This window comes from Pyrus communis, chromosome 10, assembly GCF_041283825.1.
Source record: "Pyrus communis isolate YQ-2024b chromosome 10, ASM4128382v1, whole genome shotgun sequence".
Classification (NCBI taxonomy): Eukaryota; Viridiplantae; Streptophyta; class Magnoliopsida; order Rosales; family Rosaceae; genus Pyrus; species Pyrus communis.
Window position 1 is genome coordinate 18,562,500 of NC_142574.1, and position 72,089 is coordinate 18,634,588.

Sequence of the window (72,089 nt, forward strand, 5' to 3'; positions counted from 1 at the left end):
GTTGTGTGATATGCCTTTAGATATCCGAGAAGTTCGTCTGGCCATTTTCCCTTCTTGTTGAAGAAGGATTTCTTGAGGTAGTCGAGAATCATCTTGTTGGATGCTTCGGCCTACCCATTGCCTTGAGGATACCTTGGCGTGGACATGCGCTGCTTGGCGCCATATTTTTGGAAGAACTTCACCAAATATTTGCCTACGAATTGCTGACTGTTATTTATGACAATGGATTGAGGGATGCCAAATTGGCAGATGATGTTCCTCCATATGAAACACTCTATGTCTGCTTGAGTTGTGGTTGTCATGGGCTTTGCTTCCACCTACTTGGTGAAGTAGTCAGTTGCCATCCTTACCCTTAGTAGCGGGCGACATTGGCCTTACTAGGTCAATTGCCTACTGCATGAATGGCCAATGACTTGTCTGCGGGTGTAGTTCGCTAGCAGGCAATGTTGGTACTGGTTTGTAGTGTTGATAGTGGTCACACTTTTGTACTAACTCCTTAGTATCTTGATGCATAGTAGGCCAGTAGTAGCCTACGTTAAGAGCCTTTTGTGCTAATGACCGGCCTCTGGATTGATTTCTACAAATGCCTTCATGGATTGAACTTAGAACCTTTAGGTCCGGGATATGCTAAACAGTAGAGATGTGGCCCAATGTAGGATCTTCGGACAAGAATACCATTCCACATGTAGTAATGTGCTGCCTTCGTTTGGAGTTTTCAAGACTTTAATCTTTTCATGTGGAGTGTGCCATTGACTAGGCAGTCTATAATAGAATCTTGCCAATTTGGAGTTGTACTAACCTGTGACACCTCGGCTGCTGGCTCCACTTCTATGCTTGGTTTGTCTAGATACTTTTTTTGGAATAGAACGTTTGAGTTGATGGTCGAGGGTCCGCCTAGGCTGGCTAGTGCATTTATGTGAGCGTTGTCTGCCCGCAAAACTTAAGTAAGGGCATAAGTCTGAAATGTCTCAAGCTGCTTTCGTACCTTCTATAGGGATTGCGCCATTTTCAGATGCTTTGCCATGTACTCTTCAGTAGTTTGGCTGGTGATTAGTAGGGAATTGGAATGAATTGCAAGCTTTTTCACCACCAAGTCTTTTGCCATTCAGAGACCTGCTAGTAGGGCTTTGTACTCAGCTTTGTTGTTGGATGCTTTGAAGCCTATAGTAATCGCTTACTTGATCATTAAACTGTTTGGGGTGATGAAGACCGTGCCTGTTCTCGAAACCTTGTAGTTGGATGCGTCATTGACATGCAAATGCTAGAAATCACCATCGAGTTAGGCAAACATGGCTAAGATGTGCTCGGTTGCCTCCAGGGCATCGTTGGGCCGCTCTGTTGCGTTGCCTAGGCTAGTTGTGAATTCTACTATGAAGTCCGCCAAGGTTTGGGCCTTCATAGCCGTGCGGGGTTGGTAAACTAAGCCGTATTGGCCAAGTTCCAACGCTCATTTCATTACTCGTTGAGAAGCGTCTGAACCATGTAGGAATGATCGTGAGGGATATTGAGTTATGATGATGACTGTATGAGCTTGAAAATATGGTCTAAGGTTCTGAGCCGCAACAATTAGCGCTAAAATCAATTTTTTGATCTGCAGATATCTAGTTTTTGTATCGAGAAGAGCTTTAAAAGTGTACAATATTGGTAGTTGGGCCCCCAACTCTTCTCATATGAGGGTAGAGCTCACTGCTACTTCTGAAACTGCCAAGTAGATGTATGAGTCCCCTGTTAGTTCCGACTTAGATAGTAAGGAAGGTGATGTGAAATATGTCTTTAGGTTTTAGAAAGCTCTTTCACACTCATCATCTCATTTGTTTCACTGTGCCCTTTTGATTGCTTTGAAAAAAAGGCTTGCATCAATTGGTGGACCGCGAGAGGAAGCTGTTAAGGGCGGATACTCGTTCGGTCAAGCTTTGGATCTCCGTCAAGGTAGTTGGAGACTTCATCTCTAGGATTGCTCGGCTCTACTTGCGATGTGTTTCGATTCCTCATTGGGTTACTAGGTACCCTAAGAATTTGCCTGAAAATACTCTGAATGTGCATTTGGCGGGATTGAGCTTCGTTTTTTACTTTCTAAGGATATCGAAAGTTTTTGCCAAGTTACCGATATGGTTTGATCGCTGCTTGCTCTTCACCATGATGTCGTTGACGTAAACTTCCATGGTTGCTTTAATTTGCTTCTTGAACATCATGTTTACGAGTCGTTGGTAACTAGCTCATGTGTTCTTAAGGCCAAAAAGCATGACTTTGTAGCAATAGGTGCCTGGCTCGATCACGAACGTGGTTGTCTCATTGTAGGGCTCGTGTATGGCTATTTGGTTGTAGCCAGAGTATACGTCCAAGAAATTGAGCAGCTGGTTCTGAGAAGTTAAATTTATTAGTAGATAGATTCGGGGAACTGGATAATGATCATTCAAGCATGCTTTGTTGAGGTCAGTGTAGTCGATTTCTGCTTCAATGATCGACACTCATTCGGGTACAAAATGTCTTCTATTTTAGATCACTGATTTGGCAGTGGGGTTGACGTGTAGCTTGTGGCAAGCTATCTTGGGGTCGATGTTGGGCATGTCGGAAGGTGAACATGTAAAAATGTCATGATTTTCCCCAAGGAAAGTTATGAGTTCCTCTTTTTCCTTCGGGCTCAGTTATGAACCGATTCTAGTAGTTTTCTCCGACTGTTAGGAATCAAGAATGATGTGCTCAGCGTCCTCCTCGTTTCCTAGTGCGTTGATTTGGACACCATGTTCTTGATTCATCTATTGTAATTTCTATTTGGTAGCTTCGTCGTCCTTTTAGAGCTCGGTGGCCTTTACGGGGGTAAAGGTCTTTTTCTTCGACTTCTTCAATATTTACACAGTGCATTGTTGAGATGTGGCCTGGTCATACTTAATTTCTCTGACTCCTTCTTCCAGGATACGGAATCAGATTTTTTATACTTGACGGAGGTTACGGCTTGCAGTTTTATCAGCCAAGGTCGCCCTAGAATCCCATTATAAGGAGACGGGTCACTTACTATTGTGAACATCTACTTTGAGATAATTGGTGATGTTTTCACGTCAAGTGTCATGTTGTCGATGGCAGTCGAGGTATATCCGTCGAATTCGATGAATACTTCCGCTCGGTGTATGACTGTGATTTCCAGGCCCATCTTCTAGATTACTGATAGCTGAAGTAGGTTGACTGTATTTTCGTTGTCAACCATCATTCTGTCGACTATAGCTTGGGCTAGTTGGATAGATACCACTAGGGCGTCGTCGTGTGGGAAGTCGACGCCTTCGAGATCTTGCTTAGTGAAGCCAACGATTGGTTTAGGTCGGGTGTTGATTGCCTAAACCTGAGAGACTAATAGAGCTTGCTGGATGTTCCTCTTTTTGGAGTTGTTAGTGGCCCTCAAGTGCTCAGACTCGGCGAAAATGCCATTGATATGAATTATCTTGGTTGGCGGTTCTTCATTGATGTCTGTGTTTCTTCTAGGCTGTGTAGCTAACTTGTCCATGTATCTGTCAACCTTGCCTTCTTTCACCACCTTTTCTAGGTAGTTCTTCCAAGTGTAGCAGTCTTTGGTTATATAACAGAGACCTCGATGGAATGCGCAGTACCTGGTGTGGTCCAACTTGGAGGAATCTCCCTTTGATTGTTTCGGTAGCTTGAACCACGGTTCACTCTTGATGTCGCAGAGGATTTGGTGGATCGAGATCGAGAACTTAGAGTAGTTCCTGGGCATAGGGCCTCTTTTAGTCTAGGATCGGTACCTGCGCTTGGCCTCATACTTGCTTTTATTGTTGTACTGGTTCCCGTCCTCCTTCTTTTGAGTTATTACTGATTCTTTTCAAAGCTGCTCGGGTGCCTTGTCTGCTCACCGAGCTTCGTCCCAAAGTGTATGCTTTTTTACCAGAGCAAATAAGTCTACCAGAGTTAGATTTTCTTTCATGGTTAATTCTTTGAATAGTGGATGATTCGCTGTGAGTCATTTTTAAAAGGTTGCGCTAGCTATTGAGTTATTGCAATAGACTATTTTCGCCTTCTCTGCTTTGAAGCTCTTCACATAGTAGCATAACGACTCCTTTGGGTTCTTCTTGACGTTAAACAAGTGGTCGGACTTTTTTTTTATCGAGCGATAGAATGATTATTCCTTGGTAAAAACCAAAGAAAGCTCATCGAAACTCCAAATGCATTGTGGTAGTAGGGTGTGGAACCAATCTTGTGCCTCACCTTGTAAAGTGGTGGCGAATATCTTGCACATAAGGGTGTCGTTGTTCCGATAGAGGATCATCGCGCTGCGGCAGTGCTTTAGGTGCCTCTCCAGGTCTCCATCTCATTTGAAGGATGTGAAATATGGCATACTGAACATGTGTGGATGCTCTACTTGCTCGATCTCGTCTATGAAAAGTGACTTGCTTATGCTGATCATGTCTTGTCGTAGCGTCTCGTCAGTGACTTCGTTACGCTGGAAGTTACGTAATCGGTCGGTCATGAACCTTTGTACTTCTTCTTGAATTTTCCTTTCGCTAGGGTAGCGGAGCTATTGGCTACCCCTGGTTATGACCTGCTGGTCTAGGCTGTTATTTCATGTGCTCAGCTCGTCTATGTTATGGCTACAGTGCATGTGATACGTTCCTAGCAGGTGAGCGAATTACTCATAGGTTGCCAGTTGAACTTGAGCCGGATTGAGTGACCACTTTTCTCTATCTATCGTGTTGCCTACTTCGATGTGAAATGAAGGATGTTCCTTGCCGGCCTAGCTAAGAATAAACACTTCGCCCGGAAGGTTGCTCATGTTGATTATCGGAGTGTGGCCCAAACCATGAATATATATTCGTCTGTGGGCTTAACCTAGAGTGCATGCTTTTCTGCATGCTAAAACAAGAGTATATGCTATCTCGGGGGCTATATCGATAGTGTACACTGCTAAAACACTAGGTTTGTGGCTAGTTGTAGGGCTGCTTGCCGGGACATTGCTGGAGAAGTTGGTCCTTTGCCATTGTCTTGCTTTGGGACACCTTATCTGGGGAACACTGCTTCTCGATGAGCTGCACGAGATGATTCACCAAGTTCATCTGCTGCACGAGGGCATTTGTCAACTCTATGACTTCTTAAGATAAGTGTTGTTCGCCATGTGTATTGGAAGAGCTTGGATGGTGTGCATCTTCTTGAGTAGTGGAAGTGTAATGGACTCTAAGCGTGAGATTTGAGTTGGGATATGTCAAATCTGCGGAGAAATGGGGTGAAAATACCCCCGGTTCAATTGTCTGTCCATAAATCTGAAATCGAGATGGTTAAACCAGTGTTGGACTGGTTTGGATTGCTAGATGAGCCATGGAAGTGGGTTGGACCACATGGACTGTAGGTGCAGGCTGGGCCGCTGGAGCAAGTAGATGTTGGGCTCATTTTGGCACGGCTTGAGCCTGCACAGCGTCTTGGGCCTGCAGGTTTTGGGTTGCTGGTTTGGCAGCTGCGGCTATAGCTTGGGCCTGCTCGCACTGGGCCATGTTGGGGTCCCTTATGGCGTGGGTTTGGGCTCGCTATTGCAAGGTGGCATGGGCCTGAGCTTACGGTTACAAGGTGATGCATTCGCCTTGGGCTTGGTTCTTGCCAAAAACTGCCATGATGTCTGCTGCTGTTGGTATAGCCACGGTGGTGTCTAGTGGGGGTGGTACCGTTCCACTTGTCGTCGCGTTAAGCCTCGTGGATCGCCATGGTGGGGCTACATCTCGATCTCCATCACTTGGTCCAAATCTTTGAATGTAGGAATTTTCGTTCGTCATGGTTTCCAAATTTCAAGTCATTGTACTTTTCTTGTACGTTTATTCAAAGAACCTTATAAAAAATTGTAGGAATAAGAACATACGAAAAATCTACGAATGAGCGAGAAATTAGAAACCTTGAATGCAAGAGTCTTCTTCGAGCGTGTGAATCAAACTCTCAATGAAAGCACCAATTTGTGAATGCAAAATTTTGCCATCTTCTCCTTTGACGAAAATGCACCTGCAAAATAATAACACCTAAGTTTAAGGCCAAAAACCTCATGCGCCCACGATGAATGGGGGTTTTTGGCCGAAGAATCTCCAATGCCAAAGTTCAAATTCTAAAAAGAATGTGGTTAGGAGTTTGTGGGTAGCAAATGACTTAACTTTTTAGTGGAATAATAGGGCTATTTATAAGGGAGTGACTGCCTCTATTTGGAGAATAGTGGCTGCCTCTATTTGGAGAATAGTGGCCGGCCATATATGGTGTAATTGGGTGAATAATTGCAAGATATTATGTGAAATAATATCTTGCAATAACATGGCAATTAATCCTAAATTAAATAGGAAATTTAGGAGTTACCATTTGAATAAGGATTTGATAAGGAGTGATGAGAGGGATTTGAATAAATACCATTTTGATCACATTTGACTCTTCCTTGATTGAGTCGTTATTGTCCTTTGAATGAGTGTAGTAATCCCGGTGTGCTTCGAGTGTAATTTTGTCCTTTTAACCCAAAATACCACTTGTCACCTCCATTATTTTCTTGATTATTTTTTGCTCCACACTTGACATTTACAAGCATTAGTTTTTGAGGTCCTAAATTTTGTGTTTCCAATTTTGCATGCAAACAATGCATGTCAGTTTTAACTTAAAGGACAAATAAGCCTTTTATTCTTTTTTTTTTCCTTGGGTAAATTACATTTTACCCCCTCAGGTTTGGTGTTGATTGCAACCTCATACAACATCTTTAAAACATTTCAATTTCATACATTTACTTATCATTTTATTTCAATTTCAAACATCCGTTAGAAAATCCGTTAAGTAAACCATTAAGTGATGACGTGGCAAATATGAGATGGTTGCCAACTTTGTGCCACGTGGCAGTTTTTATTTATTTATTTATTATTTTATTTTATTTTTATGCATTTAAATGTAATAATTTACCCTATTTATCTATAAAAAAAAACCCATCTTCCTTGACCTCTTCCCTTTCCCTGCAACCCTCCTTCGCGACCCCCCCCACCCCACCCCACCCCAGCGATCCCTAGATCTGGACCTTGACAACCTCATCTCCCAGCGTTCCAACCTCGACAAGCAGCTCCTCGCCCTCTGCAAGTCCTCCCAGGTTCTCGACGACGTAAAGGCCGACTTCGACCACATCCTCCCCAATGTCAACGCCAAGGTCCGTGAGCTTGATCTCGTCAGTCCACACTTATCTGCCTCGATGCCATCGTTGAGCACGATAACTGTATTGATGGCGTCAAGCAGATTTAGGGATCGATGGGGTAGGGGGCGTTGCAAGGGAGGTAGGGGTGGGGTGGGATGGGGGGGTTTGGGTTGAGGGGAAAAGGGAAATGGTTGGTTGGGGGGGTTACGAGTGGGTTTTTTGGATGAGAGAGGAGGTGAAGAGAGTGGAGGAGAGGGTATCGATGGCGTCGAGATCGCTGGGGTGGGGGGTTGCGGGGGAGTTGAGGGTAGGGTGTTTGGGTTGTAAGAAATTGGCAGCCACTTCAGCATACACGTGGATCCCATATTTGCCACGTCATCACTTAACGGTTAACTTAACGGATTTTCCAACGGATGTATGAAATTGAAATAAAATAATAAGTAAATATATGAAATTAAATGTTTTAAAGATGTTGTATAAGGTTGCAATTGACCCCAAACTTGAAGGATTAAAATGTAATATACCTTTTTTTCTTTGCGCATGTGAAAGGAAAGGAGGAGGAAATATGCAAATTGACTAGAAGGTTTGTGGTGATAATGCTAATTACTATTTAGTACTGGATTCCAAAGTAACAAGGGAGACAACTCAAGCAATTAGACTTGCTCAAACTCCATACTAAAACATTGAATGGACCATGGACTAGCTTACCACCCCCTTGAAGTTTGAACCTCTGCAATCTTTTCATACTTAATCATTTCATTTGCTTCAAAAAATCAAACATTTTGTGGCAGATATTTCTTGGAAAATAGCATTGATCCATATGCGTCATTTGTGGAATTTCTAAGTAAAAGTCCAAAACGCCCAGAAACTAGAGGTCAAGCAATTGGCAACGACTCCACATGTCCATGCTACCATTTTCTCACGACTTTTACGAAAACCGTGTGGGTCCATCTTGTTTGTCCGGTCCCAGTTCCCCACATAACTCCAGTTTCTATGGACTGATAAATTGAAGACTTGGTCTAGTGGGTCCCACAGTCCCAAAGACCTCTCCATCGTCCAACATATGAAGTCATGGGGGCACCTCCCATCCCTTATAAATGCATCATGTTAGAGGTTGTCTTCAGTGCACCAAACATTCATTCTCTGAATTATATAGTCTCTAAGCAGTACACTATAATTTAGCCACTAATTGCAACTCCAATGGCAGCCAACACCATAGATCCTGATCACCAAATGACCCCAGAATTCGAACTTCCAGGGTTTCGATTCCATCCCACAGAAGAAGAACTCCTTGAATTCTACCTGAAAAGTATGGTTTTTGGGAAGAGATTGCGTTTTGACATAATTGGTTTTCTCAATATCTACCATCATGACCCTTGGGACTTACCTGGTACGTACACATATTTCTGCTCATGTATTTTTTTTTTTTGTACAAATGATATTACCTATATTAAAGGAATGAGAGAGTAGACTAAGCCTATGGTTCAAATTTTGCTCATGCATTTATACCGTCTGAATTGTACTAATCAGTGCATGGTTGTGCTTAGTTATAATGTATAATTAATTAACGGGTGATTGATTAATTTATATAGGGTTGTCAAAGATTGGAGAAAGGGAGTGGTATTTTTTTGTGCCCAGGGACAGGAAGCATGGCAGTGGAGGAAGGCCTAACAGAACCACTGAAACTGGGTTTTGGAAAGCCACAGGCTCTGACCGGAAGATTGTGAGCCTCTCGAATCCAAAGAGGATCATAGGGTTGAGAAAGACTCTTGTTTTTTACAAAGGGAGAGCTCCAAGAGGAAGTAAGACCGATTGGGTCATGAACGAGTATCGTTTGCCTGATAACTGCCAGTATCTCAAAGTAATTACTTGTTAATGCTCAAAATAAAATTGATAGGTGTCACCTTCACATTTAAGTAATCTTGATTGGGTATTTTTATGGTCAATTCTTGGATAGTGATCTAATGAAACTTTCACTTTTTCTATTTGTAACTGCAGGATATTGTGCTGTGCAAGATATATAGAAAGGCAACTTCCTTGAAAGTGTTAGAGCAAATGGCAGCAATAGAGGGAGATCAGATAAAGAACTTTCATGCTTCCCCTAACTCATCACCTCCTCCAACATCCATGGATACCATCTCATTTTGCAGCCAGGCATTACAGGAAGATCTGACTCCGCAAATTTCCACAAACCATGTGGTATTCAAGCAAGAAATAGAAGAGGCAGCTCTGGTAATAGCACAAGAGCAAAGGGATGAGAATGCAATGGAGATCAAGGGGTCTCCTCCTCCTCCTATGTACAATCTACCAGAGCTCCAAGTGCCTAAATTTAGCATGGACTGGACCCAAGACACAGTTTGGACCCAAATGAATAGCCCTTGGCTTCAAAACTTGACCCCTTTGGCCAATATTCTCAACTTCTAATTATTTCAATGTGTTACGATAAAAGTTTGATCAATGTTAACCTAGACGAAAATCCAATATTTAGGCTTTATTTGGTTATTTGAACCTAAACGTGGTAAGGCATATAATATTCGGGTCCAAACATTCCTGTAGATAGATTTTTTCACAATTTAGAGAATCTGGTTATCCCTTATCTAGCAAGTGATCGTGTGTTTTATTTTTTTCTAGACTTCTAGTTAAGGAACAACTTCTCTGTTTTTTCTTTTTTTCATTCTTCTTGTTTTTTTTTCATTTTCTCTTGAGAGAGGGAGAAATGTTATGTTATCTTATATCTCATGGACAAATAGATCTGCAAATATAGCAATTAAGGAATTTTTATTCTGTTCCACTTTGAGCTTTTCTGTTTTTCTTCTCTCTTTTGAATGCGGGCTACTACAAGTACATAAGTCCATTTGCTTTGTACGAATAATATTGCTTACATCTAGGGTTCATCTCGTGTCTTAAATTAAATTGGATAATTTATGAAATTTAAGATATTTATTGAAAGTAGAAGTTAGATTTTTTATGTTGAGGGAATTAGAAGGCATTACATGATAGAAACTTATCCTTTCTCATCCTTCCATTTTTTTAAGGATTCTAAATGAATAATGCATATTCTACCTTTTAGTTGGAATGCATTTCTTCCTTTCTTCACTCAACGTACTTTAAATAGTGAAGCCAAATTAAACTTACAAGTAAACAATAATCATTAAGCTATAACCGAACTTTTTTTGAACTGGGGCTGACCAAACTCTGAAACACATTCACTGGTAAAATGTAACGGTAAGTTTAACTATGAGAAGGAAGTAAACTAATGCAAGGCATAAGAAATGTTCTCTTCAGATAAGAATGCAATACAATTTAAAATGCAATGCAACTATACCTCTCATATCATTGTCAAACAAGTTTCTTCTGTCTTCACTTTTGAGTCTGAATTGCCACTACTTAAATACTGTCTAATCTATTAAGTGATTTAGCAGATAAACAATTACAAGTAAACAGTACAAATATGTAAGGTATATTATTAGTGCACTGGCATGCATGTGGTTTTCCACTTGTAAGAGACATCAGATTCGACTAATTTAGATGGCAAGTTTGATATCTAATGTAGAATAGCTAGCAAAGACGTATCAAAGTACGCAACAAAAAAAGGGAATACAAAACTATGAATAATATTTTACTTAACGAAACAAAGAAATTCTATGAAATTTGTTGAGATGGTTACATAACTCGAAGGACTAAATCTTGACAAACTTATTATTCAAATTAAACTATACGCTATATTTATATAGAACAAAACCTAGAAACCTTCATTCAAATGGGCTAGACTCAAATCCTAAACTAACAAGCAAACCCAAATAATTAAATAACCAATTTTCCAAAATGCCCGTCAAACTCATGGCGGACAAGCAGGCAAGCATACGTTGCTATACGGACATGCTGCCGAACTAAACTGGCTAATTGAACTTGACTTGACTTGATGAATTGGCAAATTGGCGAACTAGGGAACTAGCGAATTGGCACACTGATTATGGCTGGCAAGCTAGTTCCGATTCACACATGATGATGTTGAGAGTATGAAAAGAACATACATGATCATAACTCCAAGCAGTCGAGTGACAAGCACAAAAAATCGACAACCAAACAAACAGACCTCAAACAAATCACTAATAGCCCGCCAACAAACCGTGTGGGCCTCAAACAAAAAAACACAGTATGCTGTAACCGATCTTCTTGTGGCACGATAACCTTTCCAACAGGAATCACAAAGGCCTTTCAAGGAAAGCATATTAGAAGCATGAAATAACAGACCTCGACCAGGAGTGCCTTTGATGTATATGATGACCATATATAGGCAGCGTCCCAATGTGGTTTCCGAGGCTGATGCATGAATTGCCTAAGTGTTCGAATAAAGTATACTATATATGGCCTTGTGACAATGAGATAGGTTAACCTGCCAACCAGTCTCCTGTACTAAGTTAGATCAATCAGTAGCTCTCCTTCTATGGGAGTGAGTTTCAGATTCTGTTCCATTGAAAATATGTCTGGTCGTGCACCTAGAAGTACTAAGTCTTGCAAAATATCAAGTGCGTATTTGCATTGAGACATGAAAATACCTTTCTTGGAACAAAAATATTAAATGACGAAACAATACTTCAAACCTCCAAGGACATTGATACGGAAGTGTTTGAGAAGAAGTATGTCATCAACGTATATAATGATGCATGACAGAATCAAGGGTCTCGAGGAGGCGGGGGATAGAACCTGGGAATCACTCAACCAGGGGCAACAGAATCACTCGACGTCACTAATTGTGCATTCACTCAACACGACTAAGCCAAACACTTGATTGAAGAAGGAGAAATCACTCTCTTCAAATGCACAAGACAAATATAATTTTTAATTAATCAAGTCTTCTTTCTCAAAAGTTTAGTACATGATATTTTATATTTATAAGGAATACAAGACAATGAAACTCTAGTCCGAATTGGACTTTTACTCTACCCCAAAAATATTTAAAATGTTCTTAAATGACTACTTAATTATTTGTGTTGCTCTAAAACTCAATTAAAATATTTGATGGTTCCAATACACATGAGACTCTTGTTAGATTGCAATACATGCAGAAGAGCCTTGATTATTGCATCATTCTCCGTTTCTTTGAAGAAACTCGTCCTCGAGTTTAAATCTTTCTCGACTCCGTTGTAATCTTGAAATTGATTTTTACCTTTCCATGCGAATAAATACTTGGAATATTTTCGAATTCTTGAAATGGTAGATTCATGCTCCATGAAAAATCTTGCAATTCAACTTATATCAATCTTTATTTGATTGACTACATCAACTAAAACTTGAGAAGCCTTCCACTTAAAAATATCAAAGCCAATAAAATCAATGTATTCATTTGTAAGACACCCATTTAGCATGTCGTGGATTAAGCTTTTTCTAAGCACTGAGAAAACGAAGTGCCTCATAATCAAACTTCAATATGAATTCTGCATTTTCTAACGCCTTTGCAATAGGCAACACCGAAGAACGTACACTGGAGCTCGACAAATCATCATCAACATACTCATCGTAAATTGGAGGAGAATTCCAATCTACCAAGCTAATCTCTTCAACCATTTGGTTTTCAAACGGATAGAAAAAATCATCCATGGCCTTCTAATGAAGCGGAAAAGTTATGATAGCTGGTGTGGCTTCTCGTTCTTCAAAGAATATGATTAAGGCTCTCTTAATTAGGTTGCATTGTAAGTTCAAGATGTTTTCTTTATAATGAGTTTAAGAAGAGAGTGAGTTTTTCCTCTTAAATTGAGTATTAGACTTGGTTGTGTTGAGTGAATCCACGATTAGCAATATCGAGTGAATCCGTTGCCCCTGGTTGAGTGATTCCTAAGTATCTATTTCCTCGTCTCCTCGAGACCCTTGGTCCCCTCCTGCATCATATAAGAACTGCAATAAATAAAGTGCCTTGTGTCTTGGTAAACAAAGAATAATCCGCTTTTGATTGATGATAACCAGCTCTCTGAATGGTATCAAAGGAGGTGGAAAAATAGTTTCTGGATGCCTATTTGAGTCCATAGAGAGTCTTGTTGAGCCAACATACAACGTTCTCCCCCTATCATGAAGACCATGAGACGGTTCCATATAAACTTTTTCATGCACATAACCCTGAAGAAAAGCATTTTGGACATCTAATTGGTGGATATACCAATGACGGGCAGATGCAATATTGAGGAGACACCGAAGGGTGGTGAGTTTGGCGGTGGGCGGAAAACATTTATGGTAATCAAAGCCCTCAACTTGAGTGTAACCCTTGGCAAAAAGACGGGCTTTGTAGCGGGCAATGGTGTTGTCAGATTTGTATTTTGATTTTATAGACTCACTATGTTGTAGAGCCTCTAATTCTGTTTGCATAGCTCACTGCCAAATTGGATCGTGGATAGCTTGAGCATGGGAAGTGGGTTTAGTGTGACCTAGAATGTTAACTAGAAAAGCACAATGTGCAGAAGAGTGTGCCCTAATATTATTTTTGTAACATAGAAAATTATTGCTTATTATTAACTTGAAAAATTCAAATGGGTATATAATTAGTGCAATCCTGATAATTCCACAAAATTCTCATAACATATCACTGTTCTGCAATGAATACTTAAAATAGGAGAGGGTAAAATTTACTCAATAGAATGTATCAATTTGATATTAGATGATGTATACATGTATATTGTTCATGTGCGAAATTTAAAATCTAAATCTAGTAGTTTAGGATGTTGAGAAATGAGACTTTTGTTTTGATCAACTGCCTGTACAGGCTTTCAAGTCGTTCTTCGTGATCTTGAATGCACGACTCCAGATTGTCAAGCTGGTTTTGGGGATTAGATTTTGCTTGTCTTGAATGCAGCATCTGCTTCAGCAAATTCATTTATTTATGTTTCTTCGTCACTAGCTACTTTTTTTTGGTGCATCATCTTGGAGACCAATGACCAGCTGCTTGGCCTTGACTTTGGCCCGGAGATGAAGGACAGTACTGATTCAAGCACAATGGCGGTGACTGCTTCAACATCTCTCAACTTGCTAACAATGACAATAGCCTCTTGGTCCTTGTTGAGGGCAGAGTAGGTGGATCGGTTTTCGATGCCCTTCAGATTCTTCAAAGCCTTTTGTATTGCCTCTTTCACAATCTTCCTGGAGCTTAGAGATTTGTTAGCCTCACTTGTGAGCGCTCCTGATTCACCCCCTCATGTTCTTCGTAAGATTGATTGAAGATCCAATATGCATTCCTTGGTTTGCAAGACGACATCCTTGGCAGTGGCACAAGCATCCAACAGTCTGATAGAGCCATCTAATAGCTCGTTAGTCCATTTCTCGTTCTGCTCTTGGGCCAAGGCTTGCTGAGTGAGGGCAACTGAAGCAACCAATCAACACAATCTTGTAAACCATTTAGCTTGCGGCTAATTGATGATGAAGATGTGGAGGTGGCCTCGGAAGACCTCAATCTGCACAAAAGTACATCAACTTCTTGAGCGATCAGGTGTGGCCTTGAGGGGAAGCTGTTAGAGCGAGTGTGGAAAGCCATTTCTTCTTTGTGATTTGAGAAATTGAGAGAAAATAGGAGAGAAGATTTTGTAGTTATGTATTATTGTGATTGATGAGTTTTTTGCATATGCGTATGCTTAATATAGTGTCGGTTGAGGAAGGGGACATGGAATCTCATCCACTACAATCACTAGCCAAAAGGATAACATGATTTCGATTGGATCTATATGTTTCCCTAGGAATGTCTATGCCATGTCTCTTCCTACTCCAGCATTCCAACTCAAGAAGTGATATATTTAGCATGTATTATCTTAGAGTAGCAATATTATAATTTAATTAACCATTCATTCATTGATATCTAACACATAGAAAGTTCCAGCCATCCTTCCTATATGCTTGATCATTTAAATAAAAAATCATTTATGATGATCTATGTGATTAGTTAGTTCATCTTATTTTGCACGTCCCTGACATGATTGTTGCGCACGGAGCAGACAAGATCTGCAATCTGTATTAAATTGTGACTGCGATGTAGAAAACTGGTAAGTGCCGGATTAGTTAGGCGATGTCCATGCAGTGTTTCCCCATCACTGGTTTCTCAGCTCATATAAAATCACTTATCATTTAAGCTTTCGGATGATGCTCCATAATATTTATATTTAGGTTGACACCTTTTCCTCACACAAGAAAAAGCAAACACCTATTATTTTTCTCTTCTGTTTCATGCAATAGCAATAATGGGATGACATGTTTGAACTTTCACAATAAAGTAAGTTTAAACCTTTGAGTTAACTGCCATTGTTGAACTATGTTTCCATGAACAAGGCAGAGATGAAACCATCTGTGAATGTTTCCTAAGTTTACAAGGAGTAACTATAATCTGTGGTTATAGTCCTTTAGGTTTGACTGTGCTTGTGGTGAATCATACATGAGTTTTTCACCATCACGTTGACATGCTAAGAAGAGTAATTAAAAAAAAGAAAAAATTCAAACATGCCAACATTTTTCTTTAGACAAATATAAACAGGCTGACCATGAGCACATAGTTGCATTTCGCCCATAAGAACATCTACAATCGCACTATTTTTTTCAAGTTAAAATTTACGTAAAAAGTCTAGAAAACTATTTTAAAATATGAGAAATCTGTACATGCATGGAGGATAATGAAACTTGATAGTAATGCAACTAACCAAAATCCTCCATGAGACTGGTGTCAAAGAAGGTGAACACAACTAGTGAGGAATCACTTTCAATCCATAATGAATGCATATCTATATCCCAAGCTAAAGATACAACATGAATAACATCGTGTAATTCGGCATCCAAAGAAGAGGACAAACATATTGAACCTGAAAAATAACCCAGAGAATGGCTCATAAAATCCCGAAAGATACCACCAAATGCAGCCAATTAGGGGAACCTCTTGCATCACCGTTAATATTTACTTTGATCCAAGAATGAGAGGGAAGGCGGCACAATGCCTCAATAATTTTGAAGCCTTAGCAGAATGTCTATGAACAACAAAATTGATCGTCCACAAAATTCTTCATAAAGCCAGATTAAAGAGAATCATTTTCAAGGAGTTGGAATTTAATAGATCGTACAACAAAATTGATGGAAGCGACCTCCTTTTGAAAACGAAGAGTGTCGCAAGCATGCTTAATAGAATAAAAACCAAATCCAACCACAGTCCAACAAAGTAGCTTTACTTCGGCACCAACTTTTTTGTAAAGGAGAAAAAGCTAAAAATATCTTGAAAAATATATTGAACTCTAATTAAGTCCAAAACAGTAGATCAAATTTGACATGCAAAAGAGTACACAAAGAAAATATGCAAACCAGTTTTCATACGTTCACAACAAAGAGAGTACATAGACATTACAGAAAAACCTATTCACCACTTGAGATTATCAGTTAAGATCTTACCATTAAATACTTCCACAGTATAACATAATTACAAGGACGAAATCAAGAGTGCCAAACCCATCAATCCCATTGAACTGCTGGTTGTTTACTACACTTAATATCATAAGTCAAAGATAAAGAAATATCACAATTAGAAGCAGACATCCAAACCAGTTAATTGGTCATCAATCCTAGACACTGAAGGAAGTCCAGTAGAAGAAATATCATTCCAAATGGGGGCTAGCCATGAATGTAGAATAGGTGGGGAGTCCAACAACCATCTACAATATAGTAAAGAATTTAGCTCGAAAAGTCTTGCACATCAACAATTGGAAAATCTATATCACACCCCAGCCCATGAATAAGGACTATTTACGAATTAGGGTGTGAGCCATATCTAAGCTATATAAATAAATTCTATAACCAAGACATGGTTGGAAAAAATGAAAATTAATATTATTGTAACTAAAACAAAGTACACCAGACAACACTAGTTAATAACTTTTACATAATAAATGCTTGAATTCACCATATAAAAATTATCGAATACACAACGGAATTACATTAGGGCACAAATTACTTCACAAGTGAAAGTACTAACAAAATAATAATTGAAATGAGTAATTCTTGCAAATGCATAAAATTAATATATGCAAATGAGATGGATGAATGTACTCACTCCCCTTTAATCTCGCTAACACATACCTGAGACTCCCAAGCCTGCACATCTCATACCATGCTTAAACCACTTGGCTCTGAATACCTTAGAATGTAAGTCAACTCCCGTTCATCCCTTAAGCCTAATTTTCATACTTTAATTCATAATTTCCACTTTATATATAGGTACTTTCCCCAACGTCCAATTGTATACTCAAGTCCTTTCCCCTACGCCTAACAAATACATGTTTCAAGATTGAATAAATACTCAACTCAACACTACTGAAAACTTGAACACAACACTATTTTTCTTGCTTTGTGATGCTTATGCATATGTAATGTAACATAGATATCAATAACCACATTTTATCTAATTTTTTTGTTGTTTTTTGTTGTTTTTTTTTATAAAACCTCGACAGTATGAGGGGAATTTTATTGATATTGAAAAAGAAGTTACACCTAGTAGGGGGACATAAACCTATCCCCTCATAATATAAGAAAAATGGATAAAACTACATCAAAAAGAAAACCGAGGGGGGGGGGGGACATAAACCTTACCCTTCTAGAAACACAAATAATTAAAATACAAGGAAAAAAGGGGGGACATGAAACCTATCCCCTCTAAAACCAAACCTAAAAGACTAAACCTACAAAACAAATTAAGCAACATCACAAGGTTAAGAAAAAAAAAAAACCAAGAAAGTGAGTCAAACATGTATGTCGATATGCAAATTAATTTGTGAAGCAGTAGCCAGGAAAGCCAGCATAGTCTAAAAACAAAGCAGCACGAGCCGTAAACGGAGAAGAATCATGCCATATTAAAGTTGGTGAAGACAAACCCATGTTAGCAAAATTGTCAGCAACAACATTTCCTTTGTGATATATGTGAGAGGCATAGAAAGTCATCTTCCAAATGCGGTCTAAACAAATAGACCATTGCGTACAAAGAGGCCAAGGAGGATCAAAATCAGTCGATTGGAGAGCAGAATGACACTAGAAGAGTCACTTTTCAACTAAAGGCAATGCCAACCCCGCTGATATGTAAACTCTACAACCATCTGTACTATGTTTAATCCAAGGAAATCAAGGAAAAGACCAAAGCACATGAAGAATAGTTGGCGCCTTGCAAGAGATAGGTTGGATCCCCAAAGAAGAAATGATATGAGTGTCAAAACCTTGGGAATAACTAGGAATAAATTTCCCACCATGAAGGATCCCATAATTGATGGACAAGCAAAAAATAAACTTATTTCGAGCTTTCCAAATATCCAAAATAGTATAAAGACCTGCAAAATCCATTATTGGAAAAAAGGCTTATGTATGTAGGCATCCCAAAAAGAAACCAGAGAATATGAAAAAAGACAAAGAGGTACCAAGTTGGCATGCTAAGGTATCCGACAACCGAAGAAAAGATGAATAGTAGATTCCTCAGAATTATGACAAAAACAACAAATGGACGCTAAAGAAATACCACGTCGTTGTAGTGCACATTCGGTAGGAAGTTTATCATGAAAAAGTTGTCATGCCAAAATAGACCATTGAGGTGGGATAAAATGTCGCCAAATAACCTTTGCCTAAGCAAAATCACTATGTTTTCATCGAATAAGATGATAACTAGAAGAAAAGGAAAATTTCTCAGTAGATGTAGGCTCTTAGATCAATTTGTCATCATTTTCATTTAATGGCAAAGGTAAACGTAGAATCTACTGCACTACTGAATAAATCTACACAATAATTTGGCAAAGACCAACTTTGAGCTTCAATAACATTTGAAACCCTAGGAAGAACTGTAGGTGCAATGATTGAAGATAATGAACAACAAATAATTGGGCTATTAACCATTTGTCAAACCAAAAGAAAACTGACTTCTCATCACCAATAACCCAATGACTATTATTATTCAAAATAGGCAAAGCACTCTTCAACTTGTGCCACATAGAAGACCATAAAAAGGTATCTTGTTTTTTATAAGGTACAAGAGAAAAACGTTGACGAACGAATGAACCCCACAGAGAAGAGGATTGTAAAACATTCTAGCCAAAACTAATCAAAGGCGTCAAATTCAAAGTAGTCAAATCACGAAGACCAAGGCCACCTTCATGCTTAGGACCACACACCATACTCCAATCAATAGTTACTAGCTTTCGTGAAGCCAAGTCCTCTAATCAAATAAAATTCCGTGCACAAGCAGAAAGATGATTTAAAAGGCAAATAGGCCATTGATAAACTGAGAAGCTATGGAGAAACAAGCTTTGATAAACACATGGCACCAATTGGAGTTGTCTATCCATTAAGAGAAGTTTACCTTTCCAACTTGAAAGACGAGCTTACCACATTTTATCTGATAAGCTTGCAAGCTTCAACTTAAATCAATCTGACCGAGTTTTATCCACCTGTAGTTTTTCTTTGAACTAGTGCATGAGATAAATTAAAATGAGCTTGTAATTCAGGCCTATAAAGTTCATCAGTAAAACCCTCAGTGACATTTCGAAAGACATTAGCATTCCAAAGTTTTAGAATAAGTTTTAACAACTTAAGCTTCTGTTGAAGAATAAATATAGGACACCTATAAACTTGAATAGACTGCCGTGAATTTGTAATCAAAATAATAAAATAAGGATGGTCTAACCACATGTGATGAAAGTGAAAGGAGTTGGACCTTGAGCTGCAAACTTCAGAAAAGAAACTAAAAAAGGATTATGGTCCGAAGAATGACGAACCAAAGTAGAGCAATTGGTGATAAGCCAAGCATACAGCCATGCAAGAGAACAAAATCACCGATCTAATAACATTTCAAAATGAGATGATATGCCACGCTCATTAGTCCAAGTGAAAGGAGATTCCTTAACATCGGAACCAAACAACACTTATCCACCAGAGCTTGAAACTTCTCACATGCTATTCAATGAGGTAGAATACCCCCCGTTTTCTCATGCATGCCAAGAACTGCATTAAAATCACCCAAAATAAGTAAAGGACCAGAAAAGCCAGCACAAATTTGAGAAATAGAAAGCCATAGTTGTCCACGTTCCACCGCTGTAGTAGCACCTTAAACAAAAGTAATACAATGTCAGTGCCAGCTACCAAAAGTTGATAGTAAATGTTGACTTGAAAAAGATAATACCGTAGGGGATAGAACATTAGTTGTGTGAAAAACCCAAATATTAGGTAATCTCTGGCGTTTTTCATTTACCCCACAAAACGCATATGAATAGATTTCCAAAAAAGAGGGACGAATTTTCATTGTAGAAGTTTGGAGAAAGTTTTCTGAGAAGGCTCTGTAAAGCACGTTGAGTGGGGCAATCTGCTAAGCCCCGAATATTCCAATAAATGGTAGGAGCCATAGGCAACCCTAGCACGAGTTTGAATAGTCTCACACTTGTGCGTATGATAACCAAATTCCTGTTATTTTTTTTCGTAAGTTTCCTTTGAATGTAATTAACTGTTCATTATTGGTTGTCTTCCCTGCGACAAACAATTGAAATCTTGACGACCTTCACATATCTGATATGATTTGCACATATCCATGTGTACTCGTTCATAAATCCTTGTGAAATCACATTTATTTGATTCTTTTGCAACTTGTGATTGGACAAAAAGGAAGTTATTTTCTCAATTAATTTCTAATATGGTACCGTGGATATTATTATAATTTGAACATTTGTAACACTACGGTAGAAACAAAAGTAAATGAGTTTTCAAAGGTATTTGCTGCATTCCTCGCAAGCTGCTTGGTTGTGATTTTTGCCCACAGATGAAGGACAAAAGTGATTCAAATACTGTGACTGTGACTGTTTCAACATCTCTCAACTTGCTAACGATGGCTATCGTTTCTTGGTGGTTGTTGAGGGAGATGGGTTGGTTTTCGATTCCCTTGAGATTTGACATAGCCTTGTTGATTGTCCTTTTTACCGTCGTCCTGGATGTTAAGTACTTGACTTGCTTGTGAGTGCTCCAGATTCAACTCCCCATCTTCTTATGATTGATTGAACATCCTGAACACATTCCTTGGTTTGCGAAAGGGCATCCTTTGCACTTCCACAAACATCCAAGGGCTGAGAGAGCCGCCTAATACCTCAGTAAAGCATTTCTCATTCTGAGCTTGTGCCAAGGCCTGTTGAGTGAGGGGCAACTGATACTGAAGCAACCTCTCAACAGAATCATGCAAGTCTTGGAGACCACTTAAATTTTGGCTGATTGATGTTGATGATGTGGAAGTGGCCTGGGGAGACCTCAATCTACACAAATGCTCGTCAATTTCTTGAACAATTGGGTGTGGCCTAGAGGGGAAGTTGTTAGAACGAGTGGGAAAGCCATTTCTTCGCGTTTTGGTTGACGTACAATTCAAACTTTGATGTGTTCCCTTCCATCTGCATCTGGTTAATATGTAGTGTTGGTTGAGGGAAAGGGGACATGGAATCTCATCCACCTCAATCTCCAGTGAGAGATAACGCGATTTCGATCTGGATCTATACGTTCCCTATGTAATGCTTTTGCAATGTCTCTTGTCCGACCAGCATACCAACTCATTTTTGCATATAAAGTTTCATAGTACGCTTTCTCGGATTTCTGAAAATAAATTACGTGATTGCACGAGTGGGATCGACCCTTTGTCCAACAATATTCATCGAGAGGCGAGAAACCATCTTAGCCAACCTTCTTATATGCTTAAGAGCAGTTCTAGCCCAAGGAAAATGGACCGGGACTCTGTCCATCACCTCCAGCCCGCAAAACAGGCTGGCACCCAGCCCGCAAAACAGGCTGGCACCCAGCCCAAGCCAGGCAGCAGCTCAGCCTATTTCAGACAGACCCAGAAGCTGGTCCATTTCCCTGGCGCGTGCACAACACGCGCGAGTCTTAGCGAGTAGCCGACAGGCTTTGCAGGCGGTGGGGCCCGTGTGCAGGGCAACTTGCATTCATCCGGCTGAGGGCTACGTGGCCCTCCTCAGAGTCGTTGGATTTCCAATGGCTAGTTTTTGTAGGCCGTTGGATTTCCAACGGTAAAAAAAATTTAAATTTAAATTTTAAATTGGACCGTCCGATCACAGATCAACGGTCCACGTTTTTTTCACCAAAAATTAAAAAAAAAAAAAAAAGGCCCAACGGTCAGAAATTTGACCGTTGGCCACGTGGCAGCGTGTTGGCTGTTGGATTTGATTATTTTTCAAATCCAACGGTCCAGATTAATTACAACATTAAAATTTATTAAAAATTAATTAAAAATTGTCAAAAAAATTTTAAAAAATACAGAAAAATTTTAAAAAATTAATTTTTTTTTCTATAAATACCTAACCCTCATCTTCCACCTTACACCACATTTCAATATTTTCTACACTTTCTACACTTTCTACATTTGAATATTTGTACACTTTGAGAGAAAAAAATGACTTCGTGGAAGCTCAGTGAAGATGTTACGTTGTGTGAATGTTGGGCTCGCACTACTCATGACCCGATTACGGGTAATGAGATGGATAAGCGAGAAATGTGGAGTAAAATTACGAAATCGTTTTGCGATGTACATGGAAAAGATGCCAGATCTAGTCAAGGTCTTCAAGGTCGTTGGAAAAAACTCAACGCATCCTTTATTTGTTGGAAAAACGCCCTCTCTCATGCTTCTGGTAATCTGCGTAGTGGGACAAGTTTAGCGGATGAGGTAACAATATTTTTATTTATTTATATGCATTCCACCCACATCAATATTTTAATTTATTTAATTTCTTATGTAATTTTTATGTAATATGCATTCCACGCCCATCAATATTTTATGTAATTTCTATGTAATTTCTTATGTAATTTATATGCATTCCATGTCCATCAATATTTTAATTTATTTATTTGTGTTACACCCGTATTTTTTAATACTATCTTATCCCACATTATTATAGACACTACAAGCACAAGCATTCTACAATGCAAAGAACCATAACAAATCATTCAACAAATGGGAATGTTGGCAAATTGTCAAAGATTACCCTAGATACAAAATTGTGGCAACCGGTCCAGAAGTTGTCATGCACGGTATGGGTCTACACAGTTCGCCAGAAGTAGACACAGCCGAACAAAAAGCCAACACATTTGAAGACACGGAAGGGACGCTTAAACAAGTGCCAGAGACCCAACCCACTCGTCAGTCCCTCAGGCCTCAAGGTAAAAAGGCATCAAAGAAAAAAGGTAGTTCTTCCAAAAATGACTACACTAAATATATGGAGGAACTTACTCGTCAAGGTGAAATGAACATGGCATGGGAAAAGGCTAGAGATGAGGAAAAAACTACTGCTATAGCATCAATTATTGCAGACACTGAGGCTCGTGATGCGGCGGCTGAGAGACAAAGAGAAATAGTTAATCGAGAGAACGAGATGATTAGAGAAGCACTTCATCGAGAGAATGAGATGCTTAGAGAAGAAAGGATGGCTCAAATAGATCGTGACACTATGAACAAGTCTCTAGTAGGACTGTCTCCGAATTCAAAATATTTTTGGACATCAGAAAAAAGAGATGTCGTGCAAAGGAGGCGTGCAAGAGATGCCGAAACAAGTCAAGGGGGTTCCAGCTACAGAAATCCTAACAACCAAGATCCTAGCACCACATATCCTAACTCCACAGACTTTGTTTAATTTCTTATTTATTTTTAGAACTTTATTTAATTTCTTATGTAATTTCTTATTTACTTTTAGAACTTTATTTAATTTCTTATGTAATTTCTTATTTATTTTTAGAACTTTATTTAATTTCTTATGTAATTTCTTATTTACTTTTAGAACTTTATTTAATTTCTTATGTAATTTCTTATTTACTTTTAGAACTTTATTTAATTTCTTATGTAATTTCTTATTTATTTTTAGAACTTTATTTAATTTCTTATGTAATTACTTTATTTAAATATTTGAATAAGATTACATAAACTCACCAAATAAACATTTAAAAAAAAAACACCAAATAAAATTACATAACCTCACCATTTAAACTTAAAAAAAAAACAAACACACTAAATAAGATTACTTAAAAAACAATACACTTTATTCTTCAACCACAAGCCTTATTTTAATTATCTTCGCCTTCGTGCAATCTCCACTGATGGTCAATCAAGTCATTCTGGCGGGCTATGTGCTAGTATGGCTCTTGCAATGAAGTGTATCGTTGAACGATCAATTCATTGTAACGTCCATCCCGTTTCAACGGCTCGTGTTGCACGGGATCTTCGGTCCGGTCATGAGGATAGTAGATTTGTGTTCTTGAGTTGTTCATCGGATCCGGCTCGTATTCATCGACGGCATCATAATCATACTCGTCTTCAACAATCATGTTGTGCAGAATAATACACGTCATCATGATGGATCGAAGAGCCTCGACATCAAACATTCTAGCTGCAGCCCTGACAATAGCCCAACGAGCTTGCAGGATACCAAAACAACGCTTGACATCCTTCCTACACCCTTCTTGACACTTTGCGAAGTGTTTCTCTTTTTCACTCTGCGGGTGTGGCACTGTTTTGACAAATGTTGACCACCTTGGGTAAATACCATCTGCAAGGTAGTATGGTCCCTCGTATTTATTACCATTAACCCAATATGTGCATCTCGGCCCACCCCCTTGTAGCAGTTCGTCAAACACTGGAGATTGGGCAAGGACATTTAGGTCATTCTGAGCTCCTGGAACACCAAAAAAAGCATGCCAAATCCATGTATCAAAAGAAGCCATCGCTTCCAGAATGATGCTTTTGGCTCATTTTCTGTCGCCATAAGCTCCTTGCCACGCACTTGGACAGTTTTTCCATGTCCAGTGCATGCAGTCGATGCTTCCAATCATGCCAAGGAAGCCTCACATCTCACCCTTCCTCAGAAGCCTTCGCATGTCCCTTGTCGTGGGTTGCTGAAGGTACTCATTGGTGTAGAGGGCTTCAATTGCAGAGCAAAACCGCATCAGGGACTCCAGAACTGTTGTTTTTCCCATCCTTGGGATCTCATCCACTTGATCTGCAGATGCTCCATATGCAAGCATTCGCAAGGCAGCCGCAACTTTTTGCTCAGGAAGAAGACCTAGAACATGAAAAACATCCTCTTTTTGCACAAAATATGGATCATGGTTGCAAACATCACTCATGATTTTAGCGAACAAACTTCGTTGCATTCTAAAACGACGTATAAAAACATGATCAGGGAAAACGCTGTTGGGAATAAAATAATATTCCAAGAGATCTTTATCTCGTCTTTCCCTTCTTCTATCGATGTTTGCCGCACGTCTGGGTTTGGCTATCTGACCCATAGCTTCCATGATACGGCAGGAATGTGAGGCCCTCCGTCTTCTATGGTGATCATCCTCATCCTCCTCCATTGCGAAGGCCTCATCTCCACCTCCACCTTGGTCAAGATTGACCAATTCTTCCTGTTGTGCCAACAACCTTTTCTACTGCTCTTGCAACTGTTTATACGCTCTCTTTGAAGAAGACATGGTAAGAACTCAAGATTTGAAAACGATAAAGAAGAATTCTGAGCTAAAAAAAAGGATTGAGTTTAATGTGAGGATGGATGTAGGGATGTAGGGTTTATATGGACAAAAAAAAGAAGATGAGGTTCTGGACAATGCTACGTGGCACTACGTGATTGGTTGAAAATCTTATCGAAATCTTGGCTAAATTATTGTAAATAGGAAGTGACATGTGGCGTGTCGGGATTGGTTGAAAATCTTAGCAGAAATCTATTAAAAAAATAGTACGTTTGGATAATGACACGTGGCGTGACGAGATTGGTTAAAAATCTTATCGAAATCTTGCCTAAATTATTGTAAACAGGAAGTGACACGTGGGTTGTCGGGATTGGTTGAAAATCTTAGCGGAAATCTATTCAAAAAATAGTACGTTCGGATAATGACACGTGGCGTGACGAGATTGGTTAAAAATCCTATCAGAAATTAAAACTATTTTTTTTATTATTTTATAAAAAATTTATTTAATATTTTAAATGGACTCGGTGCCAGCGCATTTTATAGGGGTGGAGATCGTTTGTGCCAGCGCATTTTTTGATTGGGTGCCAGCACATTTTTTTTGGGGTGGAGATGCTTTGGCCTATTACTGCTGTTCATTGGGTCTATTACTGTTTAATTAAGTGGATAAATGGGCTGGGTGCTTGCGCAAAGTCTTTAGGGGTGGAGTTGCTCTAAAAGCCTCATCTAAATTATGCTAATGAAACCTTTAGTCCACTTTGTTAGTGTTAGGGCTATTCACTAATTATCCACATCAATCTTTTTATTAAAATGTGATAAATGTCTTCCCTTATTTATAGGTTTATCTTTTACTGAATTTAGAATTAAATATTATTTCTCCTTTTTCTTGCTCCTAATTTGTACATCAATTTTTTCTTTTATCTCCATCATAGGTTAATTATGTTAACTAATTTATGTGTTGTACCACAAACCACTTTTTATAGAATTCAATAAATGCTATAAAAAGTGTGTTAAAGAAATCAACCCCATCTAATTGAAAGACCTACACAAATCTAGAATAAAAAATTCTAGAACATTCACTAGAGTTGGTTAGTTAGATTATCCAAGTGAAAGTAGTCCATTGTAGAAAGGACTAGAAGGTTGTTTCTTAAATTGGTGGAAGAGTCTAGAAGAATGGTGAGGTTTCCACCAACATGCAAGATTAGTGTAGATAATTCTAACTTAGGAAGTAAGTGGAATTATCTAGATATCTCTAGCATAATGTTTCCATGCTTCTCCAAGGTTTCATCCATGCCTATAAAAGGAGAAGGCATCCACAATATATGTATCAACCAATGTAACCAACAAGAAAGAAAGAGGTAATCAAGCAAGTAGACAACCAAGTGAGAGTGAGAAGTGAGTAGTCTTGTGAAGAGTGTGAGTGGTATAGAGTGTGTGTCTAGAAAGAGTGTCATAGCTTCTAAAGAGTGTCCTTGAGAGTTTGTGTGTTGTAATATTTTGTGTGTGTAATACAAGTAATTTGTTTACTTGTTTTGTCTCTCCAACACTTGTGTTAGAGTTATATACTCTAATTTTTCCTCAACAGAGTGTTCTATAGCATTTTCTCTAGTGCTATGGTGGACCGTGCTATAGAAAGTTTTACACTTTCAACACTTTTTCGATTGATATAAAGAAATTGCTATGAAATGTTTTCTATAGCATTTTCCAAATGTTATAAGGTAATCTATAGAATTTTTCAAATGCTATAATCACTCTTCGTAGCATTTAAATATACTATGAAAAAATTGTCATAGCAACTTCAAAATGTTACAGTAGACTTTTTTTATGGCATTTTCAAACATTTCATAGCATTTGGTAGCATATAGGAAACATCTATTACATTTATGATATCGTTGTACAATCTATCACTTCGGAAACACTAACTGAACTAAGAATTTTTTTTATTACAAATCACCAATGTCATATCATCATTCAATCATTTAAAATCATATGATATCTTTACCCAAAGAGAATTGAACTAAACGAATACAACCATATACTCAAATTTTCATATCTGCCGTTTTAATTAACCATTGCATCTCGCGCTTATTGTAATATGAATCAACATAAACAGACATGTTACGCTGAACGAAAGCTTAATTAAAAGGGAAACAACCAGAGCAAAATTCCAAGAAGTATTTACAACAAGAAGCAGAGATTGAAAATAGATATGCTACTAGGTCGCTCAACAAAAAAAATAAAATAAATCCCAACTACATAAAATCCTGGCACATTATGACTTACCAGAGATTGAAAATAGATATGCCAACATATGTACGGATTAGAAAAACAATTTGGACAAAAAGAGGAATAACAAGTCGGAACCCAAAATACAGCCTACACTCTTACATTTCAAATGTCATTTTGACAGAAGCTACAACCTGCAAATTTACAGATAAATAAATAAGAGAAATTATTTGGACTCATATAACCTCTTTCTACACCCAACTTAAACTTTAAATGTGAATTTTTTTCTTCCTTATTGCATAATTACCATCAAGTACAAATATAATTAACAATAAAACTAATATTTATCAATAAACCCATCCCAAAAATTAAACCCTACCATCATACAATGTTTATCCTACCTTCATTCCGACTGAAACCCTAAGAGCTCTCATAGAGAAAAACAAGTTTTTTTTTTAGAATGGAGAAGATGGGTTTTTGGGTTTCAATTCACGGCTATCAACGCTAGAAGTTGAGAAGATTGGTTTTTGAGTTTCGCATCGTATATGGTGGCGAAACCTCCCCTGCCAATTTTGTTTCCTCGAAGGTTTAGGCAAATCTTATAATTCCATGTCTCTCTCATCCTTTCATGAAGTTTGGTTTCCCCTGCCAATTTGGTTTCCTTAAAGGTTAGGCATATACTACCTGCCTCATCTCTTTCCTGCATTTTTGGCAAATATTATAATTCTACGTTTCTCTCATCATTCCATGCAGTTTTGGCAAATATTATTTTCTGCTTCCTGTTTTCTCCTTTTTACTAGGTATATATGGAGAAGTATACAGAGAAGTAGCAATGGCATTGAGTTGATGAGGATGGAGGCTGAAGGATTTTCACCCTTTTAACCTAATGTTCTTTCAAATTCGACCAAAAACAAACTCTAAAAACTCTAATATTCTTTCTGGATATACTTTTAATTACTTTGAAGTTTGTTGTAACTTTTTGGCCATTGTTGTGCATCTAATCTTCTCAACAAACACAATAGTTCCTCAAATTCAAGCCATACAATCTGAAGGGGAAACTAAAAATGAAATTATTATTAGTATATGGAAGATTCATAAACAAGTAGAAACTTCACCAAATTATTCAATTTGAGATTTTATTTTCTAAATGGGTGTCAAGATAAATTTACATTTTGAATTGGGTTTGTGAGGTTAGTTTAGGTAGTAAATTTGGGTTTAAAGAGATATTAAGTATTGAGAGCTGCTAAACCCAACCCATTGTCTTATTTCTCCACCCACATTATATTTATACCCACTATAAAAAGTTAAAAAATTAAAATGTTATTTTCCCACCCACTATTATTCCTAAAATAACCCTATATATAATTAGAGATAAATTTCTCTTAAAAAAAAAAAAAAGAATATAAACAAACCTTCTAAAAACCGGAAAAAAGAAAAGAAAAAAAAACCATGTTTCCTTTCCATATTCCAATTTGAGTGTCCTTTTTGAGATGCATAGCAATTCGCATTGTCATTGACGTATAGTATTTTCTAGCTACTCAGCATCAATTAATTTATCTGTCCGCTATTTTCAACTTTAACCGTGTGGATGTTGTATGCTTCTAATAGATGTGGACATGGATGCTGTCAATGAAAGAATAGCTGCATTGAAGCCTGCTGGTGGGGTAAGTAAGAAATCCAAAAGGGTGTTCAAGGTGGGCAAAGAAGGCTCCACGGCAAGTGAGGAAAGGTGAAGAGGCGTCATATTTAACTCTTTGATAGAAGAACAGAATGCCCAATTGTAGCCCAATACGATAACATTATCCTTAAGGCTGTCTTGTATTCGGTTTTCCTATTATAGATATTTGAGAGTTATCTTCCGAAAATTGTAAGCGAGTACATCATATATTAACTTTGGATTCAAGCAGCATTTATGGATGATCTTCTGTTGAAATTACCCTTCTTCTCTAGGAATCCAAACTGTTAATGCCATTTTCTTCTGATGTCATTCGACGAACCGGTATGCTGTAAGTGATTTGTGCAAACTTTGTCATGCCAAGGTGATATTCCCTGTTTGTTCTTGTTCTTCTTGTCTTCAACATGGGCAATTGGATCTAAAAGAAGAGCACGAATTCTAAAGCAAAACAAGACAAAAAAAAAAATACAGAAAATCATCGAAACGCGGGAGTTTACTGGAAAAAAAAAATACTATGAATACAATCTGGAATTGTCCGACGGATAAGCACGGAGGCGTTGCTTACTAGCTTCAATTTTTGTCAAGCTCCACGATCTCTCTAGTTATAATAGTAGACCCTACAATGAGTTTGAACTGTTGTATACGATCAATGTAGGGAGTAGCCCATTCTAAACTCCATGGTTCACAATATCTTTCCCAATTTATCACTATAGGAGGAATTGGATGACCTGATTTCAAGAACACCTGCATAAAAGTACAACTTAATTAAATTACACTACAAGAAATTTATAACTTAAGTAAATGCATTCAATCCTTATAAGATCACCTGCAAAAATTTCCAACAATAAATCCTTATATACATACCTACACAAAATGATGATTGGTGAATCCAATGGTGATCTCCTTACGTGTTGCTAGTGGTATAGGTTATGTTCTAAGAGGTAAAAATGTAAGACATTGTACATCCGATAGGTGGATAAGAACCACACCATAACATGATGCAATAATATGGCCCATGTCAGTCATAGTCATCCACCGATCAATGTTTGCATGAGTTTCAAAATATCTCAATGCATGCTTCAACTTATGGACCCTATTTTTAGACCCATATAGCTTGGAGTAGCAACTTGAGTAAGTCTCTAACTCTTGTAATAAATCTTTTCGCACTTGTACCCATCCATCCTTATTATAACCCAATAATGATGCAATTGCTCTGAAACTGCAATGTTCATCAGCTGCCACATATTTTACAAGAATAATGTATGGCCTCAATGCTACTAGAAATGCATTAATTAACTCAATTGGCTTAACTGAAGAAGTGCGATGCACCTTCTCCTTTGGTTACCTCTTTTGTTTTGAACTCATTTCAGGATAAAGATCACCAAGTGAATAACTTCCTTGCTTTGATTCCACAATCTCAAACAATGACGGATCACGACGAGTAGATTTATCCACCTTTTTCCTTGGCCTACCTCTAGTCTTTGTTATCACAGATGGTTTAACAAGTGAAGTAGTGTGTGGTAATACTAACTCCATAAGTTTCCTTTTAAGGACCATTCTTGTAGTTGCATCAGATTCTATCCAACGCCTATGAAACAACTCCATCTTTGCATCATAATCGTACTCTGCTGCATTTCTTATAGGTGTACACTTCATGTCAAGTTTCCTCCAATGCGGATCAATGCTCCCAAGTGGAATAGGTTAACCATCTCTTATGTATCTAACAATCTCATAAGCACATGGTAATCCATGAGTGTCTCGTAAAACACAACCACATGCCTCGGAGTCAATACCGTTCATTTGGACAGACAACTCGTACTCTTTTAGGACTATATATAGTGCACTAATTGAGACAAAGCCACGAAGTTCCATGAAATCTGAATGTCTAAAATCATGATGCACCACTATCAAACTTTTCTCAAAAGAAGCCTTGATTTCAATGTGCTGCAACCCAAGCAGAGCATGTATACTTTCCCATGATGTCTCAAATGTTCCTTGGCTAATTCCAAGATATCTTTTTAATTTGGCATGTGAAGACTCGGCCCTGTTAAAGTAACAAGGGTTTAGCAATCTCAATAGAAAATGAAAATGAAAATAAAGTAACAAGTGATAAATGCTTACCTATTTGAGGTTGTATTCCCAAAGTGCATAAATTTATCGATCCATGTTGCAACAAACCTCTCTTTATATGGATTCAACCAATTATCTATAACATATTGAAGCATCTCTTGATACATACTGAACTCATTGCATAGTTGTCATGTTTGCCTTATGAAGTCGGCTTCAATAGAAGATGCAACCATTGTAATCCATTTCTCCAAAACTCTATCGCAATCTTCCTTGGACTTATATAATTTTTTAAACTTGGCTAGCACATTCGTATTGATGTGTCATCTACATAATAAATGCTTACTTGTACCAAATATAAGTTCAATGGCCCTCATCAAAGCCATTTCTCTATCTATCACAATAACATCAGGCATAACAATACCATCCATAAGTCCTTGCAATATACTCAAGGCCCAAACATAATTATCTTCTTGTTCCACAGAAAGATGAACAAAACCAATAGAAAATGTCATATCAATTGACGTAACTCCACCAATTTCTAACAATGGCATATGATACCTATTGGTCTTGTACGTACAATCCATAATCAAAATATTTGGAAATGCATGTAACAATTCCAAACAAGTCGGGTGTGTCCAAAACAAGTCCAAAATAGTATTAGTCTTTGGGCAACTCCTATGCCACTCAGTGTACATATGCTCAAATAGCTTACTCATCATTTGTTGCATTTGGGACTTCCCACCTTTCTCCAAAAGCCTCAAACGTTAACGTGCATTATGAATTGTCCTCAGTGTAGATACGTTTCATTTGTCTCTTTGTTTTAGTGTAGTTAAAATCTTCTTTGGTTGCACCAAACTTTTAGACATATCAGTCAATAACGAAGTCTCTTTAGAAGATAATCTACCAACAAATGAATGACCCTCCAAATGGCATACTGCTGCATGATTATGCACTCCAATAACTACCGTCAATATCCAATCATCATCAGTTGCTAGCTTTTTACCTTTTAATTGAAATGGGCATCCACATTTTTTTTGTTCCAGAATTCCTTCTATCCTCATCCTTTATGTCTTTTTTGTGAATTCGACTTACATATTGTCCACTCCTTTCACAACCCAGTGTAAGTCTAGGGCTCCTGTTATCTTTTCCACCTCGATCAGATCGCAACGTCACAATAACAAAACCATTGACCTTCCCAATTTCTCGAGCCCATTGTATTAATTCTTCTCTACTCTTGAATAACTACGTACCAAAATTGCACATTATGAATAAACATACAAGAGTATAAGTGAATCAATTACGAAGTTAAGCAAATATTACCTTATTTGTGGTAAATTCACTAGTACAGTCCACCATATGCGTAGATGCTGAATTATTACCAGATTCGTCTACCAGCTGCAAACGAATTCCACCATACATAAATAAATGGGCATTAGATCAAGTTAAAAATAGTGCCAATTAACTTAGAAAATAATAAACCCCAAATATGGCAAGAATGCTTTTCCGAGCATGATGTATATATCGACTAAACAGAAGACAACAGTATGCACAACATAAAATGAAAAAATTCAGTCACTAGCACCAGATGAATATATGTTGAATGTAAATTGAGACATGCCTTGTAAAATTTGATGAAGCTACTCCCAATTAACTCAAAAAACAATAAACCCCAGTGATATGTGAATGATGATTTGGAGCTTCCTCCTCCTCCATGCCCTTCTTCTTCTCTCTCCCGTCTCCTCTGTTTCTCACTCTAAAATACCAAAAACGAAATTAACCATAAACCATAACCCCCAATGTTGTTGTGATGAACATTTTTGTCTTTCCGAATGCTAGTTCAAAACAACCTTTATATGAGAGAAAAAAGCGGACACTACATCCCCTTGATTTAGATATACTTCGTGAAGCTTTTCTATTAAGGGAAACAAAATTGCCTTTTGTAAGTCATGATGTAAGTTTTTTTCTTGCCTCTAACGCTGTTTTTTATTAACAAAATAGAAACTAAAAAAACTTTTCAAGAAAAAAAAAATAGAGATAAAAAAGATGTGAAGTCTAAAGATATAATGTCGCTTGCTTCTTGAAATATAATTATTTTAAAATCCGTAAAATCCACGTGATTGTTTCAACGGTCAAAGTTTTATTTAAATATTTTGTTTGTTTGCATGCATTATTGGGTGAATGTGCAACTTATTTCAATTGGTTGTTGTTGAAATGTGAATAAAATTTATCCAAGTTGTGGGATTCTGAAACGCAACCAAATAAGCAGATGGCAGGAACTTCACATCGACGCTATAGAAATTTTTATGTGACTAGTTGTTACTAATATTGTAATCTATATTACATCTTAATACCAAATAATTAATTATCGACACGAAGCTTCAAATCAGCCGTATTTTTGTATCTGATATCTTGAATTATTTTTTCAAAATAAAAATCTTGGATCACAGCGGAAAGTAACACGAAAACATTTGTTTACATGTGCAAACGCATAACGCACCATTATTAATTTATCCTGCATCAAATAGAAGAGAGAGAAGAAAATGTATAAATTTACAAGGGGAAGACGATAAAAGAATCTCCATAGTCGTAAACGCCATCACAAATCTTCGTCGTTGTCATCGTCACCATCACAAAGCTCCATAGTAGACTCTGAATATCGCCATCACAATCTCTCTCTCTCTCTCATATCTTCATAATCGCGCACAGCCGCGCAACCATAATCATGCTAATGCGCATTCACAATCGTACTCTGGTCATATTAGATGAAATCATATGCTTATTCCATTGTTTCATCTGGCTTTGGTTGTAGAAATTCTATTTGCATCTGAAACATTTTCTAAATTAGGGTTTCTAGATTAACTAAAGTTTCATATATATATATATATATGCTCTTGGATTGGTAATTAGGGCTTGGGTTTGATGAATCTCATGTATGCTCGTTCATGTCTTCTATCCCCCTCTCATTCTGTGATTTTTATCTAACATAGTATAATTTTGCTTCTTTTTATTTATTTATTTTTTTTTTGTGTAAATATTCTGATAGAAGTAATTTTGTGACTTGAATGGTTATGCAATTAACCTGGTTTAGTTAACATTAATGCTTAAATATAGGTGTTCGGGCAAAGATTTCTCTGGAAAGGGATCCTCGGACCTCAGCACAGCTCCCCAAGGGATTGGCACTTTGGATGTGTAGTTGGGCTCATGCTTGTTGATGTGCTACAAGAAGAGGACAAAGTTAGTTATGAAATGTGCCTTTGTGGGGCCTTAGGTGTAGACCTTGAGGCTCGCAATCAAAACTAAGTACTAGGCGTGCCACTGCTATCTCAGTATAGCAGATGTATAACAAGAGTGTTTTTAGTCGATTACTTGCGCCCCAAGTTACTCGGACTTCTTGTTATCAAAGCATTGTCATGGATGGGTTAAGTCCACATTAAGTTCTTTTTCTTGCCTTGTGACCAAAGACTTTTAGTTCATAGTCTTGTATGTTCGAATGAAGGGAGTCTAGAGCCCTCTAAGTCATTTACTTGGTTCTTGATTGATTTTAATGAAAGCATATTCATTAAAATGACTAGATCCAAATACAAATGAGACTCATAAAGTAGGAAAACTGATGGAAATAACTTGAATACATACTGGAGAATGCATTAAGTAATAGATCTACAAATTCAGAAAACAAACAAAAAGCTTCAGGCAAGATTTCACCTTGTCTATCAAGGTTGAACTTCTTGCAATCACTTTTCTTTGTGTTAATAGGGGTTTATATGCTAAAAAGGGATGAATGGTAAACAAGACTACACGAGGGAATCAATACTACAACGGTTGAATGTAGCGTAACTTTAAACTAGAGAAAGATATGCTTTCTAAGGAAATCTAGACAAGGAATAGCTTGTCGCTAAAAAAGACTGAATATGGGTTGATTTCAGCTTTTGGATGCAAATCTGGCTTCAGAGCAGAGTTTGTAAGTTTGTTTGTTTGATTGGTTGAGTGTCCTTGTCTTTGGGGCCTCTTCGTCCTTTTATAGGCAAATTAGCCCGATTGTTGTAACTTTGTTCTTGCCTGAAAGCATTTGGAGGGTAGTGAGTCATCAGCATTTTACTTGTAATGCCACTAGAAAATGTTCTTTGGTTGGTAGTATGTTAGTCTCCATCACTTGTCACTTTAGTGGCAAGCACGTGACTTGCATTTTGGCTGAGAATGCCTTAATTTGGTTATGGGCTTGGTGTTGGGCTTCGGGCAAGTCTCCTTTTATTAAGTATTCTTGGGCTTTTCTTCATCTAAGTCCAATGTTCAAATATTAACCCAAACAATAAGCATGGAATGTCGCTGCAAATGCAACTTGAAACTGGACCATAAAGCTTAGACTTTGTACTCACAGTTTTAGGAGTTTCTTTAGTAGTTTGCATTACATGTTAAATGAATAAATGCAACTTGAAACTGAACCATAAAGCTTAGACTTTGTACTTCACAGCTTCCTTCAGCCTTAAGGTTCTTTATGACGCTGAGAAGGCCCTTATCGAGCTCTACAAAGCTCAATTACTGTCAAAGGCTCAATACGAGTCATTTGTTAGTTTCTTTGAGAACCTACGAGCACTAAGGGACCAACATCAAAAAGCGAAGTGGGCATCCAATAGAGTAAAATGCTTTCAAGAGAAACATGTGAAGACCTTAGCCACTCTCTAGCAGTTGGTGGAGGAATGATCATTTATGGAAGATAGGATTGTAGTAGTTGACTCTGAGATTCAAAACTGGAAGAGCAACTTTCTTCTTTGAAGGCTGAAAAGATGACCTTTGCTAGTCACCTCATCAAGAAAGTAGAAGAAATGGAGAAGATTTCTCGAGAAGTGGAGGATTCAAAGGCCTAACTCACTAATAGCAATATGTATCTAGGAGAACCAGGCCGAATTTTCACAATTATGCAAACTTATTATTCCATAATAGTTGCCTTGGCTGAGGATGCAAAGTTGTTAAGCTAGGATCTCTTGTAAACTTTTTTTTATGGAATGAAATGTACTTTCTTGTTCATCTTTACTTATCTCAATTCTTGCTTTTCATTGAAGTTTTACCAATAGTAATTTAACTCCAACCCCTCTCAACTTGCTTAGGCTTCCTCAATAAAACAATCTCTCACATCCTATAAAGTTGGATAATATTTCTTTAACAACTTAACATTAACTGGATGTTTTTGCAAGTTTACCTCCAGATCTGTCAAATAATATCCTTCCTTATCCAGTGCTTAGTGAATAATAAAAGGGCCTCCACAAGTAGAACTCCATTTCCCAAAAAACTCTTCTTCACCTCTGTCCTGGCTACTTAAAGCTTCTTCTTTTTATTCGTTGGCCAAGCTCTCCCTCTCTTGCTTCCCCTTTCTTCCATACACCAACAGTCTTTTGATTAAGGACCTAACTGCAACTACTTGGTCCTTTCTTCTTTGTTTTGACATTATTGGTGTTGGGGAGTTTGGACGATATAGGGTCTACCCCATTCTTCCTATGTAAGGAACAATCCTTGCTCCAAAAACTTTTAGGCCATCACCTTAGTTGGGTAGCTATTCTCATTAGCTCCTAAGCATTGAAGAATCCCAATACTAGGATTATAAAAGTCGGCTTCTGCCATATTAGCTATGGGGAGGAATGGTCATGACTCGGCTTCCACCATCTCCCAAAATCCTGGTCCCATAGCTCATTCCTCGTGGTAAACTGCCACTTGTTGATGTAGGGCGGAAGGCACAAAGAGACTATAATGAATCTAATCTCAGCCTAGCAAAGCTCCATAGGTGGAAATATTATCCACAATGAAGAAGGCTAGCATGATTTGCTTGGAACCCAAGTCAACCTCTAATGGCAGTATCCCATGAGTTTTGGTGATGGCTCTAGAGAAACTGGAAACTATTAGATCCATGGGGATGTGATCCTTCTCACTTCTACACATCTTTTTCATTTGCTTATACGGCAACACATTGACCGTAACTTCTCCATCGATCAAAACCCTCTTGAAGGGCATTCCCTCCAGATGAGCAGTTACATATATAGGCTTGAGATGGTTGGCTAGGGTTAAACTCATGCGACTGAAGACTATTCTGTATGAATATACTCTCTCGAGCACTTTCTTTGTGAGTTCAGGCAAACCTATTCTGCACGACTTCTATTTTCCCACTTCTTCGACACTAACATGTGCCATCATAGGCTCTGTTGCCAAGTAATCACCCTCCATTATGGTAGGTTGATCAGGCTCAGCATAAAACATGGCAGATAAAACATACGTCATGTTTACGTGGAAGTTGCTAGGTTAAGGTAAGTCTTCCTTCTTGCTTCCAATGTGGCCTATGAATTCATCTAACCAGGCATGTGCTTCTTTGGGCAGCATTAGTTCGGGGCAGTGCTTCCTCTTGAGTTATGCCAAAGTTTGGCATTTGTCCTAGAACTTCACAAAGAGTATCAACCAACAATGGTGAGGGTATCCCATTTTCAGGGGAGATAGTTCCAAAACATATTAGCTCTGGCTCCATTTTGGTGTTGGCATCATTACCATATCTTCCTGAGCTCTCTTCAAGATTCTATACTTCCCAGGATGAGGGTTTTGTGGCACATGATCTCCTTCCTTCTCTGTTTTGCTATTAGCCTTTTCTACCTCCTTTTTGGTTCTTCAATGACGTTGGTTTCTTCCCCCATAAGGCATTTTCTCAAACTTCATATTTTTAGAAGTTTCTGAGGCAGCGGGGACTTTTAATGAGTTCATATGGGCTTTGTGCTACCTCTGAACTCTCCTGATCATAGAGGCTCCCATTTCTTTGGCGGGTCTCCCATCATTTCCAACCACGTACCATTTTCGCCCAAGTCGGGCAGGATATTTCTTCATGACTGGATTCACTATCCTCTCTTTTATTCTGACATCTCCACCAACATAACTTGACTGATGTGGCCTCACGTCCAGCCATTTTGGTATTTTGGCTTTTTTGTCTTCCCCTTCTTCAGAGGCTTCATAATTTCTAAATACCTTTGACAAGCCTTTTGGTTGAGAATCTCCTCCCAACCCTTGGAAAACATTTGTGGATATCTTTTTCTCAGCTTCCCGCACGATGTATCTGTGGGCTTTTTGCTCTTTTTTCTCCTATTTTCTGATCAACTCCTGATCCATAATAGCTCTTGATGCTGGGGCTTCCAAATCATATTCACATTGACACTTGCTACACAACACCAACCCTTTAACTATAGCTGCCTTGGGTCTCTTGGGCAATTTGATAGTTCCTTCTGTCGGTCTGTCATTTGGTCGCCTTTTAGCCTTTACTTCCCACGTGGCCTTTCCTTTGCCTTCCTCAGCCCAAGTCAAGTTGATCATGTTAACTGGGGCTTCTGGGAAATGATCTGTGTCATCATATTGGCTTGGGGTCTTGTATCCAATCCCTGAACTGGACACAGTTGGCTATAGAATGATTAAAAGGGTAATGCTGCCACGCAATGCTGCCACGCAATGGTTGGAGAACTTGAAAATGTGATCTCTAGAGGACACACTGCCATCTTCTCCACTACAAGTGGGGAACGCGGGCATCTTGAAGTTAAGTGGAAAAGAATTTTGCTCATTGATATACTTAGGGTATATCTTCTGGTAGGTGATCCTGAATAGCGGGCGAGCCTGAGGTTGAGCATTATGAGCCACCATCCTTCTTAACTCAGTTAACTCATCTCTAAGCTGCTGGTTGCCTGCATTGTTGTATGGGATATGTAGGGTTCCCCATTTTGGGCTGCAATCATTGCCCAATAAGGTTTCCTTTTTTGGGTTGGGTTGTCTTTACTTAGCATCCCCTCCCTTACTGGCTAATGGTAGGGGCCTATAAGAAGGAGGCTTATCTACCTTGGTAGGCTCGCCTTTTCCACTAGATTTTCCGATTAACTGGGGCATTCCATACTTCCTTCTTTCTTGCCTACTCCCCTTACTGTCTAGTGAAAATAATAGGAGGTTGGGCAACTTTGCTTCTATGATCTCCTCCAACACTGGCTAACTAGCTCCAAATCCTCCCTTGTTTTTTCCTTTATCCCTCTTTTCCTCAAACAAAGGAAACAGGGGGCTAACTGGCTCTTTTTCAGGACTAGCCTTTCTCATCACTTCCCTTGCATAACCCTTTTTTGGAGTAGAATACTCCAGATCTAATCTTCTTTGCAAACTCCCTATTAAAGAACAGAGTCTGCTTACTTCCATTCTAGTTTCCAGAGTGATATTCACCATACTTTTCAGCACTTGTACCATGGTGGCTTGCAAATCTTTATTGGTTACCTTCCCTCCTGACTTATCGGTTGAAGTCGGGCTCTCTAGAATAGTTGGTCCTTGAAGGGAAGGAAAATCCTCTGGATGATTTGTCATGCTTGATCTTGGTAAACACTAGGGTGACCTGTATTCTTTGTTCCACCTGAAGGTTTTCTCCTTCCTTCTTCTTCTTGGCATACAAGACTAAATTAGGGTCCCACTGGGCGTTCCAAAACTATGTTAAGGCGAAGATTTCTCTAGAGAGGGATCCTCAGACCTCAACACAGCTCCCCAAGGGATTGGCACTTTAGATGTGTAGTCGGGCTCGTGCTTGTTGATGTGCTACAAGAAGATGACAAAGTTAGTTCTGAAATGTGCCTTTGTGGGCCTTAGGTGCAGGCCTTGAGGCTCGCAATCAAAACTAACTAAGTGCTAGTCGTACCACTGCTATCTCAGTATAGCAGATGTATAACAAGAGTGTTTTTAGTCGATGACTTGCGCCCCAAGTTACTCGGACTTCTTGTTATCAAAGGATTTTCGTGATGGGTTAAGTCCACATTAAGTTCTTTTTCTTGCCTTGTACCAAGGGCTTTTAGTTCATAGTCTTATATGTTCAAATGAAGGGAGTCCAGAGCCCTCTAAGTCATTTACTTGGTTCTTGATTGATTTTAATGAAAGCATATTCATTAAAATGACTAAATCCAGATACAAATGAGACTCTTAAAGTAGGAAAACTGATGGAAACAACTTGAATACATACTGGAGAATGCATTAAGTAATAGATCTACAAATTCAGAAAACAAACAAAGAGCTTCGAGCAAGATTTCACCTTGTCTGTCAAGGTTGAACTTCTTGCAATCACTTTTCTTTGTGTTAACAAGGGTTTATATGCTAAAAAGGGATGGATGGTAAACAAGACTACACGAGGGAATCGATACTACGATGGTTAAAGGTAGCATAACTTTAAACTAGAGAAAGAGAGGCTTTCTAAGGAAATCTAGACAAGAGATAGCTTGTCACTAAAGAGGATTGAATCTGGGTTGATTTCAGCTTTTGGATGCAAATCTGGCTTAAGAGCAGAGTTTGTATGTTTGTTTGATTGGTTGAGTGTCCTTGTCTCTGGGGCCTCTTCATCCTTTTATAGGCAAATTAGCCCGATTGTTGTAACTTTGTTCTTACCTGAAAGCATTTGGAGGGTAGTGAGTCATCAGCTTTTTACTTGTAATGCCACTAGAAAGTGTTCTTTGGCTAATAGTAGGTTAGTCTCCATCACTTGTCACTTTAGTGGCAAGCACGTGACTTGCATTTTGGTTGAGAATGCCTCAATTTGGTTATGGCCTTGGTTGTGCTTCGGGCAAGTCTCCTTTTATTAAGCATTCTTGGGCTTTTCTTCATCTAAATCCAATGTTCAAATATTAACCCAAACAATAGGCACGGAATGTCGCTGCAAATGCAACTTGAAATTGGACCAAAAAGCTTAGACTTTGTACTCATAGTTTTAGGAGTTTCTTTAGTAGTTTGCATTACATGTTATATGAATAAATGCTTGCTATCCATTACCGTTTAGGGGTTAGTATTTTCCAATTCATATCTATTAGCATTTAGGGCTTACTGTTTTCTAACCAAGGAAAAAAGGAAGAATGCACCACAGTGCAGGCGCTGTACCAAACAATGGAGGTTGTTTCTAGGAGTTTCTAAGAAAGTTTTCTTTTACAGAGTTATCATTCATTTCACGTTTGACGTGATGCAGGGGTTAGTGTTTTCCAAATTCAATTAGTTTGTTTGATAAATTACTTAGTTGTGCTTACTATTATGTAGTTTAGTTGTTTGGAAAAGCCTATATCGAAGTTTAATATTGATATGCATGAACTCAACTATTGTGTCAGTTTTCCGTTAGGCATGTGTCAAAAATTGCATCAATACTCCATATTTTTGTTTTTTTTGTAGCCATATTATTTTTAATTAAATACTTGGAGAGGTGTTATTCCTATACCAATGTCTTATCTTCCCACCCACCTTTTTATGAATGTTTTAATTACAAATTTGTCCATTTGTAAAATGACTTAGTTATCCCCTTTTGCATTACTTTTTTTTTTTTTAAAAGAAAAAAGAAAGTTGGGGAGTGATAACCCTCACGCTATATTTAGAAAAATTATATCCCTTAAACCCTAACTCATCATTCTCATCTCCTTTCATTCAGAGAAAGCAAAAAGAATGAACTTAGAAGATGACGTTTCTATGGAAGAAGTAAATAATTATGTCTCCGTCGAAAAGGTAAAAGATAATTTTATGTGGGTCACCTTGATTTGTCGACATGTATATGAAATAGTGACACTAAAGTTTCATGTCTCAAATTAATCATGCGATTCTAAGTGAAAAAAAAATTAAAATACACAATAATGCGTGATATGTTTACCTGCCCCGGCCTCTGTTTAATGTAAGTCTCTCTCCACAGTTAGCATGCCAAGTTATCTTATGGTCCCTCTAACTGAAAGACAGCTAGGATATGCTTAGTGTTTAAATCATGTGAGATGAATAATAGCATTATTAATTAACTGTTGATTAATTATACTGATTAAATCCCTTGAGACAAGTTGCTCTTGACAGCCTTGAAACTTCATATAATTTGCTTGAAGAAATCCCATATGATCTCAATCGAAATTACGAAATCTCCTAAAACTTTACCTCTCATCATCTAAGTTGAACAGACATGGTTGATTTAATTGTAGTTACCACAGCTTTTGTTGCAGGGGATAATGATGGCATCAGTTAACAGAGGTTTTGATAGACATACAGTTAATTATTTTTTTTTTAATTGGACTAAAAGGACTTTTTTTCACCATTAATTGCACTAGATTGGTACCATGCACAGTATCATAATTGAAAATTTGATAAGGCAAACCGAAGATTAATGTTTGTTTTAGAGCTGGCGTGAACTCTTGGTCCAAAAAATAATGCTTTTCAAGAGAGAACAAGAGCAGTGAAAATTTAAGCAGAAGTATATATCATTTTGTATTACAGATGACAGCACATGCATATTTCATTCATGTACAAAGATCTAGTTTCTAGAGCAACAAAAATCTGGATGTTCATGATAGTACAGCAAAATTTTTACAATTAGTTGCTGAGGGTATTGAGAAGGGAAACTCTATTTTTGATTAATCGACGGAACAGACTTTCGAGTCCTTCTTCAAGATCCTGACTGCACAGTTCCAATTGTTGCAGCTCGCTTTGCACATTCTCACCGTCGACCATATTGTCAGATTTGCTTGCCTCTTGACATACAAGGGAGTTCAGTGCAGCATCTACATCAGCAAACTCATTTATGCCGGTTTTATCATCTTCATCACAAGCAACCTTTTTGGTGAGCATAAGCTTCGAAACGAAAGACCAGCTACTCATCTTTGATTGTGACTTTGCTCCAGAGATGAAGGACAAAAGGGACTCAAACACTGTGAGAGTGACTGCTTCAACCTCTCTCAGAGCACCAATCAAAGCCACGGCTACATTGTCTTTGTTAGTGGAAGAGAAGGTGCATTTCTTCTGAGAAGTCCTCAAAGTCCCCAGGGCCTTGCAAATTGCTTTCTTGACCACCTTCCGTGAGGCTGAGTATTTCCTAACCTCATTAATGAACCCGCTTTTGCCTCCCCTTCTTCTGCGCATGATCGATTGGATTTCACGTACGCATTCCTTTGTGTGTATCAAGGCATCCTTGGCTGCTGTACATACATCCAAGAGCCTAAGAGAACCATCCAAAAGCTCATCCACCCATTTCTCATTTCGCTCCCGGACAAAGGCTTCTTGGGTGAGGGGCAACTGAAACAAATCGTTCACACAATTGTGCAAATCCAAAAGACCACTCAATCTGTGGCTTATCGATGATGATGAAAACGAAGAGGAGACATCAGAAGCTGCTATTAACAAGAAGTGATCTTCACATTGTTGAAATAGCGGGTGTGGTTTCGAAGGTAAGCTTATCGACCGAACATGGTAGTTGGATTTAGGGTTTAAAGATGAGATCGAAGCCATTTTTTTTTACTTTGCTAGCAAAAGAGAGAGAGAGAGAGAGAGAGAGAGAGAGAGAGAGAGAGAGAGAGAGAGAGAGAGAGAGAGAGAGAGAGAGAGAGAGAGAGAGAGAGAGAGGTTTTGGAGACTTGAAGTTCAATTTTTGCAATTTTAAGTTTGCTTATGCTTTCCTTAAACACCTACTCTACATATATAATGGGGCATGCAATGAGTCAAAGGGTAGCTAGGGAGACATAAAGCATCTTATCACATATTTCGATTTCGATCTATACGCTTTCAGTGGTGTTCATGCAATGTTCCCCAACACCAACACAAACTTCAACTCATAACCCTATTATTTTAACTCGATCATATCCCAATGTATCTCCAATTCATAGCCAGTGAGATTTGCTTCATGTGATAAACTAGTAGTTAATGATGGGGCTGCACGAGGGGGCTGCGTTTAAATAATCATGCAAAATTAATTCAAATTTGCATTGTGTAATGTAAACTGTTTAGAGAGATGCAAACATAAACCCCCACGTGGTTGGCATGCCTACCTCTTCAGAAGACGAGGAGGCCGCTTCACGCGTGTGCAGTGTGCACATGAGAATTTGGAGCCGGCCCGTTGTACGCCTCTACGCCAGTGATTACAATTACCTGTCAATCATCATCATCACGTGTGGTTTCTTGGTTGTACAACAATGCTTGTTTTATCTTTTCCTGCTCCCAAATTTTTAATATTTCATGCATGGTCTTATGGTCACGTTAAAATTTCACTTTTTGATCAATGGTTAACCATGTAACTTAGGTTATACCTTTTGTTAATAAGACAAATGGCTGCTTTTTGTAGTCAACTTGATGAATGGATTGCCTAATGATGTTGTTGGTTACGCCCCATTTCGAAGAAAAAAACTAAAAATAAAAAGTGCTAACTTTTACAAGGTTGGATAATACTTGCATGCTTCATGTGGACTGCAGAGGGTGCGTTGTTGGCAGTATCGCCAATATCCTTCAATTGCCGAGTCAAAAGGCCCACACGCCCTAACAAGGCCCATTGCTTGAGGTACAAGGCCAACAGCGCATCCTGTAGCTCTTTTCAACATGTTGACTGTAGCTGGAGACTCATGGTTCTTGTCTTGACTTTCCTTGACCTTTAAGGCCTTGTTTATTGCCCTCTTGATATCCTTCCTAGAGCTAAGGTATTTTCTAACCTCAATCATGAAGCTCGTGTCATCTCCCCGTCTTCTACGCATAATTGATTGAAGTTCGTGTGTAGAATCTTTTGTTTGTGACACGGCATCCTTAATGATTCCACACACATCGAGGAGTCTCAAAGATCCATCTAGTTCATTGGTCCATTTTTGTCCGCGCTCTTCGGCAAGGCTTGTTGCGTTATTGGCAAAAGAAGAAAATATTTGACACAGCTAATAACTTCTGGGTTTCAGAATTATTAACTTAAAGAAGTAAAGCAAGGCTATATTATGGACCTTGAACACCTATTTTTGGTCTGTATTTGTCCATCTAATTAGCATATATTTATTACTTTGAATGGCATGGATTGTTGTCCATCGAGACAATTGGAATCTTGATAGCCTTGACTTTTGACATAATTTGAACCAATCACATGTGATGTCACCAGGAACATTTCACTTACTACTCTGAATTTACCTCTTAGGCTTGACATTGGGAAATGATAATTCATTCAATTATTCGCCTGATAATTGGTCAATAATGACAAGTTCATTTTCTTTTGATTTTTAGATTCGAGTCGATGAACAAGATGATAATCGGAATATACATAGAGCGGTAATGGTTAAATTTTGGTGAGTACTTGCAAGAGTATAGGATCTATTCCGAAATGAAAGCTTTTGAACAAAGAACAAGAGTAGTTGAAATTTCAAGTAAATGAGTATATCATTAATTGTATGGGAAGATTATATACAAGTGTATGGTTTTCATGTACAAAATCGAAAAACATAAACATCTAATGATTTAGGATGTTGAGGAGGGATACTCTTGTTTTGATCAACTGCCTAAATAGGCTGTCAAGTCCTTCTTCCTGACCTTGAATGCATGACTCCAGCATCTCAAGCTGGTTCTGTGCGTTATTGGATTTGCTTGTCCTATGTAGTGCAGTATCGACTTGTGCAAACTCATTTGCTTCGGTTTCTTCACATGCAACCTTTTTAGTGGGAATCATCTTGGAAACAATTGACCAGCTGCCTGGCTTTGACTTTGGCCCAGAGATGAAGGACAGAAGTGATTCGAACACTGCGAGAGTGATTGCTTCAACATCTCTCAACTTGCCAACAATGGCAACAGTCTCCTGGTCGTTGTTAAGGGAAGAGAAGGTGGTTTTGCTATCGATTCCCTTTAGATTCTTCATAGCCTTTTGGATAGCCTTTTTAACCATCTTCCTGGAGCTCAAGTATTTGTTAACCTCACTTGTAAGAGCTTCAGACTCACCTCCTCGCGTTCTTCTTATGATCGATTGAAGATCCTGTACATATGCCTTTGTTTGCAAGACAGCATCCTTGGCAGTGCTGCAAACGTCCAAGAGTCTGAGAGAGCCATCTAATAGATCATTGGTCCATCTCTCATTCTGCTCCTGGGCCAAGGCTTGTTGTGTGAGGGGCAACTGAAGCAACCTATCAACACAATCATACAAGTCTCCGAGGCTACTTAGGTTGTGGTTGATTGATGAAGAAGATGTGGAGGTGACTTCGGAGGACCTCAATATATACAAATGTTCATCAACTTGTTGAACGATCGGGTGTGGCCTTGAGGGGAAGCTGTTAGAGCGAGTGTGGAAAGTCATTGCTTCTTTGTGATTTGAGAGAAAAAAGAAATGAAGACTTTGTAGTTAATGTACAATTGAGATTGATGAGTTTCTTTCCATATGCATCTGCCTAATATATAGTGTTGGTAAAGGGAAGGGGACATGGAATCTCATCCACTTCGATCACAAGCTAAACGTAACATGATTTCGATTTGGATCTATATGTTCCCTGTCAAATGTCTATGCAATGTCTCATCTCAGACCAGCAATACCAACTCATGAGCCGATCCATATTGCATATAAAATGTCAGAGGGCTCTATGCAATGTCTATGCAATTCCTTCACATGATTCTTTGCCAAGGAGGAGGCATGATTTGCAAAATACATTAATTTGTGGCTATGCGTTGAGTTATTTGTCATTTAAACTTTTTTATTATTTTGCATATAAAAATAAACAAGAGAATCAAGCCCTCTTTTTGAATGAGATCAACTGACGATTATTGATTATCTTCCTTGAGACAATTGGAATCTTGACAGCCTTGACATATTTGATATAATTTATATAAATCCCATGTGATCTCATTCATGCATTTTCATAAATTTTGAGAAATTACAGTTAATTATTTCATTTTTCTGCATGATGGAAACATAGTGCATGCATGGTCCTAAAATAATGCAGACCTTGCCTGATGCTTGCTCAAAGACCTGCAAATGATTTGATGATAATTTAACGAATCACATACTTTATTATTTAGGGTGATTTTGTATAAAAATCAATCAAAAGTTATGATACTAACAATTGGTCAATTAAATTTATTGGAATTATAAATAGGTCAATGAGACTTTAAGATACATTAAAACACCTCAATCAAATTAAAATTACAAATGACGCCATTACTATTTAAAACACCAAACCTTTCGATCTCCTTCATTGTAAATCACGCCTCCCACCACCCTCAAACTTCAACCTCCCTGCCTCCCACCACCTTCAACCTCTATTTTTCAGACATTGCAATGCAGTGTCTGCTTCATGTTATGTGATTGTGCATTCATATTCAAATAGGTTTGTGAATTCAGACACTTCGTTGCAGTGTTTGTTTCATGTTATGTGATTATGCATACGGATTCAAATATGTTTGTGGATTCAGACACTGCAACACAATGTCTGTTTTCAGTTATGTGGATTCAGACACTTCGTTGCAGTGTCTGTTTTCTATTCTGTGATTGTGCATTAAGATTCAAATAGGTTTGTGGATTTAGACACTGCAACGCAGTGTCTGTTTCTTGTTCTGTGAATTCAAACACTTCGTTGCAATGTCTATTTCCTGTTCTGTGATTGTGCATTGAGATTCAAATAAGTTTGTGGATTCAGACACTTTGTTGCAGTGTCTGTTTCCTATTCTGTGATTGTGCATTGAGATTCAAATAGGTTTGTGGATTCATACACTGCATCACAATGTCTTTTCTTGTTATGTGAATTCATATAGAAAACCAACAAAGAAGAAGACCGGAATCGCAGGGGAGGTGGCCGGAAAACTTCAAATTGCCATAACGGGTTCATTTCTCAACCAAATTCAAAGATTCAAAAGCCAAAATAAAGCTCAAGAGGTAAGGAATAGAAATATACGTAACTGGGGCTGAGGCATGGCCGTAGTTGGCCAGAAAATACCTGCAACCTTGCGGGTCCTTCGTAGGAAATTGGGGAAAAGTTCTTTGAGTTGATTTTCGTTTAACCTTCACCAAATCAAACGGATTTTCACATTCAAACTTTGGCATAAGATCAGAACCATAAAAGGAAGAAGTTCATGAGTTCCCAACCCTTACCTAGTTGAAAAATCACGAAGCCTCGTCGGAAAATATGGAGGTAGAACTCTGAGTTCGAGTTCGTAACCTGGGGTCTCGATTTTAGTACTGAGATATTGGTGGACTTTGTTGAGGTCAAGGAGGCCATGTTGCAGTCATAGAGAGAAAGAGGGAAGGATAAAAGAGTCAAATTTTAACTACATATAATGACTTAAAGCTTACATGGCATTCATCATTAACCTATGCCTAATTAATAAAAATATATCATTGATTAAGTCTAAAACAAAAACATGTCATTATATATGACTAAATAGTAAAGTTTTTATTGACTTTTGGCTAAATTACCTTATAATTTAATTACCTGCATAATTGAGTTCATGCATTAATTAATTAGGCCTAAACATATAGGGTGGGTGGCACAGGGTCAATGTCACTTGTGCTATTGCATATTTAAATTATTTGCGATAATTAATTAATCAGTTGCCTGTGTTGCAATGCAGGTGTGGGAAGAGACATTGCATAAAACATCGCGTAAGATCTAAATTGAAAACATGTTACATTTGGCTGATCAATCAAATCTATCCTCAAACAACACTATATATTAAGAAAACGAAGATGAAATGTATATTGGAACATTAACCGCAACTCTCAAGGTCTTCGATCTCTAACTCTATCTTTTCATTTAACACACAAAGACGCAATGGCTTTCCACACGCTCTAACAGCTTCCCCTCAAGGCCACACCCGACACTAGTAGAAAAAACACTTTGCGCGATGTAGGTACCTTCGTCGTGCAAAGTCAAAAATGGTTGCCTGAAAAATAACGCAACGAAACCTTCGTCGTGCACTAACTGTCCCACCAAGGCAATGACAGTAAGATTTTCGCGACAAAGAAGAAACATACGTCGTGCAAAGTGGCTTAGTGGCTTTGCACGACATAGGTTTCTTCTTCATCGCGCAAACCCCTTTCTTTTGTTTTGGTCAAAATTTTTTTAATTTTAGTTTTTAATAAATATTGTAATTAAATTCTAAACAATAATTAATTAACCAAGGAACAATATTTAATTATAAAATATATGAAAATGTACATACAAGATATTCTAACAAAAAAAAAAAAAAAAACTTACAAGTACTCTTCTAGGTTTGATACATCAGGCTATTGGGTATCGGCAAGACGAAGTGGCTCGGACATCAAAGGTGGAGCAAGATCAAGTGCTGGTAGTGAGATTTGGAAGCTGGACTTCTGTATGGCTCGTACAAGGTCTCTCATCTGCACGGCATAGGTCCTTATCTCCTCGTCCTGGACCGCAAGCTAACCCTTTAGGGTTGTCACTTCCTCCTTTAATGCATCGACCTCTGCTGTGTTCGATCTGGAAGAAGAGGCACTCATCTCACGAATCTGCACTTTCCCCATACACCGAACAACCTTGCCATGACGACGATTGAAGTTCTGATCCAGGAAATCAGTCAGGATCTGAAAACCTGCATCCACGGGTACCGTGACATCCTCGATCGAGGTCTCCGCGGGAAGTTGCGATGTTGCTTCTTGGAGAACAGCAGTGCGCTTTTCCACCATAGCATCTTGTAATAATAAAGAAAAAACATATAATGTTTAATAACAAAATATAAATAATATTTGAACAATTCATAAATATAGGAATAATAACAATTACATATACTTACATGAAGCTGCTTAGTTGTCTCATCACCAGGTCGAACGTAAACGTCCTCGAACAGGTCAATCTTTGGGAACTTAGAACCCTCATGAAGGAAAAAAACATTAAGAAAATTTTATTAATCAATAATAATAAATAAATTGTATAAAATTTCAAAATTAATATACTTTTACCTAACTCCGTGCCTCAAGCCTATATGAAAAGGGCTTCGAACCGGAATGGTGGAGATGTGTCTTTGACTCTCGAGCTTTCTTGCCAGCAACAGATTTCTTCTGTTAAACACACAATATACATGTTAGTGCGACTATTTGAAATAAATTAACAAAAAAAGCTTAAAAAATAACTAAAACAATAATAAGTTATTATTAAAATATTTTGTACATACCACAAAATTTGGGTTCGTAAAATGTTTGCAGAGCCACTGCCATTCCTCTGACCGGTCCTGCAACTCAATTGGGCAACCATGAAGGCGAGCAATCTCTAGATCATCCCATAGCTTAAAATGTGTGTGAAGATTGTTCTTCCAATGTTTGTACGGGGTTGCTAAGGTCTCCTCTATGTAGGTCATGGCCTCGAGGGATATGTCCTGAAGATCATAAATGACCTACGAATATGAAAAATAATAAAATAATAGTAAGAAATTTAAATATTAAGATAATATATTTTGGTTTTTAATATTTGTAAACAAAATTAAAAAAATAATAAAGGCTAAAAATTAATATACCGACAACTTGTCTTGCACCAGTTTCTTCGTCTCCTCGGGAATTTCTGCCCAAGACTCCCACTGCATAGGACAATTTTGTCGAATAACAACACCATAACTACTAATGATGCTGCTATGTTGCTGTGAGGTAGCCGCTCCACAATGTCACGGGTCATACGCAATCTTGATCTTGGAGGCGGCCTGATGTACTCTCTGTGCCTGCTTCAGCGTTTGACTACGCCCCTTGGTGTTTTGTTTAGCTGGTCAAAAATACTTAAATGGTGAAAACCCTACGCTTAAATTTGTACAAAAAATTCGACACAACCTCCCCTAATAGTATAGCATTTCCCAAAACCTTAAAACAGTAAAATAACAATAATTCACAACCTACAGCACAATTTCACAGTCCAGCAAATTTTGACCATCATAAAAATAATAGTTTTAAAATGAAAAAAGAAAATACAACGTAGTGAGAATTAGAAAAAACTACCTGGCTGGGAGGACTCACCCTCGATTAGGATGCTGAGGAAGTGTGATCAGAAGGCTTCGGCTTGCGGCTGGTGAGGCCGCCGTGCACTGAGCGGTTGAACCGACACTAATGGCGTCGATGAGATGGGCACCTGGGACATCGTAGGAGTAGCCTTAGTAAGGCATGTACCAATGATCAACCGCGACATCTATACACCTTTTGAACCATAAAATTATAACATTAGAAACTAATCCTTTCCTGCATTTGTTCACACACAGACACACACACACATATATATATATATAGCAGTAGTGCAACGGTAGAAACAATACTAATTAAAGATGGTTAATTGCCAAAAATTAGGAGCAAGAGTTCCTGTAGAATTGAAAGTAACAGCAGATAAACTTAACAAATCCCAATAAGCAACTAAAATAGGAAGTACTCTATGGTTAATAGCCAAAAATTAGGAGCAAGAGTTCCTAGATTGCAGGCTGTGTTTTTCAATTACTATGGGGAACTTGCGAAGGCTCTTGAACACTTTCTTGAATGTGCTCTAGTAAGAAGTACTCTATGGCTGTTTTTTTCAATTACTATGGCTGTTTTTTTCAATTACTGTGATTGTTTTTTTTTTCAGGATGTACTCTAGTAGGATCCCTGATAAGGAATCTGTCATAGCAAAGTATACTTTTCGTTCTGTTGTTAAGTGTATGTATATAGTAGAACAGTTATTTCTTTGACCTTTTGGATTTATAAGCAAGTACTTGATTGGTTTAGGGATAATGTACTTGTACTGATTTTGTTTCCAAATTTTAAATTTGGGCCTCCATTTTGCTTTAGTTAATATGGAGGCTTCCAACTTCCATTGAGGACCATAATTCAGAAATTGAAAATTGGGACCTCGGAGCTAGGATTTATATTTCAAGTTCATTGCAGGAAGTGAACGATACCATGAATGAATTGGTATGATAGCTTATCCTACATGTAAGACTGACCCAACAAACCAATCAACAAAAAATGCATACCCAAATCAAACATCACAACATCAATCAAAACACACAAGAAACTTACAGATTGAGCTATTCAAACCCTATATCGAAATCTAAACGGAAAACAAAACCCACAGATAAGAAACTCACAGATTGAGCTATAAAAAAAAACAAAACAAAACTGACCCACATGAAAAAAAATCAAATCTAATGGTTATTATCTCATTCCACCCACATCAATCGCAGTCCAAAAAAACCCTAATTTCATAGCCATAACAGCGAAACCAGCATGAAACGACTGATATCAAATCAAAACGACAACAATCATATCCAGAAACCAAAAATCTAATCAGCAATTACCATCAATCTAATTAGACCGTATACTTACATGAACAAAATTGACCGGCGGTCGGAGAAACTAATGGGCGATTGGGCGGGAATGCCTTGTGCAAGCTGAGCTGAGGAGGAGATTTGGCTGGAGTGGAGGAGGATTTGGGTTTAGGTTGGGAAGAGAGAGAGGATGAGGAAAGTCAGCTGGAGTGGAGGAAGAGAAAGAGGATGAGGTGGAAAGTCGGCTGCAGCGAGAAGAGAGAGGTAAGCGAGAGGAAGGATTTTGTGCAAAGTGCCTATTATTAAAAAAAATATGGGAAAACTTGGGAAATTTTTTTAAAGACTCCTATTTTTTACTATTGCACTGTCAAAATTATCACAAATGGTGCGATGCAGGTTTTCATTTTGACGTCGCGCAAAGTGCTTTTGCGCAACGATAACATTGTGGCGTCGCGCAAGGTTTTTTGTTTTTTTTTTTCAAAAAAAAATTATTATAAATTTTACTGAAAATTTACTTAATAAATATATATATATCATTGAACTTAACAGGATACACATTGTATGAAACTAGTTTCAACGATCCAACCGTCAAACTTGTTTGTATATATTCCGAGATTGCATACGCAAAAAATTGCAAAAGACAAACATTCAGAGATTAAATAACAGGACAAAACTTTTTTACGGTTATAAACGAAAAATCACAATTTAACAGTTATTTTAGATTTTGTTGTTTTTTACAGCTACACTCCTTCACCTTATATGAATACAACAAACTAATTTGATTGTCAATTTAAAAAATTTACACTGGTAGATACCACAAAATCTTATGTTATACTTAATGAAAGTATAAATAAACTCTAAGTGTTAGGGAATATATCGTTTTGATGGGATACGAATTGTACGAAACTAATTTCAATGATCCAAACATCATACTTGTTTGTATATACTTCAATATTGCATAAACCAAAAATCACAAAAATAAACAATCAGAAATCAAGTAACGGGACAAAACTTTTCAACGGTTATAAACGAAAAATCACGATTTAACTGTTATTTTAACTCCGATTTTGATGATCTTTTACAGATACACTCCTTGACACTATATGAGTATAGCGAACTGATTTGATTGTCAATTTAAAATATTTACACTACTGGATACCACAGAATCTTATATTATACTTAATGAAAGTATAAATAAACTCTAAGTGTTAGGAAACCTATCATTTTGATGGGATACGCATTCTACGAAACTAATTTCAACGATCCAATTGTCAAACTTGTTTGTATATACTCCAAGAGTGCATACGCCAAAAATCGTATAAAACAAACATTCAGAGATCAAGTAACGGGACAAAACTTTTCGACGGTTATAAATGAAAAATCACGATTTAACGGTTATTTTAACTCCGATTTTGATGATTTTTTACAGCTACACTCCTTGACCCTATATGAATACAACGAACTGATTCGATCATCAATTTAAAATACTTACACTAGTGGATACCACAAAATCTTATGTTATACTTAATGAAAGTATAAATAAACTCTTAAATGTTAGAGAATCTATCATTTTGATGGGATACACATTGTACGAAACTAATTTCAACGATCCAACCACCAAACTTGTTTGTATATATTTCGAGATTGCATACGCCAAAAATTGCAAAAAACAAACATTCAGAGATCAAGTAACGAGACAAAGCTTTTCGATGGTTAACAACGAAAAATCATGATTTAACAGTTATTTTACCTCCAATTTTGATGATTTTTTACAACTACACTCCTTGACCCTATATGAATACAACAAACTGATTCGATTGTCAATTTAAAATATTTACACTTACTCAAATTTCCACTTCTATTCCCCCCCAAAGCTCAACCCAACCCAATGCTAAAATGTGGCCTAAAGCCTAAAACTCAAATGAAAGTCAAATTTAGCCCATGATTTAGCCCAGGATCAGTGAGGTTGGCCCACCATATATGTATATTTTATTTTGTTTTATATTTATAAATTCATTGAATCCAACGGTTAAGATCTAATTTGATGAAATTCAACGGTAAAACAAGAAATTTAACGGTCCAAATTTAAATCTAATGGCTAAAATAATTATAAAAAAAAAAATCTTTCATCTGTTTCATATTTTTCATAGTGTTTAAGACCATCTCCAATGGTGGGCTAAATGCTAAATTACCCCCCAAATTCCCCCCCCCAAAAAAACAATCTCCAACCCATGCTAAAACATTGGGCTAAATGCCAAATGTTAAAGCTGTGCCAAATACCCCCCAAAATCCCCCCCCCCTCGTGCGACTGGATTCGCTGGCAATTAGGCCAGTCTCGGCCCGGTCACCCTCCAACACGCCCCATGTGATGCGCTTGCAAACCTTTCCCAACAGGGGTGGGCCTCGTTATCAACCGTTTGTCGGCCACCCAAAAATCCCAACGGCTATAATTTGAATCCAAGGGCTTGGTTTAACGGACCGTTGGTTGATCCAACAGTCTAGATTCAAATTTAATTTTTTTAAATATGTTATTTTAAAATACATTGAATCTAACAGCTGAGATCAAATATAATCAAATCTAACGGTAAAAAAAAAAGATCTAATGGCCCAAATTTAAATCCAACGGCTAAAATTATTTAACTCAAAATTCACCCAAAAACTCTATAAATACCTATTTATTTGTTCAAACATCCACACAAAACTCAATTTTCTCCTACAATTCTTCCAATTTATCTTTACCATTTCTTTCCATTTCCAAATTGTTCAACATGGCAAGAAAGCATATTAGAGGCCGTAATTGGACCTGTGAGGAAGATATTGCTTTATGATTGGCATGGGTTTTTGTTAGTGAAGATGATGCAGTTGGCATAAATCAAAATAAAAAAGTTTTGTGGGATAAAATCATTGCAAAGTTTCAAGAAAACTACAACGGCGGTGGGTGGGACGGTGGTGGTGTTTATGATCGGTGGAAGACTATCAACAAAGCATGCACTTTATGGAAGGGAAACTTGGAGAGAGCCGTGGTTGGCATGCCTAGTGGAAGGAGCGCCATAGAAATTGTGAGTTTTTTCTTGATATCTTATTTGTCATGTACATAATATTAGTTTGCAACTAATTATTTTTATGTATTTTTTGCATAGGGTGACAAAGCAATGGAAATTTACAAGACAAGAGTAACACCAAAAAATCAAGTTTTTAAGTTGCAACATGCTTGGGACATCTTCAAGGATTGTACGAGGTGGGGAACCGATGCAGACCAACAATGGGGAAGATTATTTCAACGTGATGCTGCACAAACAAATGTCGGAGATGAAGGTGTCGATGAAATGACCCTATCTCCTTCTTTTGCAAGGCCCCCGGGAAGAGATAATCAAAAGGAAGCAAAGAGAACAGGGAAGTGCCAAGATCCGATGAGTGGACACTTTGCTATCAGAATTGCAAAATTGAACGAAACCCATAGCGCTCGCCAAGAAGAAACGATTCGAATGTGTTTGCAAATGAAGAAAATCTCCGATAGGGAGCAAGAGAGGTTTGAACTTAATTTGATGATGGAGGACCTCAGCAAATACACTCCAGAGAGTCTACATAAAATTAAAATGTTCATAAAATTAATTTACGATAGTTTACATATTTATTTTTTCAAAAAAAAAAAATTTAAGCAAAAAAAATAGCCTAAGTTCATTCTTTAATAATCCCGGGTTAAAATTTTAAGCCAGAAGGGTTGAAGCAGAAAAGCTGTTTTTGGGCTAAAAGCTAAATTTTCCGGGCAAAAAAATTTGGCTTTTAGCGCAACCATTCGAGTTGGTCTAACGAATTTCATGGTGTCGGTTAGTGATTTTTCAATATTTGTTAGAATCTAAATATTTTTTGGTTAAAATGTTCATAAAATTAAATAAGGATAGTCTACATAATTTTTTATTTTAAAAAAAGTTACTTTAAGAAAAAAATTAGTCTAAATTCATTCTTTAATAATGTTGGGCTAAAATTTTAGGCCAGAAGAGTTGGAGCAGAAAAGTTGTTTCTGGGTTAAAACATAAATTTTGTGGGCTAAAAATTTTAGGTTTTAGGCCAAGGGTTGGAGATGGTCTTAATGAAAGTATAAATAAACTCTAAGTGTTAGAGAATCTATCATTTTTAAGGGATACGCATTTTACAAAACTAATTTCAACGATCCAACCATCAAACTTATTTGTATATACTTCGAGATTGCATACACCAAAAAGCGCAAATAATAAACATTCAGAGATCAAGTAATGGGACAAAACTTTTTAAGGGTTATAAACGAAAAATCACGATTTAACGGTTATTTTAACTCTGATTTTGGTGATTTTTTACAATTACACTCCTTGACCCTATATGAATACAACAAACTGATTCAATTGTCAATTTAAAATATTTACACTAGTGGATACCACAAAATCTTATGTTATACTTAATGAAAGTATAAATAAACTCTAAGTGTTAGGGAATCTATCGTTTTGATGGGATACGCATTATACAAAATTAGTTTCAATGATCCAACCGTCAAACTTGTTTGTATATATTCCGAGATTGCATACACCAAAAATTGCAAAAAACAAACATTTATAGATCAAGTAACGAGACAAAACTTTTCGACGGTTATAAACGGGAACTTTTCGATGGTTATATTTTAAAAAACCAAATGACATCTAAAATCCAAATGTAACCCCTTTGATTTTCTTTTCAATTGTTCCAAACTTTGAATTTTTTTTTTTTTTATATTTGCGTTGTATGTTTCGAAAATGAACTTGTGGTTGTTGATTGAAACGAGAATCACAATTTATCTTTGTTTTGTGACTCTCTGCTTTTCCAGTTCCGCTTTTGGTTTTTCCAATATATTTATAAAGAGAGAGTATAGACTTCAAACTTTTAAATTAAGGAAAAAAATATACATTGCAATTTGCAAGGTTTGTGTTTGTGTAGCACAACATTTAAAGTTCCAATTGAAAACAGAAACAAAAAATAACTCCGTAACAATTAGGCTAATAGTTCAACATCACTGAGTTCTTGCACTGGTACCTTCCATATTTCTCTGTGGGTCAAATGATTTTGATCAAGATAAAAAAAAAAATTTGGCATAGTTTACATTGCCCTGAGCAAAAACCAATAGATTGACTCCCCAAAACCAAACCATCATAGTCTGCACATGTCAAAAACAGACGAATAGGTTTCAATAGGATAAAGAATGCAGCAGCACTCCTTGGTATGCTTGGCATGCTTCCACCCTTCATATCGTTTCCCTCTATCAGACGCAAGAAACCCTCTGCACCATTTTCGAGCTCACTTGTACCTGAAAGATATTTTTCTATAGCTATAAAACCGTGACAAGAGGAAAAAAAAAAAAAAAAAGCCCCCCATGATAGATATATATCAATCAGAACTGATAAGTCATAACTAAAACACTTAATTGTACCCACATCAGAGACAACAGGTCAGCTACCCGACTTTCTTAAGTGAGGACTATTGGAAGGCACTGTGGCAACACCTCCAAACATAGAGCAAGTAGGAATTTTTCCTCCGCTAAGCCAGCCAAGAAACTACAGCAAATGAAATCACAGAGAAATTTAAAATTTCGTTATAAAGTGACCAAAAGAATTTGGAAAACCGTTGTCTTAAAGTTTGCGAAGGTGGGATATCAAGCATAACATCTTTCAAACTAATGATTCATAGATGCAATAACTTCATTCTAAGATCCCGGACGCCGTCTAAACTGCAGCTTTGTTATGTACAGTAACTAGTCTAGCTGAACAAAAAACAAAATTCAAAGCCATGCATCTGTGCAACACCATTAGGTTGTAAAATAAAATTATGGACTTCCAACGCCCAGCATTGATGGGCAACTAAAAATCCTATCATTATGCGTAACAAGCACCAAATTCACCATTTAATTAGATGCTAAAAAAATTATATCAATCCCATTTCGTTGACCAACTAAACAATCAATGAAAAAGGAAATAGCATACTAAATCATAAGAGTGAATCAATGAAAGAGGAAATAAAAAGAAGAAGAAAAAAAGTTTGAATGTCATATATGTCAAAAGTAGTTAACCAACAATATTCCACAAAGAAAACATGCGATCTCCTGTTAAGAGGAACAGCTAAGATGCAATATGGTCCTCAACCATTAGTTTTCTCCATATGCATTACATATAAATATATTAATAAGAAAAAAAACATACTTACTCAAACCCACCAGTCACTATAGAATTTCACAATTATTCAGCAAAAGTCAAAGCAGATGAAAAATATAATTCCATTTATTGTTTCCATGAGAAAAAAAATATACAACGCAATTTGCAAGGCTTATGTTTGTGTAGCATAACCTTTTAAAGTTCCAGATGACAACAACAACGGAGAATAACTCATAACAATCAGGCAAATAGTTCAAGATGACTGAGTTGTTGCACTGGTACCTGCCATATTTCTCTGTGGACCAAATGATTGTGATTAAGACCAAACCTGCAAGGAATTCAAGCGATGAATAAGGATTTCATCCAACCTGCAAGGAATTTAAGCCATGAACAAGAAAATGAGACAAAGCATATAATTTCTATGTAGAGAATAATAATTTGAGGGGAGCAGATAACAACGTACTTCCATCATTGTTTTGAACTCATCCCGTGCCTTTTTTAGTTTGACTTTGCCTCTCCTCAGCCTCATTCTTTTTCCTTTACAAGTTTATATTAATCCTTATTCGAATTACAATAATAACTCTCACTATCCTCACTACTATCCTTTCCAGATTCCCATTCGTCCTCATCTTCGTTTGCCTCTTTCGGTGCATTGTATTGAGGCAGATGACCAAGGTCAATTGATATTTCAAATTCGGGAACTCCAAGTACGTCAAACAGTTCTTGGACGATATTAGTATCCCGGAGTGTTTCTTCACCAATTTCTATCGAAGATGATAACTGTTGGTTAGCGACGTTGTCGTCGTTGTTATCATTGTCATCATGATCTAGTTCCGGAATATCATAGAGCCCTTTTCGATCAATCTTCTAAACAACTTTCCAACAACTGCCGGCTTTAGGGTCGTCTAGATACAATATTTGTTTCACCATAGTTGCCAAAATGTATGGGTCTTCATCGTACCAATGTCTCGTAGTGTTTATTGATAGTAAACCATGGTCTCGCTTAACACTTGTTCGGTAATGTGGGTTTGTATCAAACCAAAGACACTTAAATAGTATCACTTGACACCTGTCTTTGTAAAGCAATTGTACTACACTAGTTAGTTTGCCATAAAAATCAATGTCTTCACTGTCGACATGGACACCACTATTTTGAGTAGACGACTTGTCATCACGTGTTGCCCCCAAGAACTTGATCCCGTTGACATGACAATCTGAGAACAATTCAACGTGAAGCGGTCCTCTCGCCAAGTTATATAATTCTTCATCGTAAGAGGGTGAATTCAATTCCTTCAATTTGTTCATCTAATATAACATATACAAAAAGTTAACCTGTTAGTGTAACCAAATTTAAAGATGGGCATGAACAAGTTGTAAAATATGCTCAATTCAAACCACATACAACTTACATGTGCGTGAAACCACGAAAGAAGCAAGTCACGGTGCTTCTTGGCATATAATTGTGAAGGATGTTCCCCCTTCATCAACTGTTCATGTTGTTCAAGGTATGGCAAAGCATCGTCACAATTGTTGAGTATGAACCAATGCGCTACCTCTATGTCCTTTTTGGTAAACGATTCGCCTTTTACAGGATCGCCGAATGGTCGCGCAATTTGGGCAAAAACAGACAGTTTCTCTTTTCTGACACCACCGTCGTTATTGCGTTGAGGACGATTGAAAGCTATCTCAATATCTTGAAGATACATTGCACAAAAAGTAAGTGACTCATATGCGACCCATGCCTCCACAAGTGATCATTCGGGCTTTGCCCTGTTTCGAACATACTTTTTCAACTCACCAAGATATTTGCACAAATAAAATGTATGCTACAAATTATTCAAAGTGTTTTTTGATCATGAATTTGTTATATATATATATATATATATATATATATAGATGCTTAATTAAGTACCTTTCTATTGGATACATCCATCGACAATTCACTGGTCCGGCAAGCAATGCCTCATCTGGCAAGTGAATCATCACGTGAATCATACTTGTAAAGAAAGTTAGGGGAAATATATGTTCGAACTTGCATAAGGCATTCACAATGTCGTCCTGCAATTATTTAACATCTGACTTCCGCAAACACCTTGTAGTCAACTGCAAAAAAAATCTTGACAATAACATAATTGGTTTCACCACATCAAGAGGCAATAAGTGTCGAATACGAACCGGAAGAAAGTGTTGGAGTATCACATGACAGTCATGACTCTTCATGTTTGAAAATGTACACCCCCTCATGTTCACACAACGCGAGATATAAGCATACCTATTTGGAAACTTTACAGAAGAAATAAAGTTGAAAAACTCTTTTTTCCCATTTGGCTTAACTGTAAAAAAAGGGATGTCCTTTCTTCAATGTACCATCGACTCTCTTCATCTACAAGGATGACCTAATGCCCATTCGTTCCAAATTGAGGTGAGCTTCGATCATGTCTTTTGTTTTTCCTTCAATGTCTAGAATTGTCCCAACCAAAGTATCAAACACATTTTTCTCATATGCATAACATCAAGGTTGTGTCTCAATTTAAACATTGACCAGTACAGGAGCTCAAATAACATACTCTTGTGCGTCCAGTTTAAATGTGTAGTTGGTCTGGGCTTACTAACCCCTTTGCCGAAATGACCAAATTCCTAATGGTTTAACTAATCCAAAATCTCATCTTCGTACCATTCTCTTGGTCTTGGCCAAGTCACTTTTGTGCCGTGGAAGGCTTTATCATTTTGATGCCACTTGTTGTCCTAAGGGAGCCATCTACGATGACCAAGATAACAAACTTTTCTCGCATGCCAAGACGATGTTACGTTCTCCTTGCATATTGGACATGCCAAATAACCCTTAGTCATCCACCTAGAAATCATTGCATATGCAGGAAAATTGTTTACTGTCCACATCACTACTGCTCGTATGGTGAACATCTGCCTAGTATATTTATCGTATGTATGAACACCATTTAGCTCATCAACCAACGACCATAAATAAACATCATTGGACTTTCCTGGATCTTTGGTAATTAATAGTGTTAACATCATGTATTCTTTTTTCATGCACTTCCAAGGTGGTAGATTATAAGGAAACACGACGACCGGCCAAGTGCTGTGGATTTGGTTTAAAACCCCGAACGGATTAAATCTGTCGATGGCAAGTCCTAATCTGACGTTGCGCAGGTCAGCTGCAAAATCAACGTACATCTGATAGAATTCTTTCCATGCCTTTCCATCTACAGGATGCCTCATAACATCATCATTTACCTGTCCTTCTTTATGCCATCTCATGTCGATTGCGGTATGCATTAACATGTACAATCACTGCAACCTAGGCTTCAATGGAAGATAACGCATTAATTTTTGTGGAATCTTGGTCTTTCTATTTTGTGATGTTATTTTAAACCTCGTCCCATTGTAGACAGGGCATTTATCCAACGGTTTGTTCTCCTTATAGAACAATATACAATTATTTACACATGCGTGAATTTTTTCATACCCCAATCCGAGACCCTTCAACACTTTTTGGGCACTTTTATGATCTTCAGGTAAACAATTGTCCTTTGGAAGCATCCTCTTGATAACTCCCAAAAAGTAATCAAAACACTTGTTTGACAAACGAAAATTGATCTTGCCATGCATCAACTCCACAATTATTGTGAGCAACGAAAAGTTCTCACAACCCGGATATAATTCTTGCTTGGCATTTTTCAATAGTTTTTCATAGTTTTTGAATGCCTCACTGTCTATGGTTGGACAGCCGTCATCTCCCCTTTCCTGATTGGTGTTGTTCGAGGCGTATGGATAAACGTCATTTAGAATATTCAAAACTTGTTCACTACAATCCACATTAGATTCAACAGTCTCCACTTGTGTCACATATGAAGACGAAGCTTGGTCTAATCGTTCTCCATGATGATACCAAGTAGTATAGGTCTCCATCATCCCATTTCTTACTAAATGAAATTGAACATTTTCGAATGTCTCCCTCATTGAGTTGTGACACCTCCTACACGAACATTGGATATGAGTTGAACCTAGGTTGTGTCTAGTTGTGAATTCAATGAACTCATCTATTCCATCCAAGTACTCAACAGCACATCTAGTATGATTATGTATCCACTGTCTGTCCATTTTGTCTGCTATCCCAAAGAAAGTACAAGAATTACAACAACTTCAACTATTGTCGACCTTATTCCTCTGATAAGGGCCCTATCCCATTCAGGAATGCACAGTTATGTGCCGTAATTTACGATTCCAATGGATTAAATTTCGATGTGGGAAATTTTCGGCAGCATCTCCTTACAGTTAACTATACATTCCCAAACTGTCCAAAAAATGGGACAATTCAAGAATTAATTGGACCATTGTCATGCTTTCACATCCATACACGCAATCCAACTAATTCTCAAATGGGAAACTAAGCTTTTCTTGAAAAAGGTGTACGAAGTTAAGTATTATTAATTTCGTACAACACAAAACAATTTTGTACGTGATGTACAAAAATATGTGCATACAAATAAATTAAATCACAATAATTACTAAAACTAAATAAAATAGATAAAATTAATAAAGATCAATTACAAATTCAATCCCAAAAAACTCCAACATGGCAAAAAAATGGCATAGCATGCAGGCAAAGGTACACAATAACAAGTATAAGGAATATGAAGTTAGTTGCTCAAAATTTGGTGTTCATATGTGATCAGGGTGGCTATGGAATTGTCTTGAAAATTACAGCCTAATATCAAAGTGAGAACACAGATCTCGTTTATTTTCATAACCAACGAACACACCATGTTTATTCAAGTGAAATCTTTAGCTGAATGTAAATGTGGACAACAAAATGCTCAACTGATAAAACATAATGGAATTTTGGGTATGCCTATGTGTATCTAGCAGCTAAACATTATCCATGCCAACCTAACCTTCAAACTATAATAAAGCTACAAATACCCTACTTTCAGTTCAAACGCTAAATCATGCATTCAAATCCTACTAAACGAAGGAAAAAATACATTTCGGTTTCTTCTAGTTGGCAGTTTCAATGCATGAACATTGCACATAATCCCACTAGGACTCATTCTAAACCTAACCAAGATTACAACACACATAAGTGACGATCCATCAATGCCATCAAGGCATAGCTCTATAATTACCAATGGTTGTCTCCACAAAGATCGATGCACACACTTTAGTATACTAACAGCCACATGAATCTTGATTGTATAAACACCATTCACACTCACAAGTTGCTTTAAGAATTAAACATGTTCTCTTCCTATCAAAGTTCTGAGATCCGATAATGGTGGAGAATATCTTAATTTTGAACTATCACAATTTTTCACACAGCATGGCATACTTCACAAGACTACTTGTCCTCAAACTCCTCAACAAAATGGTGTGGTAGAACGTAAGAACAGACATATCTTGGAAACTACATGGGCTCTTCTAATTGGGGCTCATGCTCCTCATGCCTATTGGGCGGATGCAATTACATATTCCATTTATCTTCTTAATCGAATGCCCTCTCGAGTTCATAACTTCCGAACTCCCATGGAAGTCTTGACGGATTATGTCACTCTACCATCTTCTCTTCAATTATCACCTCACATATTTGGATGTGTGGCTTATGTGCATCTTCACAAGAATCAACAGAGTAAATTGGATCTGTGTGCTGTTCGTTAGGTATTCCTAGGATTTAATAGCCAACAAAAGGGATATCGATGTTACCATCCACCTATTAAGCATTTCTATGTCACCATGGATGTCACGTTTTCTGAAACCGAGATGTTCTTCATCTCTAATCAAACCCACTGTAGTCTTCAGGGGGAGTTGAATAATAAATACGAAGACTATAGTTGGTTTAATGTTCCACATGAACGAGACAGTTAGCATGGTCCCAGTAGTACAGGCGATATCGAGACTGAAGACTTAGGTGTTATGAGCAACCCACCTAATCGCACTTTACCAAAGGGTCGCGACACATCAATTCAAAGCCCAACAATAGGCCACTACATTGCAGTTCAGAACCCAGTAGTGGCCAATGACACAATAAGCCAAGGCCCAGTGGATCTTGACCGTGAAATCCCTGACTGAGAAATAACTCATGCAACATTGAATAGTAGGCCTACACCATTTATGGATTAAGTAGAAGGTAATGGATCCGCGAGTGATACCAAGACTGTGCAAACAAAAAATAACCCTCATTCTCCTCCACTAGTACACGCTTATGTATGTCCCTGTGGATATCCAAGAGGTACGTTCTCATACTCCAGATATTGTTGAAAATTCCTATATTTTACCTCCTAGGCAAAACCATGGGAAACCACCTGACAGGTTTTCTCCGGAAGGAAAAGTGAGATATGCAATTGCACAATATGTGTCCACTCATCGACTATCACCCAAATACCAAGCCATGGTGAATCAAATGGCTGGGATTAAAATTCCAACAAAAGTGGAAGAGGCTTTGCAAGACCTTTATTGGGTAGAAGCCATGGGAGTAGAAATGGAAGCCTTACAAAGAAACGGAACATGGAATGTAGTGTCACTACCACAAGGGAAGAGACCAGTGGGATGTAAATGGGTGTTCTAAAGGAAAAATTTTGTCCTAACTAAGAACATGTGAGAACATTTGAACACATAGGCAAACTATTAACACTTTAAAGTAGGCATGCATTCAAAAACAATTCTAAAATCCATGACTTTCATAGCCTAGTGAATGGTGTAACACAAGACTCTTTAACAACATTAAAGAGAAGAAAGGATTTTAAGATTCATTACCCTTGAAGCTCATCCTTGTTTACACGAATACCCAAGTGGAGGGCCTTCAAGTTACCTCCTAGCTCCTTGAATCTCCTTTGCTCCTTGAGGATGTGAGGAAAGGAACTCCAAAAGCACCAAAGGTTTGGTACCTCTAACTCTCCACACCAAATATGTAATGTCAAGAGAAGATGGATGACTTAGAGAGACTTTTGATGCTAGTGAAAGTCTCCCTAAGTGGCCAGCCTCTATAGAGAAAAAGAGAGAAAGTGTTTCTCTTCTTTGCCTCAAGAAAACCCTAGTGAGAGAATGTTTATAAAGTTGCCTTTATACCTCCTCACAAGTGAGTGGCAAACCTGCAATTAAGCCAAGTTTGCATCCACTCACCCTATGGCCGGTTTTGACTTAGTTATTGGGCTAATTTCCATTTAGTTTTAGTTGTCATACAACCTAAACTCAATAAGCCTTGAATACCAAAAATCCCTTTTGGGCCCCGAAACCCAAAACCAACTTAAAAGCCCAATACGAACCTTTCATAAGATTAATTAACTAATTAATTAATCTTGACCATTCTCAGTTAAACTATTTAATTGCTTATCATTCTCATTTATATTTCTTCACTTTCATTCTTACTCGGTGTACGACCATTAGGTTCTAATTAACGAGGCAGTGGGCAATTGTTACTCTTAATGATCGATTTTGAATTCAAACTACATTTCAATTCTCCCTTTGATGAAGATTAGTGTTTGCTAATTTTCAGGGCTTCCACAAACCATGAGTGACACCTAGCAGTATGTCATGGCTACCCAAGCTAAGTAAAAGTGGTTGGAGAACCTATCCAGTTACAATTACAATGCAATACGATCCTTCTCTAATACTACTCTTAATCACATTGTTTGAGTGATAGCTTGTTTCATGTCTACTATCCAATGTGATACTTCTCTATATGATTCATTTGAATATGATTTGGAACAAACTTCCTAAGTCATATTCATATACTTTGGCCAAAGACTCCCGAGTCATATCTCAGAGTATTCTCCCTCCACCATGAAAAGTTAGAGATCCCTTGTTGTGCATTCATATGCCTACATGACTAGATAGCTTGACCCCAACAATGTTGTGACACTCTTGATGGAATGTCTTTGACATGATCAAAGATCAAGGATCTAACCATTAGATATCTATGATGCCTCAGGTCAAATGACTACTTTGCATATTGCAACTTACGAGTTCTTACATGACATGTACTTTCGAACTCTCTTTTGATCGTTGTTCAGTGTACTCGATTACCTTTTAAGCACCTATGTGTTTGTTTCAGCGTCCAACTTTAAATGACTTGAGACTAGTCCTACTCACACTTGAGTTAACATAACACATACTAACCTTAGCGGATTGTCAACACCCAATTGGCAATCCTATGGCTAGGAACGTTTTAGGAATGAACATAAGAGAAAGGTCTCGTTAATTTAACTTACTTAGATCACTTCTCTCTTAGATTAAATACATTCCTTGGATTCCCTTATTGCTTAAACACATAATACAATAAATAGTGATTAACAATAGGTTTTGCCCTTTATTAAACATATAATAGTTTAACACAATAAGTATTCCAAAAGCTATTACATCAAATGAGTGGCTTTATGGGCATACTTCCAACATGTTCACCATAAACACAAGGCGGATGGATCCATTGACAGATACAAGGCAACATTGGTAGCTAAAAGGTACACATAGACATTTGGAGTTGACTACCAAGAAATGTTTGCTCCGGTCACAAAAATGAATAATATTCGAGTCCTTTTATCTTTAGCAGCTAACCTAGACTGGCTTTTGAAACAGTTCGATGTGAAGAATGCTTTCTTACATGGAGATCTGGAAGAAACAGTATACATGGATCTTTCACCAGGATATGAAACACCGAATGAAGCAAGGAAAGTATGTAAACTCCGAAATGCTCTCTACGGACTCAAACAATCACCCAGAGCATGGTTTGGAAGGTTCACTGAAGCAATGAAAAAGTACAGCTATAGACAGGGAAATGTGGACCACACCCTGTTCATTAAATGCATAGGAGGTAAAGTTACATTGTTAATTATCTGTGTGCATGATATGGTAGTTACTGGTGATCACACAAAAGAGATAAAAAGGTTGTCGGGGTATCTTTCATCAGAATTTGAGATGAAGGATCTAGGAGGCTTGAAATACTTCTTGGGTATTAAAGTTGCTCGTTTTCATAATGGTATTTACTTATCTCAGCGGAAGTATGTTCTTGATCTTCTCTGTGAAAATGGAATGTTGGCTTGTAAACCAGTTGAAACTCCCATTGTGCAAAATCATCACATGGCGATATACCAAGATCAAGTTCCTACCAATAAAGAAAGATATCAAAGATTGGTAGGACAATTGATTTACCTATCACTTACACGTCTGGATATTGCGTATGCAGTTAGTGTTGTAAGTCAATTCATGCATGCTCCTAGTGAGAATCACATGGCAGCAGTGATGCATATACTGAGTTGTCTAAAAAGTGCACCTAGTAAAGGACTGATCTTCAGGAAGCATGGACATATGAAGGTAAAGGGGTATACTGATGCTGATTAGGCAAGAAACATTACTAATCGTCGCTCCACATCAGGCTACTTTACATTCGTAGCAGGAAATCTAGTAACTTGGAGAAGCAAGAAGCAAAATGTAATGGCTAAATCCACGACTGAGGCAAAGTGCAGAGGGATGGCACATGGAATTTGTGAATTGTTATGGCTCAAGATTCTTCTCACTGAGATTGGGTTCAAACCTCAAGGAGCTATGTTGCAGCTGACTATTTTCAAAAACGCTTAACCACTGGTACTGGTACTCCAATTCAGCACCAAATTTTTGGAAATTTGGTCACTCAGCTCTTCAATGCTATCATAGGAGCAAATTTGGCCACTCAGCTCTTCAATGCTATCACATGCAGAACAATTTTGGGTTGCAGACACTGAAGCTATTTCACATACGACATCTGAGTTAGCTAATCTGGAATTGGCAAATCCATATCAAGGTAGTGATACAATAACCACAGCAAGTGGTGTAGGTTTGCACATTTCTCATATAGGAACATCAAAAGTACATACTCCTAGTCATAAACTTGTAATGAAGAGTGTGTTGTATGTTCCAAAGACTTCACAGCATCTGTTATCCATTTATTAGCTTTGTAAGGATAATAAGTGCAGGTTCATATGTGATGATGTTTCCTTTTGGGTTTAGGATAAAACTACAAAGACAATTCTTCTCAAGGGGTTGTGTATAGCTGGCTATTATCCTATAACTTTTCATATCACCCAAAAGTTCTCATATGCATCACCTCAATCATACAAATGCTTTCTTGCAAAACTTGTTAGCACAAGTGTATGGCATCAAAGGCTAGGACACATAAAATGGAATCACTTCTACAATTCTTCATCAAAATAAAGTTCTTGCATCACTAGATACATGTCCATCCATCTATACACCGTGCATAGAAGGAAAATTTACCAAGTTACCTTTTTCCTTTCCTACAACTAAGTCTGTAGATTCACTACAAGTCATACACAATGATGTATGAGGACCTGCCCCTTTGTTATCATATGAAGGATTCAGATACTATGTAACCTTCATAGATGAATGTACAAGATTTACATGGACTTTTTCATTAAATACTAAACCGGAAGTGTGTTCAATCTTTGTCAAGTTTCATGTATTTCTGTGTACTTTTCTGCAAAAATTAAAAAAAAATCCAAAGTGATGGGGGTGGTGAAGACATAAGTGCAAGATTTCAACAATTTCTATCACAAAATGGTATAATTCATCAAAAGTCATGTCTTTATACTGCAGAACAAAATGGATTAGCAGAAAAAAAAAAAAACGCAAGCACATTGTAGACTGCAATTGCATTACTCCAAACTGCAAAATTACCTAGCTATTTATGGTTTCATGCTTGTGCCACTGCAACGTACCTCATTAATAGAATGCCATGTGTCACTTTACAAATGAAATCTCCCTATCAATTGCTATATGGTCAAGTTTCTAACATCAATCATTTCAAAAAATTTGGTTGTGCATGTTGTCCTCTCCTGAAGCCATATAACACCTCAAAATTTCAACTAAAAATAGCAACTTGTGTTTCTCTGGGTTATGCAGGAAATTATAAAGGGTTCATATGTTTAGACATTGCCATAAATCAACTTTACATATCCAGACATGTTATTTGATGAATCAGTATATCCATATGCAAATGTTTCTGGTTTTAATAAATCACTAGTACTCACAGTCACAAGTTCATCACTGCATTTCAAACTTATATCATTACCATCCATTACATTAACCAATCAAGTCACATCACCATTTCATACTTATGCATCTACATCTTAAATCATTGAACAACTGTTTCAAATGCATCTAGTGCCTTGGATTCATTGGCTGCATCTAGTGCCTCAGATTTTTTGGAAACACATGCACTTAGTGCCTCATAATTTATTCAAATAACATCCTCACATAGTTTAGGCCATACACTAATATATTAGTCTCCAAGTCTATTGTCACGAAATAACCCACCTACACAATATCTCATCCTTGTGGATCCTTATTTTCAACATAAACAACTTCATGTTGTTCTTCCTATCCCGATGAATGTGCATCCTATGCAAACAAGGTCTAAGAATGGTACTACGAAAAGGAAGGCTTTCTCAACTAGTGTTAGTTCCTCTCAATCACCTATCTTAGAGCCAAAAACATTCAAAAATGCATCAAAAATACCAAAATGGAAGGATGCAACGAAGGAAGAAAATGATGCACTGTACTCCTATTTACAGAGTTAAGAAGAATGCAAAAGGATCTGTGGCAAGGTACAAAGCAAGGCTTATAGCTAAGGGTAATAGTCAAGAAGAGGGTGTAGATTATGTAGAAACATTTAGTCTAGTGGTTAAGCCTACAACCATTAGGTTAATCCTACCTTTAGCTACTCCATTCAAGTGGTCACTTAGACAATCGGATTTCAAATATGCCTTTTTACATGGCATTCTAAAGGAAGAAGTGTATATGGAGCAACCTTCAGGTTTTCAAAGGTCACAATCCATTCAATTATATATGTAGGCTCCAAAAGTCACTGTATAGACTTAAGCAAGCTCCAAGAGCATGGAATGAGAGATTCACTAGCTTTTGCCAGCATTAGGGTTCAAAGCTTCTCGAGCTGATCCATCTTTATTTGTTCAGCACTTTCCAAAAGGCTTGGTTATCTTGCTTCTTTATGTTTATGATGTGATTCTAATTGGTAGCTCCACTTAGTTAATATCAAATGTGATTACAAAACTTACAAAAAAAAATTAATGAAGGATTTGAGCACTCTGCATTATTTTCTTGGGTTGCAGATAAGTTACACACCAGACGGGTTGTTTGTATCATAGTCAGATAATGTCAATGAGTTAATTGACAGAGTTGATTTGCAAGATTGTAAATCCTTAGCTACTTCATGCCTACCATATCACAAGTTGCTTAAAGATGACGGAAAACCATACCATAGCCCTGATCAATACAGAATTGTAGTCTTTAATATCTCACATTCACAAGGCTTAACAGAGCCTTCTCTGTGAATCAAAACTTGCCAATTTATGCATAATCCTAAGAAATCTCATGTAATTGCAGTGAAAAGTATTCTTAGATGTCTTAAGGGCACTTTAATTTATGGTATTCATTTTAAACCAAGTCCTATAGTGATGCAGATTGAGTTGGTGGCCCAAATGACAGAAGATCAACCTTAAGGTTTGTGGTATTTCTTGGTTCGAATCCAATTTCATGTGCATCAAATAAGCAGCACACTGTTTCAAGATCATCAACAGAGGCTGAATATAGAGCCCTTGCAATCACAGCTGTAGAAATTGCTTGGATAAGACAATTGTTTAGTGATCTATATGTTCCTCTTTTTCAACCACTTATGATTCAATATGATAATGTCTCGGTTATAGCTCTATCCACTAATCTTGTGTTTCATGCTAAGTTTAAACACATTAAGCTAAACTATCACTTTGTCAGAAGAAGAGTTACCAAAAGAGATCTTCATGTGCAACATGTTTCTTCTGCAGATCAATCAACTGATATACTCGCTAAGGGCTTGTCTACGCTCTTGTTTCATCAACATTGTGACAATCTCATGCTCAATTCACTTAAGTATAAGACTGAGGGGGATGTAAAAGTAAAGACAAAGCTAAGGATCCAAGTCAAGCTAAGAATCCAAGTAAAGATATATCAGGGGTCTAGCTATTGCCACTTGTTACAATATAAGATAGAAAGTTATAAGGATTGTTACAAAGTTGTTATAGGTTGTTAAAAGTGGTTAAGGAAGTTGAAAGAGAATATTATCCATAGTCTTATCTTATATTACAAACCATGTAATAAACCAATACATATAGCTAAGTTTAAGATTACTTGATCATCAAGGAAATACAATTTCATCTTCCAAAACTCTCAAGCCCTTTTTCTACAAACTTTGCAGTTTCTTCTTCGATTTCTGCAATTTTCACATGTGTTGAGAAGTTGCTTCAGTTGCCCCTCACTCAACAAGCCCTAGCCTAAGAGGAGAATGAGAAATGGACTA

General features: G+C 37.6%; 3 protein-coding genes and 2 pseudogenes across 4 annotated transcripts; 1 reads left to right on the plus strand and 4 right to left on the minus strand.

Moving 5' to 3' along the window:
* Nucleotides 1-8,235: 8,235 nt before the first annotated feature.
* Nucleotides 8,236-9,926, plus strand: LOC137729865 (NAC domain-containing protein 6). The gene is made up of 3 exons (XM_068468916.2): nt 8,236-8,525; nt 8,728-8,996; nt 9,134-9,926. The coding sequence occupies exons 1-3, from the start codon at nt 8,336-8,338 to the stop codon at nt 9,557-9,559; spliced, it is 885 nt and encodes a 294-aa protein (XP_068325017.2). The 5' UTR covers nt 8,236-8,335; the 3' UTR covers nt 9,560-9,926.
* A 3,892-nt stretch (nt 9,927-13,818) lies between these two features.
* LOC137728272 (uncharacterized) lies at nt 13,819-14,654 on the minus strand (annotated as a pseudogene).
* A 6,191-nt stretch (nt 14,655-20,845) lies between these two features.
* LOC148693640 (uncharacterized) lies at nt 20,846-37,853 on the minus strand (annotated as a pseudogene).
* Nucleotides 37,854-42,903: 5,050 nt separating this feature from the next.
* On the minus strand, nt 42,904-43,887 carry LOC137728273 (uncharacterized). The gene has a single exon (XM_068467108.2). The coding sequence runs from the start codon at nt 43,854-43,856 to the stop codon at nt 42,945-42,947; it is 912 nt and encodes a 303-aa protein (XP_068323209.2). The 5' UTR covers nt 43,857-43,887; the 3' UTR covers nt 42,904-42,944.
* Nucleotides 43,888-45,768: 1,881 nt separating this feature from the next.
* LOC137730224 (uncharacterized) lies at nt 45,769-52,870 on the minus strand. Of its 2 annotated transcripts, none has more exons than XM_088678821.1 (9): nt 52,639-52,870; nt 51,286-51,472; nt 50,817-51,055; nt 50,478-50,696; nt 50,266-50,364; nt 50,100-50,177; nt 49,544-49,997; nt 48,439-48,541; nt 45,769-48,348 (listed from the first exon to the last, which is right to left on the minus strand). In XM_088678821.1, the coding sequence occupies exon 9, from the start codon at nt 46,651-46,653 to the stop codon at nt 45,820-45,822; it is 834 nt and encodes a 277-aa protein (XP_088534947.1). In that variant the 5' UTR covers nt 46,654-48,348; nt 48,439-48,541; nt 49,544-49,997; nt 50,100-50,177; nt 50,266-50,364; nt 50,478-50,696; nt 50,817-51,055; nt 51,286-51,472; nt 52,639-52,870; the 3' UTR covers nt 45,769-45,819. The 2 variants fall into 2 exon arrangements, 1 of the variants encoding a protein (XP_088534947.1); XR_015952792.1 differs by having other exon boundaries at nt 48,029-48,348; nt 50,100-50,168.
* Nucleotides 52,871-72,089: the final 19,219 nt, after the last annotated feature.

Excerpts from the sequence above, each read along its gene's own strand:
- LOC137729865 (XM_068468916.2), top strand. The coding sequence starts at position 8,336 with ATGGCAGCCAACACCATAGATCCTGATCACCAAATGACCCCAGAATTC. Across the intron at positions 8,526-8,727 it reads TGACCCTTGGGACTTACCTG|GGTTGTCAAAGATTGGAGAA; the intron begins GTACGTACACAT and ends TAATTTATATAG. Across the intron at positions 8,997-9,133 it reads ATAACTGCCAGTATCTCAAA|GATATTGTGCTGTGCAAGAT; the intron begins GTAATTACTTGT and ends TTGTAACTGCAG.
- LOC137730224 (XM_088678821.1), bottom strand. The coding sequence starts at position 46,653 with ATGACTTTCCACACTCGCTCTAACAGCTTCCCCTCAAGGCCACACCCG.
- LOC137728273 (XM_068467108.2), bottom strand. The coding sequence starts at position 43,856 with ATGGCTTCGATCTCATCTTTAAACCCTAAATCCAACTACCATGTTCGG.